Below are 69,619 nucleotides of genomic sequence, written 5' to 3' on the forward strand. Positions count from 1 at the left end.
CTCCCTGCCCACCTGCTGCCCTCTTTGTTTATGTTTTCATCCAGGTCTCTCTCTCCCCCATCCAGGTAGCTCCGCCCCTTTTCTCCTGGGACTGGGTGCTCAGGTAAGTTTTCTGCTTTCCTTCACTCCCCCGAAGTTCTGTGATGGGGCAGACTTGGTGCCCCGTCACACCGATGCAAAGTACCCTTTAGCAAGTTGGCTTTTTCCTGGGCGTCGGTTGTCAGTTGCCCCATCTGGTTTAGCAGGGTTCCAATGTTGCCCTCGCTTTTCCTCCGGCTCCCCCTGTATCTAAAAAAGGACTTTTTATTGTCCTTCATACTTGTGGGCTGCTGTGCCCTCTTGCTGCCTTTCCTCCGAGATGGAATGGACTTTGCTTGTGCATCCAGGATCGCTCCCTTGAGGAGCAACCACTCTTCCTGGACTCCCCTCTCCTTTGGGTCATTGTCCCTTAGGGCCTCACTGACTAGCCTCCTGAGCTTGTCAAAGTCAGCTTTCCTGAAGTTGAGGACTTCTGCATTGCTGACTGACTTGCCAGCTTTAGAGTAGATGGTGAAGGTGATCAGCTCATGGTCGCTGTCACCCAGCTTCCCTTCAATCATTAGGGCACTAATAAGGTTGCCTCCCCCCCACCAGCCAGTACCAGGTCGAGCAGCGCTTTGCCTCTCGTCGGCCCTTAGACTTCTTAAGTCAGACAGAAGTCATCCGCACACAAGAGGAAGCTTTGTGACCGTTTGGATTTGGCCGAGCGCTCTTCCCATGAGATGTCTGGGTAGTTGAAGTCTCCCATGACAACCATGCACCAGGAGCGCACGGCCTCAACCAATTCCCTGGTGAACTCCTGGACATGCTCTTGACCCTGGGCAGGAGGTCTGTAGTAGACTCCCACCATTGTGTCCCCTTGTCTCAGACACCTGCGGAGGATTCGGGATTGAGAGTATGGTCGGTGTCACGGCAGTGTCCTGCAGGAGGGCTGTGATCTCCTCAAGGCCCCCTTCCCGTGCCAAGTTGGCCCAAGGGCACCCTCAAATTCTCACCAGCCACGTCTTTGATGACATCATATATTTGGGAGGCTGCCTTTTATCCCCTCTTGGTCACGTCTTGATAGACACGAAGACCCTGTGGTTTCCCAGACCCCTCGTGGGCCCGCTCTGCAATGGGTGCTTCAGGGCCAAGCTAGCCTTATGGGCTATGTGTGGCTCCAGCCACCCCTGTACCATGCCCCAAGCCTCGCAGATGTGTCTGGCGTTGTTAGGTCACTCTCTCACCGTGCCCTCTCTAGCACTCGGGCTCTCCGCAGTCCCGTCTCTCTCTCTCTCTTTCTGCGCCCTCCTCTCAGGGCCTTCTCAGTAATGCTGCCCTCCTCTTAGGGCCTTCTCAGGTCAACACCCCCTCTCAGGTGCTCGGGCTCTCCATGGCCCTGTCTCTCTCCCTGCCCCTTCTCAGGGCCTTCTCAGTCATGCCGCCCTCTCTTGGGGCTCTTCCACAATGCTGCCCTCTCCCTGGGCCTTCCCACGTGCTGCCCTTCTCTGGGGCCTTCTCAGTACTGCCACCACCCTCCTCTGGGGCCTTCTCAGTACTGCCGCCCTCTCTCCAGGGCCATCTCAGTACTTCTGCCCCCTTCTCCGGGGCTCAATGCAATGCCACCCCCCTCTCCGGGCTGGGGTCTGTGCACCCCAAATGCTGTGCCCTCACTGGCGCTGGGGTCCCCACACCACTGTGAGTTCCCTATGAGGCCTCCTCCAACCCCTAATAGCCTCACCTAAACCACCGGTATAACAAATAGAACACAAACACAAGTCCCTTGGCTATAACATAAACACAAGCCACCCGGCCATAACAACATTCAATCCTACCAGGGATCCTTTATCTCTCAGCAGTATCAGAGGCAACTCCTTCATCCGGCCTCTCCTTTGTAACATGGCTGAGAGCTCACTCCTCCTTGGCTGCTGGCAGAACTGCCTCTGGCCTCAGTTCCTTGGATATATAAGGGAGCCAGGCCCTGCCCCTTTCAATCAGCTGACCACTGGCAGGTACGATCTCTTGCTCCCTCCAGTTGTCCTGGCAACCAACAGCTGGGCTCCTTATTCATGGCTAGGGTTCTTTCCCTAGCAGTTTTCTCCTCTTTAGGAGCAGAGCACCTAAGTGCTCTGCGACAGTCGGGGGAAGAAAGGTAAGAAAGATTTATTGACTTAACAAAAACACAGCTATGCATAGTAACAAAACAAAGAATGACAGACAAAAGCAATTCGCGTCGGCAACTTATCAGCACTCCCCTCTGATGCCTGATACACAGCAGGCTTCTCTTTCTACAAAGTTCAGCGAAGTCAGGCGTCCCTGAACAGCACTGTCCAAAGGGATACCGGGAAAGGACCCTGGAATACAGTTCTTGGGCTCTTTGAGGTCCATGGGCCCACTGAGCCAGGCAACAGCTAACTAATCCTTTTCACAGAGCTGTATCTTCCTTCTGAAGGGTTTCCAGATATTTTAGCCAATTTAAAGCTTCTGAATGGTTTTGATAATGTACAACCACTCAGATTCCTTTTACTTTAAGTGTCCTTAGACTGACCAGTTAGCACTACAAGCCTTGCATTCCTTTGATAAGGTAATTTTAACTATGCCACAAGGCCTTACTACTTCAAGGCTTTGCTAAATTTACTAGGCCTTACTTTACACAAGGCCTCACAACATCTTAATCTTTAATTAGGCTTTTAGCAACAACATATAGCTTAATATCTAAACAATTACAGAAAAACACTTAGTTTAATTTTCATAAAACCTTCAGCAAGCACCTTTATCACACAGACATAATTTCAGTTGTCACATCCCCTGTGCCGTGTTCCCCACAGATTTTAACCTAGAGGGTCTCCAGTCATCCACCCTGGGTGCAATGTCAGCTTGCAGGGATGGGTAGCTCTGCTTGACATAGAGAGATACACCCCTGCCCCTTCTGTCCACTCGAACTCTCCTGTACAGGGTATAGTCATCTATATCTATGGTCCAATCATAGATGGAGTCCCACCAGGTCTACATTATCCCTATGCAATCGTAATTGTTTATGTTAAGCAGGAGGACAAGTTCCTACTGTTTATTCCCCAAGCTTCTGGTATTGGTGTATGTGGCGGGCCAATAGGGGGCGCTCTTGCGTTGTGCCGCCCACCTCCCTGCGCCCGACCACCTTCCAGGCTCCGAGTGCCTCCCTTGGGGTATCTCCCGTCCGGCCGACCCCTTCCCTGGAGCACACCCGCTAGCCTGGGGTTCCCGCTGCCTACATCCAAGGCTCTGGACTCACTTCTGGCTCTGCGCACCTTGGAGAACGCAGGCCTGATCGTCCAATAGGTACTAGACCCAATACCAGCACTTGGGGCACTTCCCCAAGTCAGGGGTTATTTAGGATAGTCTCCCTTAGTCCACAGACCTAAGGGGCCTCCTTGGCATAATTTAGACCCACCCCTCAATAAGTCTCCCACACCAATCACAAGGAGAACTTTATTGATTACAGGGGGTAGGGCAGAAACAGGGTAAAAGGTAGAGCAGTATCATAGAAATATTACAGGAATATCAAAGGAATCCCATAGAGCAAACCAGGGTGGCTGAGGTAGCTGTTTAAACACGCATCTGAGTTACTGAAGCTAAATATCTCATCGGATCTCTAGTAGCTTACTCACTCACATCTTCCAGAGGCAGTTGTTGTAACCTCTGGAGGCAGGACACTCTTGGAGCATATGGTGATGAGGAGAGGGTCAGGTTCAGATTCACCTGGATGACCGCATGGCTAATGGCAGCATTCTTCCTGGACGGGGCCCTTAAATAACCTCTCTGACCTCAGCAGCCCGGTCCAATCGAAGCTGCCGATACAGGCCACAAACCGTCCAATCTCCCAAAGCATCCCTGGCTACCTGGGCCCGCGCAGGGCCGGGCCTTTCCCCCCTGCCCAGGTGACCAGAGCATCACTTCCCAGGCACCAGGCTTTTGTCATGCAGACCAGGTGGGAGATCCCCGCCCTGAGGGATTCAACACCAGCCTCCCAGGCTGGCTGAGACAGGTCTCTGGAGAGGGGCACCGACGGTGGCATTTCTGACACAGTGTAAAGGCAGGAAAGTGTCCCCTTGGGGGCCCTTGCCTTGCCTACAGCTCATTCCAGGCCTGGTGCAGGGGTGGGCTCCCTTAAGTGCCTTGGCCTGCTGGCTTTGCAGAGGTTGCTCAGCAGGCCAGCAGTGGCGATAATCCCCCCATCCCCCAGTGGGCTTAGTTTAAATCCCAGTGGAGCAGGTCAGCCAGTCTGGCTGAGAAGAGTCTCCTCCCCAGCAGAAGGAGGTGGATGCCATCCCTTCCCAGCAGCTAGCTGCCTCTCTCATCAATTTGTACCATTTCCTTTTGACGCCCTTTGGGCGTTGGCCAGTGGAGAACTGGGAGAAGAGAATCTGGAGAAGGAGACAGTTCTTGGACATCTGGATGCAGTGGCCCATCCATCGGAGTTGATTTCTGAAGAACAAGGCTTCGATGCTGGTGGACACAAATTCATGGCGGATGCTCACCCTAGTCCAGCAGTCCTCCCAGTTGATCCCCAGGATTTGACACTAACACTGCTGGTGAAAGCTTTCAAGGGTCTTAATGTGGCATCGGTAGATGGTCCTGGCTTCATGGCAGTAGAGGAGGGTGGTCACCACGACAGCCTTGTAAACCAGGACCTTCGTCAACTTCTGAAGGTCTCTATTTTTGAAGACATGTTGTCGCAGCTTGAAGATGGTGGCACTGGTGCAGTTGACCCGGTGCTGAACTTCATCAATGGTAGCCCATTCAGAGAGGTGGCTGCCAAGGTACAGAACGTGCTCCACGTACTCCAGAGCCTGAAACAGCTACCAGTTCAAGCAATGCTCAGTGTTGCATTTAGTCCCTGTTTGCTGGTGTAAACACAACAGCACATGAGCTTGTACCTCAGCCCCGCTCTGCAGTTACAATGCTGCAGTCACTGTCCCTCCCCTGTGAAGGGTGCTGGACACAGGTGGGGAACAGTTCCTTTTGGGTATTTGCTGGCGGGGGAGGCACGGGCTGAGGATGCCTGGCCCTGAGGATCACACTGAGCAAACCCTTGCCATCAGTCCCCAAGCTCGGGGACATCCTTTGAGCCTCCAGCCCTTTTGATGTTCACCCTGCAGTGATAATGCAAAGGGGATTCTGCTGTGCAGCTGCAAGATGAGCTGGGGCATAAATAGGATGCCTGTTATAGACCGAGATCACTGATATTGCAGATAGGGATGATAAGGAGGATGAGTAAACTAGAGGCCTATAACACTGGGACGGTGTCCCAGGCAGATCAAACAGTCCACAGAGAGCAGAAAAAGGTCGGTAAATGTTTGTTCAGGATGTGATCGTGGCAGAAACTTCTCAGCACCAGGATGTGAGAGCTTCTGACCTCCGGTTTGGAAGCTGCTCTGGTCTTGAGCGACGTGATGGTGGCACAGCAGAGGAGGCTCTGCCTAGAGGCATCTATAGCTCAGCTTCTGCTTCAGGCAGGATTTGGCCTCTCTCTATCATCCAGATCAGTCTGAATGAGGAGGTGATGTCAGAGTGATGACACGAGCCAAGACAAGGATTGGAACATTTGATGTCACGGGTTAGGGAGGTGATAAGTCACCTTCCCACTGTACCCCAGGAACCGCGGCCGGCCTGAGTCAGTGCTCGACGTGTGCATGAGACAGTGACTCCTCCAAGAGCCGTGGGCCTGCGGCGCCACCTGCTCCCGGCTGTTGCTGCAGAGCTGCTGTCGGGGTTGAGTTGTGAGCAGAAACCCCAGAGCAGAAGCAGCACCCGCCAGCAGCAGCCAACGCCTGTCCAGGAAAGCGAGTGTGTCATGTGGACACAGATGTCAGAGCCCCCTGCCCCCAGACCCGTGCATGAGTCAGTTTAAATCCAGTGTGGGGGATTCACTCACAGACCCCAGTGACAGCAGAGTGGTGGTTGGTGCTGAGCAGCATGGCTCGGGGTCCCGTCCCATTCAGGACAGCAGAGTCCAAAGACAAGAGCTTCAGGAAGAGGAAGCACTGAGCTGAGCTCTCCCCAGGCTCCAAAGCAGAGGTGCCTTCGCTAAATCAGGAGTAAGGGCTGGGCAGCCCCTCAGAGCCACCTGCTCTACCGCACTGACATGAGGAGCTAGGACACCTGCACCAGGGGTGTTTAACACATGGCCCACAGGGTGATCCAGTCCACAGGGACACTCGGTGCAGCTGGTGGGGCTGCTGCCAGGCCACCAAAAGTGGGGTCCAGAATTTGGGGACCTTTGGTCTGACTGGCCAAACTGGCAAGCTTGGCTTGTTGCTGCTGCTTGTGGACTTCTCCTTCAGTCCCCTGCTTCTGCCTGTGGACCCGTGACCCTGGAGCCCTCAACGCCTCCAGAGCCCTCAGCGCTGCTGCCATTGCTGGACCCCTGCTGCCCCCCTACATGAGCCACAGCACCCATGCCCTGAGCTGGATTTGGTCTGAGAAGGGCTCTGCAGTCTGTATCTGGCCAATAGCCTCAATTGAGTCAGCCACCCCAACCTAGACCATCCCTGACCCTTTCTCTGCTGAAGGGGATTCCTCACCGTCCTTGGTGGCCCGGTCCAGGGCTTAGCACTCCTAAAACTGTGTAGGATCATGGGAAAGTAGGACTGTAAAGAACCTCATAAGGTCACATCTAGTCTCTTGGTCTTTCAGCCTTTCCTCATCAGTCTTGTCTCCCAAGTCCCCCAGCCATTTGTGTCACTCTGCGTTGGACTCTTTCCAAACTGCCCATAACCCGGTGAGGACAAAGACCCACTGAAAGAGATTGGGGGGGATTGCAAAGGGTCTTGCCAGGCCTGTGGATCCCATCCCATCTCTACTACTCAATGCCTCCTCCCCATGAGACAGCAGCTTCTGGCCCCTGGCCGGGCCCAGGGACCTGCTCCCATCTGAAGTGAACCCCTGGATGGAAACCAGCTGCTGCCGCCCAGCCCAGGAGAGACGGCAGTGATGCAGAGGGAGGAGAAAGGTCTGGCTGGCCTCACAGATGGTAAGGATGGGCCCTGTATCCAGCACCTTTGCCTTTGATCTCTGTCAGCAAAGGACACCAGATGGCCCTGCCCAGCCCAAATGGCAGGTGGTCGCAGACTCACTTCTCACCCCGCCTGCTCCATCCTGCACTTGCCATCTGGGATGAGCTGATTGATCAGCTCCTAACCCCATCCCGTCCCTACCCCCACACTGCCAGAGGATCTATAAATGCCGGCACGGCCCATGTCCTGCACAGACTGAACTCCGCTCCGCTCTGCCCCGGACCAGCCACCCAGACACACAGAGGTGAGTCCCTGGCCTCCCTGGTGCTCCCTTCTCTGGTGGGTGCTGGGGGCAGCTGGTGGTTGTGCCCAGCTCCACGGCACATCCCTGTCACCCCTCGTGTGTTCTCCGCAGGGAAGAGAGAAGATGGGACCAGTCACCTATGCCAGCCTCTGCCTCCTCGGCTGCCTGATGCTGGGCCCCTTGCTGGCACGTGAGTCCCTGCCACCCGCTGAGCTGTGGCTCTGGGAGAAATGGGTCTGTTTGATCTGCGCTCCGTGAGTTGCTCTCCTAGGTCCTGCTGCCAGGGTCGCTGTGCTGGGGATGGGCACAGGTATCCAGGCTGGTATCTCTGCCATGCACCGGCCCTGGTACCTCTGCCATGCTGCCCTGACCCCCAGCCTGCTGCCACCCCAGGGCCAGCTCACCCCAGGCCCAGTCTGAGGGACAAGGGGGTCAGACATACACTGCACTCCTGGAGCTGAATCTCAGTTTGCACTACTGAGGTGGGAGAGGGGGATGCAGCATCAGTCACGGCTACGATGGGGGTGTCATGAGGAGCAAGGCTGAGGCAGGGGCCAGGGCTGCTCTGTGCATCGCTCTTGCATGAGGCCCCCCAACTCCAGCCCCACAGAGCTGTGCAACTCCTCTTTGTGGCCCCCAGTTCCCACCCTCCCCAGTCACCTTCTCTCCTCCTGCCCTGCCCTTTTCTCCAGGAGCCATTTCCCCTGCTCCTGCTCATCTCCATCTCCAGGCCTTACTAATGACCTGTCACCTCCCCAGGGCTCCCCTGCTCCCCCTCTGCCCCTCTTTCCCCTCCCAGCCAAAGCTTTGGGCCCAAACTCTAGCAGGATGCAGGGGAACATGGAGTTTCCACCCATAGGAAGCAAAGTTCAGGTCCCAGCAATCATTCACCCAAAGTGCCCAAGGTCGCCAAGAAACAGCCACTAACCCTGGTGTCTTCCTGTGCCTCCGCACCCCGTCACCCTCTGTCTGGGCAGGGGCCCAAGCCACAGGCTGTCCTGCAGGCTGGACACCTCACAATGGAAACTGCTATGAATACTTCCGACGGAGGATGGCTTGGAGACACGCAGAGGTGAGCAGCTCTTCTGAAGGCCTGGGGCAGGGCTGCAAAGTGCCTGGGCTGTGGGGAGAGCACGGGGGAGCAGTCAGGGTGCACCCCAGGATGCTGCGCCAGCAGTGTGTGGGCTGCTGCTTGCTCACCCGGCAGGGTGTGGGGCTGGCTGGGGGAGGATGGCGGAGCCTCTTGTGCCTCTGCCAGGTTATCTGGGAGTGGCTACCAGATAAAAGGGGCCTGAATCACCTTTTTCTCCTCTTTGCACTCTGGTGAAGGAGCAAAGAGGCCTGGAGAGGGCCAAGGCAAAAGCCTTCTGCCCCTCCATTTAGTCTCCATGGCCCCTGAGCTGCCTTTCCCAGGGCACGGTGCATCCCCGTGTGGGACCACATCCCATCCTCTCCGCCCAACCCCATGGTGCTAAGGATGAACTGAAAGAGAAAAAGACACTGGTCGGTGGAGTGCGGGGTCCCAGCTCAGGTCAAGGTGGGGTTTCTGTCCAGGTGAAGGAACAAAGTCCCCGTGAGGTTGGAGCAATGCTCGGTGCTGCAGACGCAGAGCGGTTCTCACGTGAGGGCTTTGTTGAAGTGTGGGCCATGTGCAAGGGAAAGGTGGATGGGGGTGGAGGCAGGGACAAGTGGGGGCTCTGTCCCTTCCAGCCCCGGTGGCTCTGCGGTTGTGCAGGGAAGCAGGGCGACAGGCTGATGTCTGGCACCTTGTGCTGCTCAGTGCAGAGGGCACTTAGGAGGTAACCAGCCTCGTCCTCACCACAGGATCAGTGCCAGAGCTTCGGTGCAAAGTCCCACCTCGCCTCTATCCACAATCCGGAGGAGCAGAGAGTCATTGCCAACCTCATTGCCCGTGCTCACGGCTATGACGATGAAGTCTGGATTGGACTCCACATTGCTGGACGGGTGAGTGTGCACCCTGCTATCCCAGACCCCACACCTGTGCTCATCGCAGTCTGTGGGTTTCATGATTTCATAGTTTCTAGGGTCGGAAGGGACCTAAATAGACCATCAAAACTGACCCTCTGCCCTGGGCAGGAACAAGTGCTGGGATCATAACACCCCAGCCAGATATCTATGCAACCTCCTCTTGAAGACCCTCAAGGGACGGGAGAGCACCACCTCCCTTGGGAGCCCATTGCAGAGCCTGGCAGCCCTAACTGTAAAGTAATGCCTCCTGATATCAATCCTGAACCTACTCTCAATCAATCTGTGGTCACTGTTCCTTGTTATCCCACGTGGTGCCCGGGGGAACAGAGCCTCACTTATTTTCTGCTGGTTCCCCCTGGTGAGTTTATAGATGACCACCAGATCCCTTCTCAGCCTTCTCTTGTGGAGGCTGAACAGGTTCCCGTCCTTTAGCCTCTCCTCGTAGGGCCTGCCCTGCTGCCCCTGATCATGTGGGTGGCCCTCCTCTGGACCCTCTCCATGCTGTCCACATCCTTCCTGATGTGCGGCGCCCAGACCTGGACACAGTACTCCAACTGTGGCCTGACCAATGATGCATAGAAGGCAAGGGTCACCTCCCAGGACCTGCTTGTGATGCATCTGTAGGTGCACAACAAGGTGCAGTTAACCTTCCTGACAACTTCCTCGCATTGGCAGCTCATTTCCATCCTGGAGTGAACAATGACTCCAAGATCCCTTTCAGCCACCACGTTGGTGAGATGGGTGTTCCCCAGTTTATAGGGGTGTTCCTGGCTCCTTACCCCTGGATGCAGCACCTTGCACTTGTCTGCACTGCACTCCATCCTATTCTCATCCGCCACCTCTGCAACCTGTCTAGATCTAGCTGGATTCTGTCCCTCCCCTCCAGCGTGCCCACCTCACCCCACATCTTCGTGTCATCAGCTAATTTGGACAGTGTGCTTTCCACACCCACCTCCAAGTCACCGGTGAAGATGTTGAACACTGCAGGCACAAGGATTGAGCCCTGCGGGACTCCACTGATCACATCCCTCCAGGTCAAAAATGACCCATCCACCACCACTCTCTGGGTGTGACCCTCCAGCCAATTGGTGACCCATCTGAGTGTGTAGGTACTAATGTAGCAGTTGCAGCGTTTTTAAAATGAGTTTGGAGTGAGACACAATGTCAAAGGCCTTTTTGAAGTCCAGGTAGACAACATCCACCTCAGCACCCACATCCAGGGACTTGGTGACCTGGTCGTAAAAGGAAACCAGGTTAGTCAGGCAGGACCTGCACTCAGTGAACCTGTGCTGATTGCCCCCAAGCGTTACCTCCCATGTGGGCCCCCACAGATGTGCTCCTGGATAATTTCCTCAAAGGTCTTCCCAAGGACTGAGGTGAGACTAACTAGCCTGTAATTGCTGGGGTCCTCTTTTCTCTCCTTCTTGTAAACGGGGACCGCATTGGCCCTTTTCCAGTAGTCTAGGACCTGACCAGAGCACCAGAAGTGCTCATAGAGCTGTGCCAGGGCCCTGCTATGACTCTCGCCACTTCCCTCAGTACCCTCAGATGAAGAGCATCTTTATCTGCTGATTTAAACATGTCCAGCCCCTCCATGAGTTCCCTAACTAAGTCATCCTTGACCCTAGCCATGGCGTTGTGTGCCTTGATCCTGTCCGTAATCCTAGTGGGGGAGTTGTCCCTGCCCCTGCTCAGAAATATGGAGGCAAAGAACTCGTTAAAGAGGTCAGCTTTTTCCTTTGCCTCAATCACCAGATTGCCGAGCCTGTTCTGCAGGGGCCCACGTTACCCGGTGCCCTCTTCTTACTCCCTATGTATTTGAAAAAGGACTTTTTGTTATCCCTAATTCTGGTCACTGGTCCTAGCTTCATCTCTGCCTTGGCCTGCCTACCCACCTCCCTGCAGTCCCGAGCAATGGGGGTGTAATCCTCCTTGGTGATAGTCCCTTGCTTCCACTGTTTGTACGCCCCCTTTTTTGCCTTCAGGCCCTCCTGGATGCCCTTATTGAGCCAAGGGGGCTTTGTAGCACTCTTGTCCCCTTTGGCTTGCATTGGGACTGAGTCCCTCTGAGCTCGGAGGATCGTCTCCTTGAGGAACAACCACCCGTCCTGGACTCCCATCTCACTGAGGCTCTGAGTCCCCAATGTCTCTCTGACTGATCTCCTTAAATCATTGAAGTCGGCCCTCCTGAAGTCAAGGACTTTTGCCTTGCTGCTTGCTTTCACCACCCTGCACCGGACAGTAAATTCCAGCAGACGATGATCACTAATGCCTAGGAAGTCAAGCAACCGCAGACCCCTCACCAGGTCATTGCCTGTGGCAAGGAGCAAGTGCAGCAAGGCATATCTTCTGGTGGGACTGTGCACCTTCTGGGTTAGATGGAGGTCATGTATGCAGGCTAGGAACCTACATTAGCGGTCAGACCTGGCTGACTGATCCTCCCAGCTGATGTCCAGGTAGATTAGGTCACCCATGACAAGCACAGCCTGGCTCAGTTCACCAGTCTGGTACAAGTGGACCCACACGCTGCCTCCTACACGTCCTTCTGATGCCTGGTGATGGGCACCCATTCAGCAGGGCCCCTCTCTGTGCCCTGTGCTGACCCCAGCTCTGGTGTGAAATCCTCCCACCTGGTCCAGCCTGCCCCTGCCCTTTAATGTCTGTTGCTCTATGCAGCTGGGCCAGTGGCTACGAGTCAGTGGCCCAGAGCACAGGTCTCATAGCTCTTGGTCGGGTCCATAGGGAGGCGTGGAGCCCTAGTCTGCACATGACACATGTCTCTGTTCTCCTCTTCCTTCATCTGCAGAGTGACAACTGGGCATGGGTCGATGGCTCCCCCACGGTCCATGAGGCCTGGCACAAGTACAGGAGACGTTACTCTTGGAAGGGGGAGAACTGCGCAGCCCTGGAAGACGACGCAGGTGAGCAGGAGACTCAGAGCCAGGTGCCCGGATGATGGAGGCAGCCAGCACACCTGCAATCCTTCCCCTGAGCTGGTCCCAGCGCTGTGGGGCAGCCCCTGCCCTGCTCCCCTCTGGGTCTGTGGGGGTTGGTGTTCAAGTCCCAGGGCAGGAGCGCGGTGCCCAGTTACAGCAGCTGGCACCACTAGTTCCCACAGGCAGGGTCATCCCCTCTGACTGGGAGCTGATCCTGCCGGCCCCAGGATGGGAGATGGGCCAAGCAGGCCCCGAAAAGCGGGAGGCTGAGGGGTGCCTGGGAAGCATCTGTGTGGGACGAGGGGCCATTATCATCCAAGCTGTCCTGGTGGCTCTTCCCAACCTCTTCCTCAGCCCCAGAAGAGCAGTGGGATCTCCCAAGGGGCATGGACGGGGGAGGGAGTGGGCGTCATGGGGGCAGGGATGGCCCAGCCTGCCCAACCCCAGGGATCCCTCCTGCTTTTCCTCCTAGGTTACATGACCTGGGACAAGGACTCCTGCTATGACAGAAACGCCTTCGTCTGCAAGCTCACGCTGTAGCGGAGCAACTTGTCCCTGCTCAGGACGGCTGGGAGAGCGCACGCTGGGCCCTTCTGCTCCTTAGAGGGGCTGTATCCGCTGTCTCCAGCTGATGTGTCCCCTCTCCCAGTGCATCCTCTTGTGAACTCCTGAATCCATCACCTTCTCCTCTGCCCCTTCTCTGTGTGGTGAGGGACTCCCTCTCCCTCTGTTTCCCCCTCATCTGTGCACTCTGCAGTGATAATAAACTTTTCCTTGAGCATTCAGAAACATGGGCATCTTTGCCTGAGTCCTGTCTCTGCCATGAAAAGCACCATATGTGCTCCTGGCCATGCCGGATCACCCTCATCCAGCCCCTTTGGAGAGAGGGTAGTGACCACACCTGGAGTTCAGGCATCTTGGTTATCATACAGGGCACTGGTTCCATCCAGCTCTGTGTATCAGTCCTGAGCCACTGTACATCGGTGCCTCTGTGCCATCATCTCCTGTTCCCTCTCACCTCAGCCCTGTGTGCCCCAAGGGTAGACCCCTCAGACCATGGGCGATGGGCCATACACATCTTATATGGCAGAAGTATGCAACCCAGGTACACCCAAGGGTGTGCCCTATTCTCAGTTGGATGGGATGGGTAGGCAGGAGGGGTGCTGTGAAAGGGATGCCAGATTTTCAAGCGGATTCCTCTTTCCTCTATAGAGTTCGCCCAGGCCCAAACTTCTTAACTGTATACAATTTACTGAGTTACCAACATTTATATATAAGCTTCTTTAAGATAGATATAATTACAGATATAGATACAAATATACATAGAAAGGTCTGTTAGAGAGAGGACATCTTCCCTAGGGAGGGCATTTGGGTAAGTCCCCGTGTCCCAGGCCAAGAAGAGGGGTGGATCCCAGGACAGTCAATTCAGCAAGTTTATACCACAAATGGGTTAGGTAATGAAGACAGTCTTACAGAGCCCATCATATAGCATTAATACACCCAACTATTGATAACAACAACAATAACAATAGATACCGAATAGGAAACATAACTATACCACTTATTAAATGCACCAACCACTTGGTCTTTCAAATGGGATAGGGTCTTCTCCCCTAGACCCCCCAGGGGTTCACACAACCCTCTCCGGTGTATATAAGGGTTTTCTTCCCCTCTGACCCCAGAAAGCAGAGGGTGTGCGGGGCCTTGCCCTTGCCCCCTCCCCCCAAGGTCCTGTGCCCGGGGGCACCTCCCATGCTGGACTTGGGTTCCCAGTAACTCATAGTCCTTCCTCTGGGGGCTGTCCATGTGTCCTCTGGGTCCCACACCGTCTCAGGCCTCCTGGAGCCATTGGCCTTGAGTTGAGGGTCCTTCCCTCTGGGCCCTGGGCCCCATGCTGGGCACCCAGGGAGCTCCTATGGGAGCCGAGCCCTCACTGGTTCTGATTACCAGCCTCATGCCAGGGGATCTTCCCCTTCCTGGGCCCTGCTCTGGGCACTGGGGCTCTTTTAGTTTAATGTGGAACCACACTGCAGTGCTCCAGTATTGCCCCATGGGGTCAGGCCAACTCTCAGGAGCTCAATATTGTACTGTTAGATGGGAGGGTGTGACACAATTGCACATATACAAACACACGTCAATTGGGTGCACACACACACACACACACACACACACACACACACACACACACACACTACCAATTCAAGCACATCGAAATCAGCCTAGGCACATGCATACCTATCACCAATTCAAGCAGATACTCTATACACCCCAAAAGTTAGACAAAAATAAATTGTCAATACCCACACACTCAGTACACATACAAAAATGACTAATTTGTATATCATGTGTGGCAGAAAGCCACCTTTGTTTCTCCCCCAGAAACTCTGCTCTGTGACAATTTGATAAGGTTGGGCGCAGCAGAGAGACACATCCTTACCCTCTCTCTTTAGGTAACCTGAGCTGGATACATTCCTGAGGGAAGGGGGAAACCTGCTCCCTCTGCCTACATGACTGGCATCACATACCTGGGTGAGGGGCTTCCTTCCTGGTGGGCTAGAGTCTGCCTGGCATCTAGTGATGTATTTCAAATTGGTTGGCTGACAGCCAACAGGTGCTGACATCCATTGGACCCGGTAAATGAGGTCACAAGGGCTATATAAGTTAAGAACTGTCCCGAAGGGGGGAGGCAGCAGCCATGTGGGATACTCAGGAAGAAAGAAGAGCGGTACCATCTGAAACTTGCTCTATCTCTCAAAACTCATGATCAAGGAGCTGCTTGCCTCCAGAGGGAATCTCGAACTGCCTCTGGATGATACTTGTGAGTAAGCTACCTGAGATCCAACTAGATATATAGCTTGCAGTAACTCAGATGCGAGATCAAAGGCTACCCCAGCCTCAGGAGTTTGCTCGATGGGATTTCTCTGATATTGCTCTACCCTGTACCCTAGTCTAACCCTACCCTCTGCAACCAATAAAGTTCTCCTTTGTACCTAGTGTGGGAGACTTATTGAGGGGTGGGTTTAATTATGCCTAGGAGGCCCCTTGGGTCTGCACTGGAGGCTCCGCCCCTGGAGTCTGCCAGACCTGCAAAGTGTAGCTTTCAGTCAGGTCCAAGAGCTCCTCCCTTCCAAGCAGGGGTGGGGCAAGCCCTACCCAGCTGCTACCTGATTGGTGGAAATGTTCCACCAATCCGAAATGTCCTTCTGCAAGCCGGGCTTGCTGGGCAAAACCGCGAGCCCGCCACAAATACAAAAGTCTCCTGGCCCTGGAGCAAGGAGGGGAGACCCTGAGGGGCAGAAGGGAGGGAGGATCCACCCTGGGAATGGGGGCACTGAGGGCAGGACCCAGGACACAGTTTTCCTCCACAGCAGGAGGATTTTGCTGCAGTAAAAAGAGGGGAGACCTCCAGATCCGAGGGGACATAGTGATAGTGTCAATGGGTAATGGCAGATAATTAAGTGATTGGTGGCAAGATCTGAAAACAAGACATTTTCAACACATTGTAAGCACAGATATAACCTAACTGCACAGGGTGTTCGGGGCCTTATGGCCAGATACAGCACTCAGAGAGAGAAAGGGGGAAATCTGAGAGCTTATATCAGTGTTTCACACTGAGACAGAAGAGGTAGAGAGAAATAGTGACCTGCGCAGAAGAGAATTGAAATGTAGGGCTAATTATCAATCATCGTTAGTACACCCGTCCCCTCCTGCTTCAGAGGGAAACAGCTGCCCAGGGTGGGCGGACGACGGACACCATCGTCTCTCCTGTCACGGGCCAGGAGTGGGGCCTGGCTTGACGCGTGCTGCCCCATGAACACAGGAGCCTGGTGCAAGGCCAGGGACCCTGGTAGCATGAGCCCTGCACTGACCCCTACCCCATCTCTGCACAACAGACACGCGCTGATAGTTGCTCCCCCACAGCAGGTGCGCAGCTCCCTGCTCCCCGCGCACCCATGACACACAACTGCCATGGTCAGTGTTTCCACAAAGCCCTGCCTCCCTCCCTGACACCCATGGGATGCTGGGCAAGGCCCTTGCACTGCCCGTCCCTCCCCATGGACCTCCTTGCACAGACCCCGGGCTGGAGACCTGTGGTCTGACCTGGGGAAAGGCAGAGAAGTGCCGGTGGCAGCTGGGTGCAAGGGCAGGTGGCAATGCTGTGCAGGATAACCACTATGCCACGGCCCTCCCTATCCCTCCACATTGCCTTCCTTTTCCTCAAGGCACTGGGCCAGGGGAGCTCCTGGTGCAGCCATGGGAGACACGTGGCCCCTTCCACTTCACAGGCAGGCAGGGCCCACAGGAGACACACACGGGACTGAATGGCAAGGGGAAGTTTATTATCACCGCCCTGTGCTGGGACCATGCAGAGGAGGGGAGGAGAGACACGAGAGCCCAGCAGAGCAAGAGCAGGCAGAGGAGAGTGGGACTGGCATGGATGGGCACAGCAGTGTGGGGAGGGGGCACAGCAGGCAGGTTTGCAGGATGGGTCTCCCTGGAAGAGCTGCCGGATGCATTGCGCTCACAGCCCAGGAGCTGGTGTACTCCTGCAAGAACAAGTGTCACTGTGAACCATTGGGGAGACCCTTTGAATGGGCCTGATGATCCCAGGGCAGGGGCAGCTCTGTCTGGAAATCCCTGTCTGGAAATCAGGCCTCTGCAAAGGCCTCCATGTGGGCTCCTGAAACCACCCATCCGGGGGCAACCTGGGTCCAAGTCCAACCCTGGCTCCTGCTCCCACTCCAGTGCCTCCCCCTGCATCCTTCCTCCCCATGGGCAGGGAGGGCTGCTTTCTCGGGACAAGGGCAGAGGAGCCATGAACGCAGCTGCTTAGAGACTGCTCCAAGCCTGAGGAGCCCCTGGCAGCAACCTCCTGCCCCACCCAGCCTGGAATGGGGCGGGAAGCGGGACCTGCCCATGCAGGAAGGGCAGTGGGGAAGGTGATATGCATTCACACATGGGGAGCTGCCTGCAGGCAAGAGTGTTCATGGCCATTGCAATTACACTGCGATGTCTGGGAGATGAGAGAGTGAGCCTGGGTGACACGGGGCAGGGGAGGGCTGAGCAGAGGTTTCACACCCACAGCAAGCCTCAGTGCAGCCCCACAGCAAGGGCCATGGGATCCAGCCTCACAAGCGAGATGGGCAAACACTATCTCCTGAGGCAGCAGATTCTGCATGTGCGAGGGACATGACACTCCCACCCCTAGGGCCTGGCCATGACAGCAGTGCACAGAAGTTTTCCCACCTGCTTTGAGACGGTACTTGCAGATGAAGGCTCTCTGTCTCTTGCAGTCCATATCGTTCCATTTCTTAAATCCTAGGAGATAACACAGAAATTACAGTGTCGTTGCAAGGAAGCTGCACTGAGATCTGTTCCCTGGACATGGCACCATCCCACAGCAGTGCGCAGCTCCCTTGCTTCGTGTCCAGCTCTGCTTTTCCAGCCGGACGCTGCCAACCCCCAGCCCTCTCTCCAGATGGGCTCAAGGCAGGACACCCCGGGTCTCGCACTGTCTCCTGGCTTCTTCATGCTGGCACACACACATGTAGTGCAGTCAGTGCCTGGCCCCTGCACACACATGCACACACATACCCCATCCAAGCACTGCTCCAGCCATGGCTTCAGCAATCAGGTCCTAGTGACTGGCTTGTTTTCTCTTTGTCTTTTCTTCTTCAGACCTCCCTGCGGTCACAGCTTTGATGGTGGCTTCTCTCTTTCTTTCTCCGTGCAGGAGCTTCCTTTTCTCTTCTATCCAGCCAGAATCGAGGGTGTTTGCACTGGTGTCACCACATGCACTCATCTTCCTGCACAGTCCCAGACCCCTGCACATTTGCACAGATGAAGGCAGTGTAGATATAACTAAATTAGATATATAGCAAGCACAAGCTTTGGTGACCACGAGTTAACTTCTGTGTAGGCTCTGAGATGGCAGCATGGAGCAGGGTAGAAAGTGGAGGACTGATCTGAACACAGAGGTGGGAAAGAGGAGTGAGAGGGAGTGGAGAGGGAAAGTGCTGGGAGAAGCAAACAAGCCACCGACCCACAGACACAGACCAGGTCACGGAAGCTAACCTAGGAGATGGGGTAAGACTTTATAAACCCCGTTTATACCCCACCTAAAACAGTACAGTCTCTGGATGATTTCTTGCTTGGCAATTTCCCATTCAATTGGTGTTGAAAATGTTGATGCCTAAAACAGCTGCCCTGTGGTCAGTGTTGGAGTGCCCAGTGGGGTGGAAGTGACCTGCCATGTGCCTGCATGTATCTGTGTTCCCAGTATCAGAGCAGTGTCCCGTCATTCTTGCAGGCAGAGATCACCCTGTCAGGCTGATGGAGACACTGGCCAGGAACAGTCAGCAGGGGGTGGCAGGTCCGTTGCTGAGAGAGTTACGGGGGACTGACCCTTGGGTGCTGCACTTCTTGTTATTCATTCTGCTGAGGACGTGGCCTGTGTCCATGTCTCTATTCCACAAACACCAGAGTGTGCCCCTACAAATGCCCATGAATGACGTCCTCATACAGAGAAGCTAGTCCAGCTCCCAGGCCCTGGCCATGGTGTGAATCCATATTTTCACAGCTCTACCTGCTCTGCACCCAGGGGCAAGGAGCTCTAGCACAGAGTGGTGAACAGGAGGGCTGTGTGAAATGGCTATGCTTTGCTCCAGTTTTGTATTCAGCATTTCAGAGGGACAGTGATTCATTTCAGTGTTTTGGATCACTGTCCTGTTTTGAGTCAGCTGAATCTATTTCAGAGTTTTGACACTGTTTCAGTGCTTCAGCTGTAAGATCATCCTGCTGTGGATCCAGGGGGGCCTGTGCCCATGAAAGAGCGGGGGGAAGCAATCAGAGAGCTGGGGGAATTGAACTGGGAGCTAGATGTGACTATCAGAGCAGACCTTCCTGCCCTCTTCCCAGCTCCAAAACTCCAAAATTCTCTGAAACATTTCCAAAATGTTTTGGAGCCTTCTGTTTCAATTTGGATTCAGTGTTTTGGATGCCAAAATGGCCCAAAACACCTCTGAAATGAAACAGATGCTGAAATTTTGCACACTACTAGTGAACAGCAGCTGATGAAGGGGCCTGGGTCCTCCCATGTAGCCTTCAGCACCACCTAGTCTAGTCCCTTTTTATGACCAGGTTAAGAAACGCCTGTACACTGGAGGAGGGGTGGATGTCATATACTTAGGCTTCAGGAACGCCTTCGATACGGTATCCCACCCCATACTGGTGAACAAGTTAAGAGGCTGTGACTTGGATGGCTACACAGTCTGGTGGGTGGCAAATTGGATAGAGGGTTGCACCCAGAGAGTCATGGTGGATGGGTCGGTCTCGACCTAGAAAGGTGTGGGCAGTGGGGTCCCGCAGGGCTCGGTCCTTGGACCGATACTCTTTAATGTCTTCATCAGTGACTTGGACGAGGGAGTGAAGCGTACTCTGTCCAAGTTTGCAGATGACACAAAGCTATGGCGAGAAGTGGACACTCCGGAGGGCAGGGAACAGCTGCAGGCAGACCTGGACAGGTTAGACAAGTGGGCAGAACACAACAGGATGCAGTTCAACAAGGAGAAATGCAAAGTGCTGCACCTAGGGAGGAAAAATGTCCAGCACACCTACAGCCTAGGGAATGACCTGCTGGGTGGCATGGAAGCGGAAAGGGATCTTGGAGTCCTAGTGGACTCCAAGATGAACATGAGCCGGCAGTGTGACGAAGCCATCAGAAAAGCCAATGGCACTTTATCGTGCATCAGCAGATGCATGACGAATAGGTCCAAGGAGGTGATACTTCCCCTCTATCGGGCGTTGGTCAGACCGCAGTTGGAGTACTGCGTGCAATTCTGGGCGCCACACTTCAAGAGGGATGCGGATAACCTGGAGAGGGTCCAGAGAAGGGCCACTCGTATGGTCAAGGGCCTGCAGACCAAGCCCTACGAGGAGAGACTAGAGAAACTGGACCTTTTCAGCCTCCGCAAGAGAAGGTTAAGAGGCGACCTTGTGGCCGCCTATAAGTTCATCATGGGGGCACAAATGGGAATTGGTGAACTTTTATTCACCAAGGCGCCCCCGGGGGTTACAAGAAATAATGGCCACAAGCTAGCAGAGAGCAGATTTAGACTGCACATTAGGAAGAACTTCTTCACAGTTTGAGTGGCCAAGGTCTGGAACGGGCTCCCAAGGGAGGTGGTGCTCTCCCCTACCCTGGGGGTCTTCAAGAGGAGGTTAGATGAGTATCTAGCTGGGGTCATCTAGACCCAGCATTCTTTCCTGCCTATGCAGGGGGTCAGACTCGATGATCTATTGAGGTCCCTTCTGACCCCTAACATCTATGAATCTATGAATCTAGTAGCACAGCAGTAACACAGCTGCTCATGGCCATTAGTGCCCTTTCCCAGACCCCAGTCACCCACCCCAGGACAGGTGGTCTCTGTGTGCATCTGCATATTGTCTATGTGTGCACTCACATACATCCTGTCAATTATTGCAGCCCAAGAAAAAGCCTGGGAGAAAGCAGGGTTGTGACAGCTGAAATTATGTCTGTGTGATAAAGGTGCTTGCTGGAGGCTCTATGAAGATGAAACTAAGTTTTTTTTCTGTATTTGTTTAGATACGAAGCTGTACGTTGTTGCTAAGAGCCTAATTAAAGTTTAAGATGTAGTGAGGCCTTGTATAAAGTAAGGCCTAGTAAATTTAGCAAAGCCTTGAAGTAGTCAGGTCCTGTGGCGTAGTTAAAATTACCTTATCAAAGGAATGCAAGGCTTGTACTGCTATTTGGTCAGTCTAAGGACAGCTAAAGTAAAAGGAATCTGAGTGGTTGTACCTTATCAAAAAAATTCAGAAGCTATAAATGAGCAGGAATATTTGGAAACCCTTCAGAAGGAAGATACAGCTCTGTGAAAAGGATTAGTTAGCTGTTGCCTGGATCAGTTGGCCCGTGGACCTCGAAGAGCCCAAGAACTGCATGTCAGGGTCCTTCCCAGTACCCCTTTGGACAGTGTTGTTCAGGGACGTCTGACTTCGCCGAACTTTGTGGAAAGAGAAGCTTGTTGTGTATCAGGCATCAGAGGGGGCTGCCGATAAGTTGCCGACACGAATTGCTTTTGTCTGTCATCGTTTGTTTTGTTACTACGCATAGCTGTGTTTTTGTTAAGTCAATACATCTTTCTTACCTTTCTTCCCCCAACTATACTCTCAACCCCGAGCCCTCCACAGGCAGCTGGGACATAAACTGGTGTCACAAACAGGATTTTGAGGCTCTGGTCCAGAGAGAAGGGTCATAATGGAGGGAGTTGCGTGGGCCCCATTAGTGGCTTTGCTTAAGGAGGTGATGGGGATGGAGAATCCCATGTGGGATAAGGATAGGTTGAGACCTGCCTGGAGTGACCTGGGAACTGGACCCAATCATTGGGCTAGGTTTGCTACTGCTGCCCGGGTTAAGCCCGAGAAGGAGTGCCTGTCATGGCCGCTGGCAACATGCCTGTGGTTAGAGGCCGAAGAGAATGCCCAGCTCCAGGAAGAAGTCACCCCTTAATTCGGATACCTATACAGATTCAATTAAGTAAAAGTGAAAAGTCAATTAATATGCTATTACACACGGGTGCCCAGATTTGCATTTTAGATTCCACAGTTTGGAAGGGGGAGAAAGGAACCCCTTATCAAGTAATTGGAGTCAGAGGCAACAGATGACCAGGACATCTAGTCCAAGCACCCTTCACATTACCTAATGGCTCTAAGGTAACAGCGGCCGCTGTAATGCTTAAAGGGGGACCAAGCTTACTGGGACTTAATGTACTAAGAGGACATTGGTTTGCCCTTGAACAAGAGAACTGGCAGTTTGGGTGCACAGCGCCTCACCGAGAAACAGAAGAAACAGCTGTAACTTGATGTAGCATGATCCCACTAACCCTGCCTCCCATGAAAGGAGTACACAGACCCCAGTATCAAACTCCTCCCAAGGCCACCCAACCTATCAAGTGTATTATAAGTCAGCAGTTAAAAGATGGGACTGTTATCCGAACCCACTCCCCGTATAACAATCCAGTGTGGCCAGTGTGCAAGGCAAATGGAGCGTGGCACTTGACTTTTGACTTTCAAGCTTTGAATGCTAATACTGACCCCTTAACAGCTGCTGTCCCATCACTACCAGCCTTGACAGAAAGCATCCGAGGTTATGGACCTGTGTGGATGGGATCCGTTGATATCAAAGACATGTTTGTTGCTATTCCCATCCACAAGAGCCACTGGCCAGTATTTGCTTTTACGTGAATAGGGCAGCAGTATACCTACACCGTGTTGCCCCAGGGATGGATACAGAGCCCCACCCTGGCTCATGGAGTTTTAGCTACAATAGTTCATAAAGTTCAAGAAAAGTACCCTGACATATGCATGTGGCAGTACATAGATGACGTCATGGTAGACAGTCAAGACAAAAAGGCTGCCACCAAGGGCTTTGAATCATTAAAAGAGAAAGTGCTTACCTTTGGATTCATGCTGTCTGAACAGAAAGTCCAAAAGGTAGGGCCCCAGTGTGAATTTCTAGAAATAGAATGGCAAATGGGGGGCCCACGATACCAACCGAGGCGCTGCAAAATATAGTGGAGACCCAGACTCCCTCTAATGTGAAAAAACTGCAAGCCTGATTGGGAGCACTACATTTTTGGCATATGCATGTTCCTGAGTTTAGTGTATTAGCTCACCCCTTGTATAACCTATATAAGAAGAGAACTAAATGGGAATGGGGTCCTGAGCATAAATATGCCTTACAAGCCATTAAGGAAGCAGTAACTGTCCATGCGTCCCTAGCAGCACAATGTCTAGAAGGAGAGCTTTGGCTCCAGGTAGGTGTCTCAGAAGGAGGACCACACTAGAGCCTGTGGCAGAAGGAGCCCTCGGAAGCAGAAGGAAAACCCCTTTCATTCTGGAGCCGAGGCTGGAGAGGGGCAGAAGCAAGGTATACTCTCTTAGAACAGATGTTGTGTGCAGCAACAGCAGCCCTGGAAGCCACAGAAGCACTGGGAGGAGAATTACCCACAGTTATCACTACTCCGATACCTATCCTTGGCATGGCTCTGTCAGATTGCCAGCTACCACCTGGGGGGAGAGCCCAAGACATCATGGTCCAAAAGTGCATTGATTACATTTTAAGCCAAGTGCAATGAGTAACCCCACACGGACGTCCTGCATTAGTTGAAAGAGTCATTGAAAGTACAATTAATGTTTATCCTGATCAAACAAGCTACAGTGAACCTTCACCCATCACAGAAGCACCTCCTTTCTCACCTGAAGCGGAGACCTCAGCTGATGTTGAAGTCTGGTTTACAGATGAGTCTGCTCGAGGTCATGCCTGGAGAGCAGCCATCTTGAGAATTCAAGATGGCAAGCAAGTAGTATCACAAGGCCTCGGAAAAAGCATGCAGTATGCTGAGCTCCAAGCAGTGCTGGGTGTGGCTGTGTGGGAATTAGCACAAGGTCCACGTCCTTGAAGGCCCATCTATATTTATAGCAACTCCTGGATGGTAGTAGAAGCATGTACTAAATGACTACCCCTATGAAATAAAAAAAAAACTTTAAAAGACGAGGACAAAACATTTGAAACCATGAAGAGTAGAAAGCCTTATGGGAGTTATCCCAAAATAAGCTTCCTCTACACATCTGACATGTGAGTACAGCACATGGAAATAAGGCAGGAGAAAGCCTGGAGACAAAGTGGCATAGGCGAGTTCATCAGTTAACAAGAGAAGAGAGTGCTGAAACCTTGTATGTTGAAGAAAGAAATAAAGCAGCTAGTCCATCATTGCCCAATTCCTCCTCCCACTCTACACCTGGGGAATGAGCCGCAGAATGGCTACATCGAAAACATGCAGATGCATGATGAACAGAGCCAAGGAGGTGATACTTCCCCTCTATCGGGCGCTGGTCAGACTGCAGTTGGAGTACTGTGTGCAATTTTGGGCGCCGCACTTCAAGAGGGATGCGGAGAACCTGGAGAGGGTCCAGAGAAGGGCCACTCGTATGGTTAAGGGCTTGCAGGCAAAGCCCTATGAGGAGAGACTGGGGCACCTGGACCTCTTCAGCCTCGGCAAGAGAAGGTTGAGAGGTGATCTTGTGGCTGCCTATAAGTTCATCATGGGGGCACAGAAGGGAATTGGTGAGGCTTTACTCACCAAGGCACCCCCGGGGGTTACAAGAAATAATGGCCACAAGCTAGCAGAGAGCAGATTTAGATTGGACATTAGGAAGAACTTCTTCACAGTTAGAGTAGCCAAGGTCTGGAATGGGCTCCCAAGGGAGGTGGTGCTCTCCCCTACCCTGGGGGTCTTCAAGAGGAGGTTGGATAGGCATCTAGCTGGGGTCATCTAAACCCAGCACTGTTTCCTGCCTATGTAGGAAACATAGGACTCGATGATCTATTGAGGTCCCTTCTGACCCTAACATCTATGAATCTATGAATCTATGGACACCCCGGGTGTGATGGAACTGCCTGCCAGGCCACATCTTGGGGCACTGATGTAACTAAGAGAGAAGGACAAGAAATAGTCAACGCGTGCATCACTTGCCATGAGGTAAAAATGCAACTAAAACCCTGCCAGACTGTCCCATTGTCACTATGCGAAGGAAAAGAAGTGTGGCAAGTATGGCAATGTCATTTCATAGGCCCTGCATTGAGCCTCCCACCTCACCACTCCCATCCACCGTCCAGACTCCACGTGTCTCTCCAGGGGCGCCTAAGCCCTGGCAGACCCCCTTTCAAACCCCACCACAGAGTCCAGGGGTAACGTGCTACCACCACCCTGAGAGGGGACCTTCTAGGTTCTGTGTCCTCGGGGAAACACAGGCCTAATAGTTCTATGGGTACTCGACACAATACAAGCACTTGGCGCTCCTCCCCAAGTCGCGGGCCAAAAAGGATCATCTCCCTTAGTCCGCTGACCTAAGGGGCCTCCTAGTCATAATTAAACCCACCCCTCAATAAGTCTCCTACACCAGTCACAAAAGAGAACTTTATTGGTTACAAAGGGTAGGGCCAATATAGAGCACCACTTTCTCTCCTTTTGCATTTTTCAATGTATCCCTCATGTATTCTGTTTAACATGTCTTTCTTTAGCACTGCTGGAACAACAAGTCGTGAGCCTTTGAACAAATGCCATCGAGTACTGACAGCTCTTCCTGGAACTGAGAGTAGGGGCTCGGTCTATGTTTTCTAAGCTGACCAGCATCAATAGCTGTTATCAGTTTTTGCAACACGGTGTCCTAAGCCGTTGCTTCTACAATTAGTGCCCACATCTTATCTGTAACAGAAATCACTCTTTTACTTAGATTAACAGGCACTATGTCTGATAACCCTTTTTATGCAACCCTTGCCCAAGGTTTTGTGATCTGTTTCAGCTATGGCAGGCTTCCCATAGCTCAATGCAGGGCCTATGAAATATGCTATTTCTTACAGTCATATACAAGAGCCAAACTTTCTTTCTCAATTTGTGCATATAGATGCTCTGACTTAGAGAGTGCCCTAGATGCATATGCTACTGGTCTCTGGCAATCCCCATGTTTTTGAAAGGGACTTAATAGTGGAGGTCTACTACAGACCACCCAATGAGGGGGAAGAGGTGGACTGGGAATTCTCAGGTTAGCTTGAGGAGGCAGTTAAGTCAAGGTATGTGGTTATGATGGGGGACCTAAACTTTCTGGACATCTGCTGGGAGGAGCAGTCAGCTAGGTCTGACCGGTCAAGTAGGTTCCTAGCAAAGTTACAGGACCTCCACCTAACCCAGGAGGTGCACAGTCCCACCAGGCAAAATGCCTTGTTGGACCTGGTCCTGGCCATGGGTGATGTCCTGGTGAGTGGACTGTGGGTTCTCAGCCACCTGGATGATAGCGATCATTGCCTACTGGAATTTACCTTCCAGCGCTGTGTGTCAAAGGCCTGCAGCAATTCCTGACTTGGAATTCAGGAGGGTGGATTTCAATGAGTTGAGGAGACTATCTGGGGAGGCTCTGAGGTCCTGGAGGGCAAGGAACTTGGGAGTCCAAGTTGAGTGGTTGTTCCTTAAGTAGATGATCCTCCAAGCCCAAAGGATGACAGTCCCAACACAGATCAAAGCAAGTAAGAGTGCTCAAAAGCCCCCATGGCTCACCAAAAGCATCTAGGAACATCTCAAAGCTGAAAAGGAGGCATACACCCAATGGTAGGGAGGAGCCATCACCAAGGAGGACTATACCTCCATTGCTTGAGATTGTAGTGGGGCTGTCAGGAAGGTTTAGACAGAGATGGAACTGGGACTAGTGACCCGGATCAAAGATAACAAGAAGTCCTTTTTTAAATACATGAGGAGTAAAAAGTAGGTACCAGGTAAAGTAGGGTCTCTGCAGGACATGTTTGGAAGTCTGGTGGTTGCACCAGATGACAAATATAATCTCTTTAACAAATTATTTGCCTCCATTTTTCTGAACAGGGAGCAGGACATCCCCCGCACTGGGATCCCGGATGGACCTGGAAGAGGCTCAGCCAGGCCCAGGGTCAGCAAGGACCTAGTCAGGGAACTTCTGGTGGGGCTGGACGTGTTCAAATTAGCAGGTCTGGATGATCTCCATCCCAGAGTGCTGAGGGAATTGGCAGAGGTCATTGCAGGACCCCTGGCACAGCTTTATGAGTACTCATGGTGCTCTGGTGAGGTGCCAGAGGACTCGAAAAGGGCCAATGTGGTCCCCATTTTCAAAAAATGGAGGAAGAAGGACCCAGGTAACAACAGGCCCGTTAGTCTTACCTTGGTCCTGGGAAAGCTCTTTGATTCATAGATTCAGAGTTTCATAGATTCATAGATGTAGAGTTGGAAAGGACTTAGTAGATCTTCAAGTCCGACCCCCTGCCCTGGGCAGGAGAGAAAACTGGGCTCAAATGACCCCAGCCAGGTAATCATCAAGTCTCCTCTTAAAGACCCCCAGGGTAGAAGCCAGCACCACTTCCCTTGGAAGTTGGTTCCAGATCCTAGCCAACCTGACTGTGAAGCAGTGCCTCCAGGTATCTAGCCTGAATCTACTCCCTGTCAACTTATGGCCATTGATTCTTGTTACCTCTGGTAGTACTCAGGGCAACAGGGACTCTTCCATTGCCTGCTGGTCTCCCTTGGCCAGTTTATACATGGCCACCAGGTCCCCTCTCAGCCTTCTCTTGTGTTGACTGAACAGGTTCAGGTCCCATAGCCTCTCGTCTTAGGGCCTGCCCTGCTGTCCCCTGACCATGCAAGTGGCCTCCTCTGGACCCTCTCCATGCTGTCCACATCTCTCCTGAAGTGCGGTGCCTAGAACTGGATGCAGTACTCCAACTGCAGCCTGACCAGTGTCATATGGAGGGGAGGATCACCTCCTTAGACTTGCTCGTGATGCATCTGTGGATGCACGACAAGGTGCAGTTGGCCTTCCTGACTGCATCCCCACACTGGTGGCCCATGTTCATCTTGGAATCAATAATGACTCCAAGATCCTTTTCTCCCTCTGTGCTGATGAGAAGGGAGTTTCCCAGCCTGTAGGTCTGCTGCTGGTTCTTTCTCCCTGGATGCAGCACCCTCCACTTGTTAGTATTGAATGCCATCTTATTCTCATCCGCTCACCCCTGTAACTTCTCCAGATCCAAATGCAGCCTGTCCCTCCCTTCTACTATGCCCACTTCCCCCCACATCTTATTGTCATGTGCAAATTTGAACAGGGTGCTTTTCAACCCCTCATCCAAGTGGCCGATGAAAATATTGACCAATGCAGGCCCAAGGACCAAGCCCTGGGGGACCCCTCTGCCCGTGTCCCTCCAGTTCGAAAATGACCCGTCCACCACGACTCTCTGGGTGCAGCCCTCCAGCCAATTGGTGACCCATCTGACTTTGTAGGCATCGACACCACAGTCTCCTAATTTTTCTAATGAGAATGGGGTGAGAGACCGTGCCGAAGGCCTTCTTCAAGTCCAGAAAGACTATGTCCACCACAACATCTGCTTCCAAGGATTTTGTGACCTGGTCATAGAAGGCCACCAGGTTGGTCTGACAGGACCTGCCTCTAATGAACCCATGTTGATTGCCCCTAAGCATGATCCCCCCTGCTGGGCCCTCGCAGATGTGCACCTGGATAATTTTCTCAAAGAGTTTCCCCGGGACCAAGGTCAGACTAACAGGCCTATAATTTACTGGGTCCTCCTTCCTCCCTTTTTTGAAAATGGGGACCACATTGGCCCTTTTCCAGTCCTCTGGCACCACACCAGAGCACCATGATTGCTCGTAAAGCCATGCCAGGGGTCCCGCAATGACCTCTGCTAATTCCCTCAGCACTCTGGGGTGGAGTTCATCAGGACTTGTTGATTTAAACATGTACAGTCCCACCAGAAGTTCCCTGTCTAGGTCAACACTGACTCTAGGCATGGCTGCACCTCCACTGGGACCATGGGGGATCCTGGTGGGGGGGATGCCCTGGTCCCTGCTCAGAAAAATGATGGCAAAAAATAGTTGGTTAGCTTTGTCATCCGGTGAGACTACCAGATTTCCAAGCATGTCCTGAAGAGGTCCCACATTACCTGGAACCTTCTTTATACCCCCTATGTATTTAAAAAGGGGCTCCTTGTTATCCTTGATCCAGTTCCATCTCCACCTTAGTCGTCCTAACAGCCCCCTTACAATCCCGAGCAATGGAGGTATAGTCCTTCCTGCAGATGGCCCCTCCCTTCCATTGGCTGTACACCTCCTTCTTAGCTTTGAGATGTTCCTGGATGCTTCTGGTTAGCCATGGGCACTTTTCAGCACTCCTGCCCCCTTTCATCCATGTTGAGATTGCCTCCCTTAGGGCTTGGAGGTTCATCTACTTAAGGAATGACCACTCTTCTTGAACTCCCAACTTACCTCCCCTCAGGGACCTCAGTGCCTCCCAGACTAGTCTCCTTACCTCATTGAAATCCACCCTCCTAAAGTCCAGGGCTGCTGTTTTCCTGCAGGCCTTTGCCACCCTGCGCTGGATGGTGAATTCCAGCAGGCGATGATTGCTGTTGCCCAGGTGATCAAGCACCTGCATACCCCTCACCAGGTCATTGACTATGGCCAGAACCAGGTCTAACAAGGCATTTCTCCTGGTGGGACTGTGCACCTCCTGGGTTAGATGGAGGTCCTATAACAGGGCTAGGATCCTATGTGAGCAGTCAGACCTGGCTGACTCCTCTTCCCAGCAAATGTCTAGATAGTTTAGGTCACCCATGATGACCACGTCCTTTGACTTAACTGCCTCCGCGAGCTGACTTGAGAATTCCTGGTCTAGCTCTTCCCCCTGGTTGGGTGGTCTGTAGTAGACCCCACTTAAGTCCAACCCCCACTTAAGGCCCTTTCCCTCTGCCCCCCCCACCCCCATATTCTGACCCAGAGCACTTCAGTCTGCCCCTCCTCTGACCCAGTGCTGCTCGTTAAGGATGTGAATTGTTCTTTGATGTACAGCACCACGCCCCAAACTTTCCTACCTGTTCTATCCCTCCTGTGCAGCCTATAGTCCTTGATGTTCACTGCCAGGTCATGAGTTCGATCTCACCAAGTTGCAGTGAGCCCCACTATGTCTGGGTTTGTGTTAGCTAGAAGGAGGGCAAATTCCTCCTGCTTGTTCCCCATACTACGAGCATTAGTGTATATGCATTTAAGGCCTCCTGAAGGTGTATGAACCACACCCATAATCCCAGGACTATTTGGGTCTCTTACCTGGGTATTTCTTGGTCAGTCTTGGTGGGCTGTTTTTGTGGGTGACACTTGGTTTGGTGTCCTGAGGCTCCCTCCGACCTCAATCTCATTAAGTTTCTTGAAGGTGTCCAGAGTAGGTGCTTGCACCACCTCTGGGGAAGTCTGACCTAGGCCTTGGGGGCTTGGACAGTAAAGACATTTCTCCTTATGTCCAGCTTGAAATGGTCTTGCAGGATTTTGTGACTGTTGGGCCTTCTCATCCCTTGGGGTGCTGTGGTGAACAGGTGATCCCCCAGATCCTGATGCACACCCCTTATGTACTTATAGGCTGCCACCAAGTCACCCCTGAGCCTGCACTTCTGCAGGCTGAAGAGTCCCATGGGTCTCAGCCTTTTTTCATAAGTCGTGTTACCTTGCCCTCTGATCATGCATGTGGCTCTCCTCTGGACGCTTTCAAGCTTCTCCATGTTCTTCCTGAATTGTGGAGCCCAAAATTGGATTCAGTACTGCAGCTGCAGCCTCACCAAGGCTGAGTACAGTAGGAGGATGACATTTTCTCCCAGCTTCCCTTCAGTTCTTAGGCTGCTGATTCAATCACTCCCTTTGGCCAGTACCGGGTCCAGCAGTGCCTTACTTCTTGTCAGCCCATAAACTTTTTGAGACAGGTAGAGCTCATCCATGCATGTGATGAAGCTTTGTGCCAATCAGATTTGGCCAAGTGCTTTTCCCATGAGATGTCTGGGTAGTTGAAGTCTCCCATGGCAACCATGCACCAAAAGCATGCAGCCTCAGCCAGTTCCCTGAAGAATTCTTGGTCAAGCTCTTGTTCCTGATTTGGAGGTCTGTAGTAGACTCCTGCCATTTTATCCCCTTCACCATGTTCCCCTTGTAGCCTAAACCAAAGGGTCTCCAGTTGTCCTCTCTGGGTGCCAGTCTCGGCTTGTAGGGACATGTAGCTCTCCTTCACATAGAGACCCCTTTTTTCAGCATGATCTCTCTTGTACAGGGTATAGCCATTTATACCCATAGTCCAGTCAGAGGAGGAGTCCAACCAGGTCTCTGTTATCCCTATGAGATTGTAGATGTTTTTGCTTAGCAGAAAGTCCAATTCCTCCTCTTATTCCCCAAACTCTAACTGGCTCTCTCATGACTTTCTTGCAAGCAAAATATAGAAGTACAAGTTGAATGAATGGACTGTAAGATGCATAGAAAACTGCTGGATCATCTTGCTAAGAGGATAGTGATCAATGGCTCAGTATCTAGTTGGCAGCTGGTGTCAAGTGGAGAGCCCCAGCACTCAGTCTTGGGGCTGGTTTTGTTCAGTATCTTCAGCAGTGGCCTCCATCAGGGTTATAGACTGTGAACTAGGACAGAGGTTTGGGTACCAGCCATTTCTTGAGCATACAACTGCCTCTGACCTTGAAAACTATTTCTTACAGGAAGCTAACGAGCTGTGGAGTGGATGCCTACACAGTCAGGTGGGTGTCCAGCTGGGTCAGGGGCTGCACCAGAGAGTGGTGTGGACGGGTTGTTCTCGGGCTGGAGGGAGGTGGGCAGTGGTGTCCCGCAGGGTTCGGTCCCTGGGCCGGTGTTATTTAATATCTTCATCAGCGATTTGGATGAGGCTATGGAGAGCAACTTCTCCAAGTTCACACATGATACCAAGTTACGGGGCAAAGTTAACACACCGGGGAGCAGGGAGCAGGTACAGGCTGATCTTGACAGGTTGGACCAATGGGCGGAACAAAATAGGATGCAATTCAACAAAGACAAATGCAAGGCACTCCACCTGGGGGGGCGGGGGGAATCCCCAGCACACCTACAGGTTGGGGGATGACCTCCTCAGCAGCTCAGTGGCTGAGAGGGATCTTGGAGTCATAGCTGACTCCAAGATGAACCTGAGCCAGCAGTGTAATGAGGCCATCAACAAGCTAAGCACACCTTGCCATATATTAGCAGATGCATGACCAACAGATTGAGGGAGGTGATGCTCCCCCTCTATGCGGCATTGGTCAGGCTGCAGTTGGAGTACCGTGTCCAGTTCTAATAGCCGCACTTCAAGAGGGACACAGAGGATCTGAAGAGAGTTCAGAGGAGGGCCACTCACACAATTAGTGACCTTCATGATAGATCCTACAAGGGGAGGTTGAGGGATCTGGATATCTTCAACCTTCACAAGAGACATCCTATGAGAGACCTTGTAGCCACCTACAAGTTTATTGGGGGAAGACAGCAGAGCATTGGGGATGCGCTGTTTACCAGAGCAAGCCAGGGAGTAACTAGAAATAATGGGTGTAAACTAGTGAAGAGTAGATTTAGGTTAGACACTTGGAAGAAATTTTTTACAGTAAAGGTGGCCAGAATCTGGAATGGGCTGTCAGGAGAGGTGGTGCTGTAACCTACTTGGAGGTCTTCAAGAGGAGGCTTGACAGTCACCTCGCCAGGGTCATCTGACTTGGGTCCTTTTTCCTGCTGGGAGCAGAGGGTCGAACATGATGATCCTTTGTGGTCCCTTCTGACTCTACAATCTATGAATCTATGACTGAACAGATTTACCCTGCTGCTTATCACTAATGGTGAATGTTTAACACCTTTGAAAGCTGGCTCATTTTGGGGGCTTATCTACTGTACTCCATGTACAGCAGGGACCTGCAGGGAAACGCTGTTCTGGAAATTACCTTGTATCTCCAACAAATAGGGACTGGGATGCTAGATGCCAGTCACGCCAACTTTTACATCTCTTGTTATCTCCAGTATCACATTTCTAGAGAACCAGGAGCTTTCACAAGTGGTATTTGCAGCCAAGTTCCTGTTTCCAACTGAATTTTGGATCCCCTTTGCAACAATTTTAGAGGACCTCGCCAGAAGAGTAAAGCCACATAAACAACCGAGCAGTGGGGAGGTCAGGACAGCAATGGGGCTCGATGGTTTCTGGCTCCAGAGGGTCCTGAGACCGAACACTCAAACATTTACATGTTTCTTCCTACAAGGTTTTCCCCACTCCTTCTAGCTCCTTCAGAGAGGAGGGAGGAAGGGGCAGGAGGCTGGTGCAGCTCCGCTCTGGACTCGCCTGTGCAGTTCCTACTGCTGAACCCAAGGTCTAGCTGGGAAATATGAGAAACTGGGCACCACACAGTGACCGCCTGTGGCCCTGGGGATTGGTGAGGGGTGGCTTCTCCGGGGCACAGACACCCCAGCCAACCTCCCCCAAAAGCATCAATGGCACCCCTCCCTTCCTGCCCCCCCGTCCTCCAACACAAGCCCATGTGTGTAGTGGTGAGATCAGTCATGGGGTCGCTGCCTGGAGTCCAGCTTTACACACCTTTACACTGCGGGAACTACCCCAGGGCGCTTCCCCCATCCCCGAGGGAGAGCTGTGCTGGCCCCGGCATATCCCACAGGGCCCGGTGTGAGTAGAATTGCAGCCCCCAAGCAGCATCGCGCCCATGCACACCTCCTGCACCAGGGCTGGGCCAGCTGGACCGGGAGATCCTTGGGGCTGGGGCAGGGCTATACCCTGTTTGGGGACGTGACAGTGCCCCAGACCAAGGCCAACCAGGGAAGCGCTCCTTGGTGCGGGGAAGGGACCAAGCCCTGGGCCATGCGGAGGCTCCGCTGTGCGCTGCTGCATGCGGATTTGTGCCCTCACCGCAGCACCTGGCATTCTTCTGCACTGAACTGTGTCCTGCTGTCCTGTACCCCAGGAGACCTGGGAAATCTCGTGCACAGGCCCTGACACCTCCACTGTCTTGCTGCCCAAACCTGGGCTGGTCCCAGGACCAGCCCGGTGGAGGCCCAGGAGTTTTGCACAGGGGTAGATTCCTGAGCACAAGCAAATGTACGTGGCAGCCCGGGCCCGAGTGCCCGACTTCCTATTTCACCTCCGGGCCCACAGCCACAGGCTGGTGCCATGTCCCTGCAGGGGAGGAGGCCCCTGCCCTCGGACCCTCCCCCTCCCTGGGAGTGAGGAACGCAGTATCCCTTGGCCTCGCAGGGGCCTCCTGAGGGCTGGGGGAACTGCTGGCCATGGCCTCGGGCCCTGCTGCAACTTGCAGGTCTCTTTGAAGGACTTCTTTTTGCTGCAGCAGCCACACAGGCCCCAGGCCCGACTTGCAGGGGAATGAGCTCTGCCCAGTTGCACCTGGGAAGAGGCAGCCAGCACAGAGGGGCAGAGGGGTACAGGACCCTGGCTTCCTTCTGCTCATGGGGACCAAGAGCAGACACAGAGGTCATGGAGCCGCAGCCTCACATCGTGTCTTCTAGCAGCAGATGAGCCCTGAGCTGCACAGGGCGTCCCTACAGGGCCAAGCCCCCAACAGCCTCCCTTGGGAAAGTGCAGCCCCACGGCAGCTTCCCCATGACAGCAATGTCCACGGGCTGACACCCAAGGCAGGGGGACCACTTCAGAGACCAGGGCACTGCCCAGAGGACGAGGTGCTGGATCCTGCTGGGCTCTGCTGCCTGGCGAGGTCCAGACACAACTTCTCTGCCCTTTGCTCTTTCCTCCTCGGGGACATGTGTTGCCTCCACATACGGTCAGGGTGTGAAAGCAGCTCTGGCCAAGAGGCAGCTGCAGCTGTCCAGCTGGCTGGGGTCAAGGGGGAGGCCCAACACCCGGGGAACCACACATCCCAGCAGGTACCTGGTATAACCAAGCCCTTCCAGTCGGTCCCCATCATCTGCAGCCTTACACCGAAACAGTGCAGGGGCAGGATGCTCGCAGGCACCTGGTACAGGGGAAAGAAACCCGGTTCTTCCCCTTGGAGGACAAGCACCAGTTTGACAGCTGAGCATCTCACAAAGCCTCGGACTCATTCATGCTGTTTGCTGCCCTGGCCATGAGCTGCTCATGACAGCTACATCTGCACAGAGACTGTCCTGGCCCATCCCCATGCACTGCAACATCTCTACACTGTGGTCTCTGCACTGGTCCAGTGGGGTTGACAACACTTGTTCCTATGCTATCTGTTAAAGCCAATGCAATTCCCTGAGGCCCCATCTCAGGTGGGTCTGCAAAGAGCCCCAGGAAACGTCCAGGAAAGGGATGCATTGCACAAAGGAGGCAATGGATAAAATGCGGATTTCAGGAGCTGCCCGCAGATGCAGCCGGAGCTCATTTCCTTTCTGCTGTGCTTTTCTGTTGCAGAACGGTGCTGTTGGCTTGCTCCGAGCCACGTCCATCCTGGTCGTGATGCAGCCTGTCATGCATGGGCCTTGAGCAGGAAGGATTTCTCACCCCAGGGAGAGGAGATTTGTGATAGGCTGTTATTCCTCTGAAGTACAGTATTTGTTTTCCCTTGTACAGGTCCCAATAAACACTACATACAGTGCAGTCTCTGGGCCGTGCCCTTCTCCACCAGGACCATGACCAGGTGCTTGGGTTCGGCTTCCACACCAGGAAAGCCAGTGTCGGTCCCACACTCATAGTGTTTGTCCTGTTGACGATGGGGAACTAGCCAGAAACCAACAAGATGTGGTTTTCCCTGGAACAAGCTTCCCTGCTTGGGAACATCCCCTGCCCTTTCGCTGTGTGGCAGAGCACGGCCTGCCTGCTGCGCCCGCTGGCCCCCGGGTGGGTGGGAATAGCTGCAGGGGCTCCTAGTCCAGGCACTCAAACAGGGGTGGGTTATGCTTAGCTTCGCCTGTTTGTCTACTCTGTGAATGAAGGGGGACTTCACATGGGACGCTGGTGCATCGGCAGCACTTCTGGCTCCTGGAATGGACTAAAAGAAGGTGTTCGTGGAAGCTGGAGCTTATTTGTGCTACTTACAGGGACCTAGATAGGAGACAGGAGGAAGCTAAATAGCTCATTTTTAACAGTAAAATAGGGTTCCCCCTGCAAGGAGGTGGTGGACACTTGTGCAGTGTGTGCAAGCACACGGGCTGTCCCCAGGAGAGATGGTTCCCTCCCCTGGGTGCAAATGGGATCAGCAGTAGGTCCTGGCCAGCACCTGGAGCATTGGTGTGGAAGAGAGAGGAGGGGCAGAGAGTGGGGCAGGCAGGAGGCAGGGAGGGGCGGGGGGCAGGGGCAGATTAAGATCAGCTGAGGCGATGCGGAGCTGTGGGCTGGCCCTGCCTGCTTTGCATGTTCACACCTTTCTCTGATCCCCTCCCTCCTGCCAGCCTATAAACCCACTGGGCACCAACAGTGGGCACCGGCTGCACCAAACCCCCTGCTCCGGACCAGACCCCAGAGAGGTGCACAGGTGAGTCCTGAGCCCTGGTCCTGGCCCTTGTCCCCTCTGAGCTGGGGCCAGGACTTAGGAGCAGCCCTGGCTGGGGTTCGGGGGGCCAAAGATGCTGTGCGTGAGGCACCCTGGGGAGAAGTTGCTGTGTCCCCCTGCCCCACAGCACTGTCCTTGCACCCAGCCCTGTGGGTCAGTGCTGAGCACCCGCTCCCTGGAGACCTGCTCCCAGGGTCCCTGCCCTGTGTTGCCCTGCAGTGCTGGAGGCAAAAGAGAAGAGGAAAGTGGAAGGCAGGGTCAGTGGGTCTGCCGCTGAAAGGACCATGGCCCCAGACACAGGTCAGAGACCCCTGCCCTGTCAGGGATCTCACTGGGTCCTAGGTTTGGGGCCAGGCCAGAAACCCCACCTTGGGAGGCAGGGAGAGGTCAGTGTGGGGCACAATGTGGGATCCCAGGGTCCATCTCCCCTGTCTACCTCCAGGACAAGCGAGGAGATGAGGACCACTGCCCGTCTCATCCTGTGCCTCCTGGGCTGCCTGGTGCTGAGCCCTGGGCTGGAAGGTGAGTCCGCGCCACGCTGGAGCCCCCGGGCTCTGCTTCCCTTGGCAGGGAGCGCGTTGGTCCCACTCAGGCTCTCCCGACCCCTCGGCAAGAAGGGCCCTTACCCAAAGACCCCGGATCCGGGCTGCAGAAGGGGCCAGTGTGTTCCTCAGGAGACAGGGTCCCCTCCTCGGCACCAAGGAGAGATGCTGGAGCTGGGATACCGATCTTCCCCTGCCTCTGCATCCTCCTGCCCTGAGAAATGCGACGGTGGGCTCTGGGGTCCCACCGGGGTCCCCAAATCCCTGAACTTCCTCCCAGTCACCTCCCCCAGGCATCTCCTCATGTGCCCTGTGCCTAGGGGCTGCTTTCACCCCTTCCTCCCCAGGCCTGGCTCTGCTGCCCCCGCCCTCAGTAAAGCAACCGCTCTGGGGCTGGGGGAGCCTCCACCAGGGTCTCTTTTCCCCTCACTGCCTGCCCATCACTGTCTCTGTGCAGGGACTAAGACCCAGGTCTGTCCCAATGGCTGGCTACACTTTCGCCACAAATGCTATGGATACTTCAAGGAGACGATGACCTGGGCGAATGCTGAGGTGAGCGCTGGGGGGTCTGGGTGCGGGGTGCCCGGTTGGGATAGGATGCTCTGTGGGATGGGAAGTTGGGGGCTCCCTGCATGGGCAGTCACCATGCTAGGTACAGCCAGGCTGCAGGTGGAAAGGAGCTGGCTGCCAAGGGCCCCAGCACAGCCAAGGGGCAGATGTAGGCTCCCCATGGGAACCGGCTTCTAAACTGGGCTGGACCGAGCGCAGTGCCTGCCAGCATGGAGCGCAGGGGTGTGCCTTCACCCACCTCTGCCAGGGTGAGCTGCCCTCTTCAGCACGGCCGGGAGGCACCTCCATCCCTTACGTTCAGCCTGGGGTCCCTTGCGGCACTTAACACCCGACTTTTGTTTGCAAAATGCACAACGAGCGGCATGTCCTTTTTCTCCCATAGCGTGGCCTTCCCCTGGGCACATGGCAGCGCTCTGGGCACAGCCCTCCCCAGTCTCATGGCAATCAGCCACTCACCCCCTAGGCACCCCCTGGAGAGAGCCCGGGGTACCGGGGGAGATGAATCTTGCCAGTTCTCTAGAGGGGTAGTCACTCTCCCTCTCTGTGCACATGTGGACAAGGAGCAGCCACAGGTGATGCCCAGGAGGTCTCACCAGGCAGTGACAATTGCACTAGGGGGAGGGGGTGGACATCCAAACAGAGGTACAGGTGCTGGCAGGTCTGGACCAGTGGTTCCCTACTGGAGCAGCTCCCGGGCTCCAAGGCCCTGGGGGCAGAAAGCTTTTTTAAAGACTGACTGGAGAGATTGCCAGCGACAGACAGATCAGACAGGGGATGGAAGGGGCATTTTGGCCCAGGGACTTAAATGTATAAAACAGGTAACCTGGCACCAATGGGTTGCTCACAGAGGGCAAGTCCAGAGCCGGCAGCAAGGGCAGGTCAGAGCGACAGTCACATTTTGCTCCGGGATGAAGTTTCAGTTCCTGGTCAGAGGCGAAGTGCAGCCAAGGGGCTGCACGCAGTGTGGGACAGGACAGGCTAGTGCAGGGAAGGGCCCAGGACTAGGAGGGGAGTGTCTGGGAGAGCTCATCTCTGGTGCAGGGGCAAGTGGGAAGAGGGGTCTGAAGTGGAGGGGAGGGAAGCAGCTCCTTCCTCCTTTCACCCTGGAGCCTGTGGCAGGCCAGTAGTGGGTGTTCCTGCACTGATCTACCCCTCTCACTGTGCCTAAGCAAACACCAGTGCTTCAGCTGCCTTCCCTGGGGTGCCTATGTCCGGCCAACCCCCTTCCTGGAGGACACCCGCAAGGCCGGGGTAACCGCTGCCACCACCTAGGCCTGGGTCTTTGTTAGGGCTCTGTGCAGCCCATGGTACGTAGACCCTGTGGACCTTGCAGGTGCTTAACCCACCGTCGTACTTTGGGGTGCTTCTTTTAGCCTGAAACGTTCACAAGTAGCCTCATGTACAGGAGGAAGGTACAAAAAAACATGGGCTCATCTTAGCACGCAGAGCAAAGAGGAGCTAAACAGGCTTGCCTCACCCCTCTCAAGCACCCACACAGCGAGGCATGCTATAACAGATACCTTTATTGATCAGAGAGGGGAAGAGTGAGGACAGAATACAGAACAATGGAAAATTAATAAAAACCCACTTGAGCAAATCAGAATGGGCTTGTTGGCCCTTTCGATACAAGTCTCGTTCACTGAATCTTAAGATACCGGCTAATTTCAGGTAAGTCACTCACGTGTTCATCCAGAGACTGATAGAGCTCTGGAGGCTCATTTCTTGTTTCAGTGCCCCAAAATGTCTGACCCCTCCAACATGACCCCCTTGTAAAGTTTTCGGGACCTCATCACTAAGTTCCGGCCACAAATCAATATCCTCAGACCACGGCTGATGCAGGTTGGTCAGCTGGAAAAACATCGGCAACCTCAGGTAAAATGACCAGTGCCTCCCGGGTATTTGGGCGGGAAGTGGGAACAGACTCAGAGCAGGGAGGCAGACACGGAGGGTGATTTCTTCACATAGCCAGGCTGGGGAGAGGCAGCAGCAGGCGCTCCCTCCCCTTCCCCTCCCAATGCCCAGGCATTGAGGTGCTGCTCTCACTCCTCCCTGCCCTGGGAGCTGCAGACACAGCTGGTTTGCTCCTGCTGCAGGTGGAGTGTCAGAACTACCGCCCAGGGGCCCATCTCGTCTCCATTCTCAATGAGGCAGAAACAAATGTCCTCGCTAGATACATCTCAACAAACAGCCCTGCTGGGAACGTCTGGATCGGGCTTCATGATGCTTGTAGGGTGAGTGCCTGCTGCCCCTGTCCACCTGCCGTGGCCCTCCCCAGTTCTGGATGGCTCCTTTCAGTCCCCAGGGCCTCTGCAGAGGCTCCCTGTGCATGGGCTGCCCAACCTGGGGCTTTACTCCTCCCGCTGCTCACCCTTGGGCAGGCAAGACTGGGAGTCCTGGGGTCGGTGGGAGGGAGGGGGAGTCCTGTGGTGCTGCCCTGCACAGGACCGGGCTGAGGGTTTCTGCTGCGTCTGGTTTCTGACTAGTGACTGTGTCCTGCAAGTAGGGGCTGGACCCGGTTCCCTCCCTCCAGGACACAGCACCTCATTGCTGGGGCCAGAGTCGGGCTCCCTCTTGCTCTGTAGTTGTCTGACCCAAGCCACTGCCCTTCCCCTGCCCAGGGCAGTGCTTCACAAGGTGTGGCGCAGGGCAGGGCCACCCCAGTATGGTGCCGGCTGGTGGCTAAGGGCTGTGCTGGGAGGGAGAGGGGTGGGCTTAGCTCCTTCAGGCTGCAGGGAACATCCCAGGTCTCCTCCTTGCTGGACAAATGATCTAGCCCCACGGCTCTGGTGCCAGCAGTGGGCAGTCCCATTGCTACCCTGGGGTCAAGCGTGTCCGTGGGCACTGAGCGCAAGGTGAGCTATGGGAGTTAGGGACACCTGCTGGATCCTGCCCCCGGGACAGTGGCTCCGAGGCTGTGCTTGAGCAAAGGGCTGAGGGGGCTGATGCACCGAAATGCCTGGCACAGTCTGTACAGGGCCGTTGTGAGTGTGGGAGCAGCTGAATTCAGAGGCGCAGGGATGCTTTTGCTACAAGTCAGGTGCCGAAGAGATGAGGCTGGTTCTGTGCATTGGCCGCCTGGGCCAAGGGGCTAAAATCCTGCTTCAAGGGCATGTGAGGTTGGACACTTCTTGGCTGGCTCCAGCCCTAAACAAGGCTTGTGTGTCAGCTCCATCAGTGTCCCTGGGCCTGTGCCCTGATGCTGCCTTTTGTCCATCCCCTCCTTACAGCCCTTTTCCATCTCTCCCCACACAGCATGGGATATTCTGGGTATAATGATTTTTGGGGGTACCCACAGCCCATATTTCCAAAGGATGTCCCCTCCCTAACATTTCCCTCCTCCTGCTTACAGAACAGAAAGTGGCAATGGACAGATAGCTCCATCTCCAACTATAAAGCTTGGGCACCAGGGGAACCTAACAATTGGAAGGGGAATGAGCGCTGCGCAGAGCTCTTAGCTTCATCAGGTAAGCAGAGGCCCTGATTCACAAGGCTTGGCAGCCTAATGGACACCCCGTTAGTGGCCAGTGGCAGGAAAAGGGCCTGCTTTCTCACAGGATTTACCCCAGGCTGCAATAATTGACAGGATGTGCATGAATGCACATGCATGTTCACACGATATGCACATGCATGTGGAGGCCATCCATCCTGGGGTAGGTGACTGGTGTCTGTAAAAGGGCAGTAATGGCCAGGAGCAGCTGTTGTGCCACTGTGCTACTATGTGGTGCTGGTGGCTACAGATGAGGATGCAGGCCTCTCTGACCGGCTCCTGTTCACCTGCTCTGGTCCTTGCGGGTGCAGAGCTGGAAAAGCCATGACAATATGGATTGGCATCAGGAGGGTCATAGATTCATAAATTCATGGATGTTAGGGTCGGAAGGGACCTCAATAGATCATCGAGTCCGACCCCCTGCATAGGCAGGAAAGAGTGCTGGGTCTAGATGACCCCAGCTAGATACTCATCTAACCTCCTCTTGAAGACCCCCAGGGTAGGGTCAGTCCATGGCTACCCTCCCAGCATTAGACGCCACCCCCTGCTGACCATGCCCAGCCGGAGTCTCCATGGGACTGACAGAGCGATCTGTGCATGCAAGAACAATGGGACGTAATTCTGACACCGGCCACAGAGAGACACGCAGGCCCATGGCAGGACACTTCTGCCCCTGGGCACTGCTTCACTGACCTCAGGGCAGCTGCTCTCTTGCAGTGAACTTTTGAACACCAGCTTGAATGGGAAGTTTCCAAGTAAGAAATTGTCCGCACACTGGACTGTGTTAGGTGAGGTTTAAATGGGGGTTGCGGGTTCTTACCCCATCCCCTGGGTTAGCTTCCATGACTGGCTCTGTGTCTGTGGGTCAGGGGCTTGTTTGCTTCTCCCAGCACTGTCCCTCTCCCTTCCCTCTCCCTCCTCTTTTCCCACTTTTTGTGTTCAGATCAGTCCTCCACTTCCTACCCTGCTCCATGCTGTCCTCTCACAGTCCCCACAGAACAAGTTCACCAAACCTTGTCCTCATTGTCTATATAATTTAGTTATATCTATATTGTCTTCATCTGTGCAAGTGTGCAGGGGTCTTGGACTGTGCAGAAAGGGGCTTGCACATGGTGGCACCAGTGCAAACACCCTTGATTCTGGCTGTGTGGAAGAGACAAGGAAGCTCCTGTAGGGAGCAAGAGAGGGAGAAGGCACTGTCAGAGCCATGGCTGCAGGGAGGCCTGAAGAAGAGAGAAAAAGGAAACAAGGTGGTCCCTAGTACCTAATTGCAGAAGCCAGGGCTGGAGCAGTGGTTGGATGGTGTGTGTGCGTGTGTGTGCAGGGCCTGGGTCACTGACTGCACTGCACGTGTGTGTGCCAGTGTGAAGAAGCCAGGAGACAGTGCAAGACCCGGGTGTCTAGAGAGAGGGCTGGGGGTTGGCAGTGTCTGGCTGGAAAAGCAGAGCTGGGCACGGAGCGAGGGAGCTGCGCGCTGCTGTGGGACGTCGCCATGTCCAGGGAACAGGACTCAGTGCAGCCTCCTTGCAACAACACCGGACGGCACCAAAGGACCCAACTCCCGTCCTTGGTTCCTTTCTTTCTGGTAACAGGCTTGTGGGCACCATGTCCTCTCCCAGGGACCGGGCAAAGGGCAGCAGTTTGTCATAAGTGCACCCAGAGCCTGGTCTGATGTTCCCGCCACTCCTCTCATGGGTGTGGGGCCTGTCCCCTCCACCCCTGGGTGTTCAGGACACTGTCTCCACTCTGCCTTGCCCCAGGGTCAAGGACAGGAGCTCAGATCAGGTCCCAGAGCAGGGGTTGGAGTGGGGGGCCCAGCCTGTCCCCCTCCCCTTGGTAACTGCTGTGTTGCCTCCTAGGGTATAAGCTATGGAATGATGTTTCCTGCAAAATAAGTAGAGGCTTCATCTGCAAGTACCAGCTCTAAGCAGGTGAGACATCTGTGCACTGTAGCAGTAACCCCTTCCTGAGGGTGGGTGCATCATGCCCCTTGCACATGCAGGATCGACTGCCTCAGGAGATGGTTTTGTGAGGCTGGATCCCATGAGCCTTGCTGTAGGTTGCAGGGATCCATGCTGTGGGTGTGAAACCCCCTTTCGAAGAGCTGAGACATTCGTGTCAGCTCTGCTCACCCCTCCCCTGCCCCGTGTCACCCAGGCTCACTCTCTCATCTCCCAGACATGGCAGTGTAATTGCAATGGCCATGAACAGTCTTGCGTGCAGGCAGCTGCCTGTGCATGAATGCATGTCACCTTCCCCATTGCCCTCTCTGCATGGGCAAGCCCCCTTTCCTGCCCCATCCCCAGCTGGATGGGGCAGGAGGGTGCTGCCAGGGGCTCCTCAGGCTTGGAGCAGTCTTTAAGCAGCTGCGTTCACAGCTCCTCTGCCCTTGTCCCGAGAAAGCAGCCCTCCCTGCCCGCAGGGAGGAAGGACACAGGGGGAGGCACTGGAGTGGGAGCAGGAGCCTGGGTTGGACTTGGACCCAGGTTGCCCTGGGATGGGTGGTTTCAGGGGCCCACATGGAGACCTTTGCAGAGGCCAGGGGTTTCTAGACAGGGATTTCCAGACAGAGCTGCCCCTGCCCTGGGATCATCACGCCCATTCGAAGGATCTCCCCAATGGCTCACAGTGACAATTGCTCTTGCAGGAGTACACCAGCTCCTGGGACGTGAGTGCATTGCATCCGGCAGCTCTTCCAGGGAGTCCCATCCTGCAACCAGCCTGCTGTGCCCCCTCCCCACACTGCTGTGCCCATCCGTGCCAGTCCCGCTATCCTCTGCCTCCTCTCGCTCTGCTGGGCTCCCACATCTCTCCTCCCTTCCTCTGCATGGTCCCAGCACAAGGCAGTGATAATAAATCTCCCCTTAGCATTCAGTCCCATGTGTGTCTCCTGTGGGCCCTGACTGCCTGCAAAGGGGAAGGGGCCACGTGTCTCCCATGGCTGTGCCGGGAGCTCCCCTTACCCAGCGACTTGAGGGGAAGGGAGGCAATGGGGAGAGATGGGGAGGGCCGTGGCATAGTGGTTATCCTGCGCGGCATTGCCACCTGCCCTTGCACCTGGCTGCCGTCGGCACTTTTCTGCCTTTCCCCTGGTCAGACCACAGGTCTCCAGCCTGGGGTCTGTGCAAGGAGGCCCATGGGGAGGGACGGACAGTGCAAGGGTCTTACCCAGCATCACAGAGGTGTGAGGAAGGGAGGCAGGGCTGGGTGGAAACACGGACCATGGCAGGTGTGTGTCACGGGTGCAGTGGGAGCAGGGAGCTGCACACCTGCCATGGGGGAGCAACCATCAGTGCGTGTCCATGGTGCCGCGATGGGGTTGGGGTCGATGCAGGGGCTGTGCTCCCGGGGTCCATGGCCCTGCACTGGGCTCCTGTGCTCACGGGGCAGGTGCCTGTGCAGGGCAAAGGTGTGCGATGTTCTCCTGCTGCAAATAGGTGCCCAGAGCTCCCAGGGGTACTGGGAGCAGCAGGGCTTGGGTCCCAGGCAGGGTAGGGCTCCTGGGCCCTTCCTGCTTTCTCCCCAGGTGTCCTGACATGGGCCAGTGACTGCTGTGGTGACAGGAGCCCATTTGTCTGCCATGTGTAGCTCTGGGGAGTAGCTCTCCTGTGCTCGGAGGGCTCCTGGCTCCTGTGGGGACCTGGCCCCTGCTGCTTCCTCACAGCAAACATGCCCCTGACCCCAGCTGCAGTGATCCCTCTCCCACACATCCCTGTGTTAGTTCAGGCATCTGGCATGCTCTCCTCCGCTGCTCTTCTCTATGTCTCTCATCTTGACCCTGGTCTCAGCACAGCTGGGTCAGGAACACTTTCACATGAGAAACCAGCCCCAACTTCTTGCCACATTAGGATTTCTCTCCATGTTTGGTCTTTGGAGCCTCAACTGGGGGACCTTGGGGGTATCTATCATGGAGGCTGGGGGTGTGAGGGCCGAACAGGGCTGAGGAGGGCAACACTGTGGGGAGTCCCCGGCAAAGGGGCTGTGGTGTTAGGGGCACAGGCATGTGGTCCCTGGGGTAGGAGGAAGGATGCTCCGTTGTGCCCCTGTCTGGTCAGTGTCTGCGCCCGAGGGGCCAGTTGCTCTCACTTGTCGGTAGATGAACACAGACGTGTGACTTGTCCAGTCTGCACTGAGAGACGGAGGGGAAAATGCTCTCACAGGCGTCGTGCCATTGCTACGTAACAGGCCGTTGACGGGGCACTTAGGAGCCAGGTGTCCTCCATCGGGCTCTGCCTAAACTCTTGGGGAAGATTGTTGCAACACGGACCCCCATATTTGTAGTTCAGATTATCCCCCCACGAGGGGAGGCAGGATTCAAAAAGCAGTTCAGGAATCCAGGAGAGATGAAGGCTCCCCTTAAAACCGGAGCATCTTGCTGCCCCTGGGGTGAAAAGAGAGATGTGTGTGCTGCATGGCAAGGGTTGGGAGAGCCTGCAATGTGAACCCACCCTGTGGTTGCCTGCTGGACGTAGGGTGGCCATCGAGGGACCTCAAGAACACAGGACAGCTGCATTCAGGGCAACTCCACCACCACGAACGTCGTGTCTCCTGAGGCTGGGGGGCACGGCGAGCTCTCACAGGCGGCTGTGTCAATGTTGGGGGCATGGAGGTGGCGAGCGGGAAGATCCCGCAGGTGGCCAGGGTGGGAGGGAAGGTGCCCAGCAGCAAAAAATAGAGGCCATAAAGGCGTCCGGTTTTGAGAATTTGTGCTTTGCTGGGTTCTTCATGAAAACAGCTTCTGCTGACTGCAAGATGCTGGGCCTGCATGGGATAGCTGCAGCCTGCAAGTGTGTGATGAGAGCCCTCCCTCCGTTTGTCAGGCATAAGTTGTGGTGACTGGTTATTCATTATAACTAATTAATTAGGGATTTAATACATTGAGTATTTAACATGGCGTCTACATTATTAGCTTTGTATTCATTGATTTGAACATCCTTTAGGTGTAAATAGTTATCAACTGTTATTCTTGCATAGACTCATCCTTGTGCATTGTAAATAGAGAATTCCAAATGTTTGATATTTTTCACTGTTCATTTGCACATAACAATTTTCCTCTGTATACAATTCAATTCTGTAAATAATTATTTATAGTTTCCATTGTAAAGGGACCCTCTCCTCTCAGGGAGCCTCTGGCCACTCCTAGGTGAGCTGGTCAGGGGGACTGCTACTTGACACCCCAGGTCCCGAACAATTGGACATGGCCATGGTTAGCAGTGCACGCTGAGGGTTACACCTGTAAACCGGGAAAGAAAATCCAACAAAATTGCTAGGGTAGGGCAGGTTGGGCAGCTGTGCCCTCACAGGGAACCTCTGTCTCCTGTCTCTTGCCCCTTGGAGAAGACTATGAAATAACTCCATCCCAGCCCCCTCTTTCTGGGTTGTGTTTTCTTCTTCTCTCTCTCTCTCTCTCTCTCTGTCCAGGTGTCTATCAAAATGGTTGCTATGGGATGCCCCGGGGAAGGGGAAATTTCCTCTTCCTGTATCCTGATGTATTGTTAAACTTCCTGCCTTTGACCTGGGAGGGGGTTCCTAAGGCAGTGGTCCCTCCTCAAGGTGGGGGCTGACTGGTCAGCATCAGAGATGCTCAGAAAATACCTGAGGTTGGTTGGGTCCAGGTGGTGAGGTCAGTCAGGTTATAAAGAGGGTCCCTCTATCGTGGGAGAGAGAGAGAAGGTCTGGTCACTGCATCAAGCCAAGGCGTCCAGAGCAAACTCAATGAGTCTCTGGATGAACTTGTTGTGGTGGGCCAGTACGGGGAGCTCCTGCATTGAGCCTCCAACCTCACCACGCCCGTCCACCTTCCAGACTCCAGGTGTGTCTCCAGGGGTGCCTAAGCCCTGACAGACCTCCTTTCGAGCCCCACCGCAGAATCCAGGGGTAACGTGTGCTGCCACCACCCCAAGAAGGGACTGTCTGGGGCCTGCGTCCTCGGGGAAATACAGGCACTCCCCCAAGTCGGGGGCCAAAAAGGATAGTCTCCCTTAGTAAGCAGACCCAAGGGGCCTCCTAGGCATAATTAAACCCACCCCTCAATAAGTCTCCTACACCAGTCAGAAAGGAGAACTTTATTGGTTACAGAGGGTAGGGGTAGACTAGGGTACAGGGTAGAGCAATCTCAGAGAAATCCCATCGAGCAAACTCCTGTGGCTGGAGTAGCCTTTGATCTCACATCTGAGTTACTGCAAGCTATAAATCTAGTTGGATCTCAGGTAGCTTACTCACAAGTATCATCCGGAGGCTGTTGGAGATTCCCTCTGGAGGCAGGCAGCTCCTTGATCATGAAATTTGAGAGATAGAGCAAGTTTCAGATGGTATAGCTCTTCTTTGTTCCTGAGTATCCCTCATGGCTGCTGGCCCTGTCCTCCTGGCAGTCCTTAACATATATAGCCCTTATGACCTCATTTACCTGGTCCAATAGAGGCCAGCACCTGTTGGCTGTCAGCCAACCAATTTGAAATACATTACTAGTTGCCGGGCAGACTCTAGCCCACCAGGAAGGAAGGCCCTCACCCAGGTATGTGATATCAGTCATGTAGGCAGAGGGAGCAGGTTTCCCCCTCCCTCAGGAATGTATCCAGCTCAGGTTACCCAAAGAGATAGGGTAAGGATGTGTCCTCTGCTGGGCCCATCCTAATCACCATTCTCACACAGCAGAGTTTTGGGGGGAGAAACAAAGGTGGCTTTCTGCCACACTTGTGAGTAACTTACCTGAAATGTAACTAGGAATTAAGAATCTAGTGCTTTAGTCACGTGTCAAAAGGCAACACGCCACTTCTGTTTGCTCAGGGTTTGTCTGTTGATACTTGCCTGAGCTGTGCCTCTCCCCATGCCTACCCTCTCCCGTAAATTAAACTATCCACTATAGCAAGCCTTGTTGTACCTGCTTGAGAGAGATTAGGTAAACCTTCTAGCTCCCTTTTGCTCGGCTGCCTAAGGAAGACTAGTGTTAATGCTCCAGAATAATTCCATGGTGAGTTAAGCACCCACAAGTTCTACAAGGCCTGTGTACCTTGGAGGGGCACAGAGCCCTGACAAAGACCGGACCCTAGGTGATAGCCGCAGATACCCCAAGCTTGTGGATGTACTCCAGGAAGGGGGTCGACTGGATGTAGGTGCCCAAGGGGAACTGGCCCGCCACACATGGTAGTAGCCGTGGGATCCCACAGCCTCTTGTCTGGAAGGTGTAATTTTGGGGAAGGAGGTAGAGTCACTGAAACCCCTTGAGCAAACTAGTCTTTAATTTGGCATTGGGTCAGCTGCACAGGGTAGCTAGCTAAGATGGCTGACAAGTATGACCACCTGACCGTGGATGGCCTGGTGAAGGAAATGAAAAGGAGAGGCCTCCAAATTAAAAAGGGGCAAATGAAACAGGTCCTGATTAAAGCCCTGTGGGATGATGATCAAGTCCAAGGGACCTCCCTCCCCGCTTCCGAGTGGGGATGAAGCTTCTTCCAACAGGCTTCCTGATGAGAACTCCAAGGAGCAGTCTCCCCTCCCGACCCAAGAGCTGAACTCCAGAAATACAGGATGGAGCTAGCTGAAAAAGAGGCACAGCACCAACATGAGGCCAAACAACACAAGCACGATGAGTGCAAGCTTGAGCTCGAGTGGCGCAGGATGGAGCCTCACAAGCTGGAGCTAGACAGCAAACAGTGTGGCTAGTTAGCCTTTGATCACGCATCTCCTTTACTGCAAGCTATATATCTAGATTGGTTCCCAGTAGTTTACTCACAAGCATCATCCAGAGCCTGGCTGAGCTTTCCTCTGGAGGCAGCAGTTCCTGGTGTGTCAGTCAGTTATATGAAAGAGAGAGAGCGAGCTGCAGCTGCTGAGCGGCTGTGTGTGTCTTCATCATGGCTGCCCCCTCCCCTGGGCAGTCTTAGCTAATCTGGACCTTTGGGGCCCAATGAAGGCCAGGTGTTGTTGGGTATTAACCAATCAATTTAAAAAGTATCACTGGTCAACTCGGAGATGGACATCTCCTGAGCCACTACCCCTCTGCCATGAGGTCACTGCTTAGAACAACAGAGAAGTTAAACCCACACTCTGGTTACCTGCAGTTTCTCCCATCTGCAGTAACCATGGCAACCAAATTGACAGACAGGTGATAAAACAATAGCAAGGAAAAGCCTAATAGCAGCATCTGGGAAGAGACTGAGATGACATTTTGCCAGTCTCCACTTGCAAACTCGCCACCCTGAAACAACTCGTCATCAGAAGTCCCTCGAAGTCGAGGATGACGTCCATCAAGCTTGATGGGTCCTCAGCTGGCTGAGGAGCCCAATTCTGGATACACACATTCTTTGGCAATGCGGGCATGTTGTTGTGAGGGGGAGTGGGATTCGCAGCCCTGGGGTTGGTCTCCTTCTCCTTCCTCTGCCGCCGCTGTTTCACCTCAGCATTGAGTCGTTGGGCCTTGAAGTGGTGCGTGGCATGGTGGACCAGGTGCAGTCAAACCAAATGGTCAGTAACTTGCTCCTCCCAGCCATTGGTGTTGATGCGTCTGTGCTTGAGGGTGACCTTGAGTGTGTCTTTCAAAGATTCATAGACATTCCGGCTGGAAGGGACCTTGGAAGATCTTGGAGTCCAGCCCCCTGCCCCAGGGGCAGGAATTCAGCAGGGGTCATAGGATCCCAGCAAGATAAACATCCAAATGTCTCTAGAAGGCATTTAAAGTAGGTGCTTGAACCACCTCCAGCAGCAGTCTATTCCAGACCTTGGGGGCTCAGACACCAAAAAAGTATTTCCTTACGTCCAGGCGGAAACACTTGCAGCGGAGTTTGTGGGTTTTACTAGCCGCAGCATCACATTGCAGGCTCATGTTCATCTTGTGGTTAATCATGACCCTCAAGTCCCTTTTGTCTGTAGTGCTAACCAGCATAGCACTGCCAAGGCTATATGCATGCTGCAGGTTTTTCTTCCCTAGGTCAAGAACCTTGCATTTTTCAGTGTTAAACACCATCAGGTTCTCATCCGCCCATTTGCTGAGTCTGTCGAGGTCTGCCTGGATCGCTTTCCTGTCCTCAGGTGTGGACACTTTACCCCAGAGTTTGGTGTCATCGGTGAGCTTGGCCTGTCCACTTCTGACATCAGTGTCCACATCATTATTGAAAATGTTGAATAGTATAGGCCCTAGGACAGAGACTTGAGGGACCCCACTGGTCACAGCGCACCAAGACGATTGGCTCCCATTGACCACCACCCTCTGGGTCCAACCACACAGCCAAGTCCCCAGCCAGTGGATCATGGTGAGGTTGAGGCCACGGTTAGTCAGTTTTGCTAAGAGGTGATCATGGGATACCAGATCAAAGGCTTTTTTAAAGTCAAGATATATGACATCAATCTCTTCCCCCTTGTCCAGGTGATAGGTCACCTGGTTGTAAAAGCAAATGAGATTAGTCAAGCAAGACCTACCCACAACAAACCCATGCTGGCTGTCCCTCAGAATGTTGCTGTCAGCTAGTCTGTTATGGATGGCCTCTTCGATAATCTTGTCTAAGACCTTCCCTGGGATAGAGATCAGGCTGATGGGCCTTTAGTTTGCCAGATCCACTTTCTTGAAGATAGGCACCACATTGGCCTTCTTCCAGTCTTTGGGCACTTCATCGAAAGACCAGGAGTTCTTGAAGACCTGTGCCAGAGGCTGGGCTATGATGCTCACCAGCTCTTTGAGTACCCTCGGGTGTAAACTGTCAGGGCCAGCTGACTTGAAGGTGTACAGCCTGCCAAGGTGTTCCTTCATGAGGTCAGCATTGATGGAGGGTAAGAAATTTCCCTCACCCAGGCCTCTCTGGCCCATAATGGGCAGGGGTGTCCCATGGGACTGGTGAAAAACCAAATGTGAGAGTTAAGCTACGCCTGCAAAATAAATCACCATCTCTTGTTTTAATCTGAACTGGTTAATTTCCTTTATTTCTCGCCTGCCACGACTTTGAAGGAATAAGGTACAGAAATAAACACAGTCCTGAGAGATCAGGAAGATATCATGCCTGCGGTTCAACAAAAATAACTCTTCTGCACAAATATTATCTCTCTCTTAGATAAGTAACATCTTATATATATTTAGTTCCCTTTCTCTTTGAGAACTCTCAATTTCTTGGTTGCTTGCCCTGGTCTCCTCCACATGGGTTCCAAGCAAATAGCAATCCTAGGTCACCTTGTATTTACTACTGATATCAACATTGTGGGGTTCTCTTCTCTTTGTTAGTTTCCATCCACTCTCATTCCTCTCTCTTAATTTTAAGTCTCTGGCATGTTACTCAATGCCATCAGGTATCAGTCTCTCTGACTCAAAGCCTTCCTTTGTTAACTCACTTCATCTTCCCAGGTAAGTCTCTCTCTCCAGGACCCTTCTTACATTCCCTTTTCTCTTTCCTGTAGTTTTTCCCTGTTTCTTCTGGGTTGCTTTCTTCTCTTTTTCCAGCTAAATTTGGGTTACTTCCCCTTTAAATCCTTCCAGCCATCTGCTGTCTCTCTCTCAGTCAGCTCTCTCCCCTCTCCCTGCCCATCTGCTGCCCTCTTTGTTTATGTTTTCATCCAGGTCTCTCTCTCCCCCATCCAGGTAGCTCCACCCCTTTTCTCCTGGGACTGGGTGCTCAGGTAAGTTTTCTGCTTTCCTTCACTCCCCCGAAGTTCTGTGATGGGGCAGACTTGGTGCCCCGTCACACCGATGCAAAGTACCCTTTAGCAAGTTGGCTTTTTCCTGGGCGTCGGTTGTCAGTTGCCCCATCTGGTTTAGCAGGGTTCCAATGTTGCCCTCACTTTTCCTCCGGCTCCCCCTGTATCTAAAAAAGGACTTTTTATTGTACTTCATACTTGTGGGCTGCTGTGCCCTCTTGCTGCCTTTCCTCCGAGATGGAATGGACTTTGCTTGTGCATCCAGGATCGCTCCCTTGAGGAGCAACCACTCTTCCTGGACTCCCCTCTCCTTTGGGTCATTGTCCCTTAGGGCCTCACTGACTAGCCTCCTGAGCTTGTCAAAGTCAGCTTTCCTGAAGTTGAGGACTTCTGCATTGCTGACTGACTTGCCAGCTTTAGAGTAGATGGTGAAGGTGATCAGCTCATGGTCGCTGTCACCCAGCTTCCCTTCAATCATTAGGGCACTGATAAGGTTGCCTCCCCCCCACCAGCCAGTACCAGGTCGAGCAGCGCTTTGCCTCTCGTCGGCCCTTAGACTTCTTAAGTCAGACAGAAGTCATCCGCACACAAGAGGAAGCTTTGTGACCGTTTGGATTTGGCCGAGCGCTCTTCCCATGAGATGTCTGGGTAGTTGAAGTCTCCCATGACAACCATGCACCAGGAGCACACGGTCTCAACCAATTCCCTGGTGAACTCCTGGACATACTCTTAACCCTGGGCAGGAGGTCTGTAGTAGACTCCCACCATTGTGTCCCCTTGTCTCAGACACCTGCGGAGGATTCGGGATTGAGAGTATGGTCGGTGTCACGGCAGTGTCCTGCAGGAGGGCTGTGATCTCCTCAAGGCCCCCTTCCCGTGCCAAGTTGGCCCAAGGGCACCCTCAAATTCTCACCAGCCACGTCTTTGATGACATCATATATTTGGGAGGCTGCCTTTTATCCCCTCTTGGTCACGTCTTGATAGACACGAAGACCCTGTGGTTTCCCAGACCCCTCGGGGGTCCCGCTCTGCAATGGGTGCTTCAGGGCCAAGCTAGCCTTATGGGCTATGTGTGGCTCCAGCCACCCCTGTACCATGCCCCAAGCCTCGCAGATGTGTCTGGCGTTGTTAGGTCACTCTCTCACCGTGCCCTCTCTAGCACTCGGGCTCTCCGCAGTCCCGTCTCTCTCTCTCTCTTTCTGCGCCCTCCTCTCAGGGCCTTCTCAGTAATGCTGCCCTCCTCTTAGGGCCTTCTCAGGTCAACACCCCCTCTCAGGTGCTCGGGCTCTCCATGGCCCTGTCTCTCTCCCTGCCCCTTCTCAGGGCCTTCTCAGTCATGCCGCCCTCTCTTGGGGCTCTTCCACAATGCTGCCCTCTCCCTGGGCCTTCCCACGTGCTGCCCTTCTCTGGGGCCTTCTCAGTACTGCCACCACCCTCCTCTGGGGCCTTCTCAGTACTGCCGCCCTCTCTCCAGGGCCATCTCAGTACTTCTGCCCCCTTCTCCGGGGCTCAATGCAATGCCACCCCCCTCTCCGGGCTGGGGTCTGTGCACCCCAAATGCTGTGCCCTCACTGGCGCTGGGGTCCCCACACCACTGTGAGTTCCCTATGAGGCCTCCTCCAACCCCTAATAGCCTCACCCAAACCACCGGTATAACAAATAGAACACAAACACAAGTCCCTTGGCTATAACATAAACACAAGCCACCCGGCCATAACAACATTCAATCCTACCAGGGATCCTTTATCTCTCAGCAGTATCAGAGGCAACTCCTTCATCCGGCCTCTCCTTTGTAACATGGCTGAGAGCTCACTCCTCCTTGGCTGCTGGCAGAACTGCCTCTGGCCTCAGTTCCTTGGATATATAAGGGAGCCAGGCCCTGCCCCTTTCAATCAGCTGACCACTGGCAGGTACGATCTCTTGCTCCCTCCAGTTGTCCTGGCAACCAACAGCTGGGCTCCTTATTCATGGCTAGGGTTCTTTCCCTAGCAGTTTTCTCCTCTTTAGGAGCAGAGCACCTAAGTGCTCTGCGACAGTCGGGGGAAGAAAGGTAAGAAAGATTTATTGACTTAACAAAAACACAGCTATGCATAGTAACAAAACAAAGAATGACAGACAAAAGCAATTCGCGTCGGCAACTTATCAGCACTCCCCTCTGATGCCTGATACACAGCAGGCTTCTCTTTCTACAAAGTTCAGCGAAGTCAGGCGTCCCTGAACAGCACTGTCCAAAGGGATACCGGGAAAGGACCCTGGAATACAGTTCTTGGGCTCTTTGAGGTCCATGGGCCCACTGAGCCAGGCAACAGCTAACTAATCCTTTTCACAGAGCTGTATCTTCCTTCTGAAGGGTTTCCAGATATTTTAGCCAATTTAAAGCTTCTGAATGGTTTTGATAATGTACAACCACTCAGATTCCTTTTACTTTAAGTGTCCTTAGACTGACCAGTTAGCACTACAAGCCTTGCATTCCTTTGATAAGGTAATTTTAACTATGCCACAAGGCCTTACTACTTCAAGGCTTTGCTAAATTTACTAGGCCTTACTTTACACAAGGCCTCACAACATCTTAATCTTTAATTAGGCTTTTAGCAACAACATATAGCTTAATATCTAAACAATTACAGAAAAACACTTAGTTTAATTTTCATAAAACCTTCAGCAAGCACCTTTATCACACAGACATAATTTCAGTTGTCACATCCCCTGTGCCGTGTTCCCCACAGATTTTAACCTAGAGGGTCTCCAGTCATCCACCCTGGGTGCAATGTCAGCTTGCAGGGATGGGTAGCTCTGCTTGACATAGAGAGATACACCCCTGCCCCTTCTGTCCACTCGAACTCTCCTGTACAGGTTATAGTCATCTATATCTATGGTCCAATCATAGATGGAGTCCCACCAGGTCTACATTATCCCTATGCAATCGTAATTGTTTATGTTAAGCAGGAGGACAAGTTCCTACTGTTTATTCCCCAAGCTTCTGGTATTGGTGTATGTGGCGGGCCAATAGGGGGCGCTCTTGCGTTGTGCCGCCCACCTCCCTGCGCCCGACCACCTTCCAGGCTCCGCGTGCCTCCCTTGGGGTATCTCCCGTCCAGCCGACCCCTTCCCTGGAGCACACCCGCTAGCCTGGGGTTCCCACTGCCTACATCCAAGGCTCTGGACTCACTTCTGGCTCTGCGCACCTTGGAGAACACAGGCCTGATCGTCCAATAGGTACTAGACCCAATACCAGCACTTGGGGCACTTCCCCAAGTCAGGGGTTATTTAGGATAGTCTCCCTTAGTCCACAGACCTAAGGGGCCTCCTTGGCATAATTTAGACCCACCCCTCAATAAGTCTCCCACACCAATCACAAGGAGAACTTTATTGATTACAGGGGGTAGGGCAGAAACAGGGTAAAAGGTAGAGCAGTATCATAGAAATATTACAGGAATATCAAAGGAATCCCATAGAGCAAACCAGGGTGGCTGAGGTAGCTGTTTAAACACGCATCTGAGTTACTGAAGCTAAATATCTCATCGGATCTCTAGTAGCTTACTCACTCACATCTTCCAGAGGCAGTTGTTGTAACCTCTGGAGGCAGGACACTCTTGGAGCATACGGTGATGAGGAGAGGGTCAGGTTCAGATTCACCTGGATGACCGCATGGCTAATGGCAGCATTCTTCCTGGACGGGGCCCTTAAATAACCTCTCTGACCTCAGCAGCCCGGTCCAATCGAAGCTGCCGATACAGGCCACAAACCGTCCAATCTCCCAAAGCATCCCTGGCTACCTGGGCCCGCGCAGGGCCGGGCCTTTCCCCCCTGCCCAGGTGACCAGAGCATCACTTCCCAGGCACCAGGCTTTTGTCATGCAGACCAGGTGGGAGATCCCCGCCCTGAGGGATTCAACACCAGCCTCCCAGGCTGACTGAGACAGGTCTCTGGAGAGGGGCACCGACGGTGGCATTTCTGACACAGTGTAAAGGCAGGAAAGTGTCCCCTTGGGGGCCCTTGCCTTGCCTACAGCTCATTCCAGGCCTGGTGCAGGGGTGGGCTCCCTTAAGTGCCTTGGCCTGCTGGCTTTGCAGAGGTTGCTCAGCAGGCCAGCAGTGGCGATAATCCCCCCATCCGCCAGCGGGCTTAGTTTAAATCCCAGTGGAGCAGGTCAGCCAGTCTGGCTGAGAAGAGTCTCCTCCCCAGCAGAAGGAGGTGGATGCCATCCCTTCCCAGCAGCTAGCTGCCTCTCTCATCAATTTGTACCATTTCCTTTTGACGCCCTTTGGGCGTTGGCCAGTGGAGAACTGGGAGAAGAGAATCTGGAGAAGGAGACAGTTCTTGGACATCTGGATGCAGTGGCCCATCCATCGGAGTTGATTTCTGAAGAACAAGGCTTCGATGCTGGTGGACACAAATTCATGGCGGATGCTCACCCTAGTCCAGCAGTCCTCCCAGTTGATCCCCAGGATTTGACACTAACACTGCTGGTGAAAGCTTTCAAGGGTCTTAATGTGGCATCGGTAGATGGTCCTGGCTTCATGGCAGTAGAGGAGGGTGGTCACCACGACAGCCTTGTAAACCAGGACCTTCGTCAACTTCTGAAGGTCTCTATTTTTGAAGACATGTTGTCGCAGCTTGAAGATGGTGGCACTGGTGCAGTTGACCCGGTGCTGAACTTCATCAATGGTAGCCCATTCAGAGAGGTGGCTGCCAAGGTACAGAACGTGCTCCACGTACTCCAGAGCCTGAAACAGCTACCAGTTCAAGCAATGCTCAGTGTTGCATTTAGTCCCTGTTTGCTGGTGTAAACACAACAGCACATGAGCTTGTACCTCAGCCCCGCTCTGCAGTTACAATGCTGCAGTCACTGTCCCTCCCCTGTGAAGGGTGCTGGACACAGGTGGGGAACAGTTCCTTTTGGGTATTTGCTGGCGGGGGAGGCACGGGCTGAGGATGCCTGGCCCTGAGGATCACACTGAGCAAACCCTTGCCATCAGTCCCCAAGCTCGGGGACATCCTTTGAGCCTCCAGCCCTTTTGATGTTCACCCTGCAGTGATAATGCAAAGGGGATTCTGCTGTGCAGCTGCAAGATGAGCTGGGGCATAAATAGGATGCCTGTGATAGACCGAGATCACTGATATTGCAGATAGGGATGATAAGGAGGATGAGTAAACTAGAGGCCTATAACACTGGGACGGTGTCCCAGGCAGATCAAACAGTCCACAGAGAGCAGAGAAAGGACAGTAAATGTTTGTTCAGGATGTGATCGTGGCAGAAGCTTCTCAGCACCAGGATGTGAGAGCTTCTGACCTCCGGTTTGGAAGCTGCTCTGGTCTTGAGCGACGTGATGGTGGCACAGCAGAGGAGGCTCTGCCTAGAGGCATCTATAGCTCAGCTTCTGCTTCAGGCAGGATTTGGCCTCTCTCTATCATCCAGATCAGTCTGAATGAGGAGGTGATGTCAGAGTGATGACACGAGCCAAGACAAGGATTGGAACATTTGATGTCACGGGTTAGGGAGGTGATAAGTCACCTTCCCACTGTACCCCAGGAACCGCGGCCGGCCTGAGTCAGTGCTCGACGTGTGCATGAGACGGTGACTCCTCCAAGAGCCGAGGGCCTGCGGCGCCACCTGCTCCCGGCTGTTGCTGCAGAGCTGCTGTCGGGGTTGAGTTGTGAGCAGAAACCCCAGAGCTGAAGCAGCACCCGCCAGCAGCAGACAACGCCTGTCCAGGAAAGCGAGTGTGTCATGTGGACACAGATGTCAGAGCCCCCTGCCCCCAGACCCGTGCATGAGTCAGTTTAAATCCAGTGTGGGGGATTCACTCACAGACCCCAGTGAACAGCAGAGTGGTGGTTGGTGCTGAGCAGCATGGCTCGGGGTCCCGTCCCATTCAGGACAGCAGAGTCCAAAGACAAGAGCTTCAGGAAGAGGAACCCCTGAGCTGAGCTCTCCCCAGGCTCCAAAGCAGAGGTGCCTTGGCTAAATCAGGAGTAAGGGCTGGGCAGCCCCTCAGAGCCACCTGCTCTACCGCACTGACATGAGGAGCTAGGACACCTGCACCAGGGGTGTTTAACACATGGCCCACAGGGTGATCCAGTCCACAGGGACACTCGGTGCAGCTGGTGGGGCTGCTGCCAGGCCACCAAAAGTGGGGTCCAGAATTTGGGGACCTTTGGTCTGACTGGCCAAACTGGCAAGCTTGGCTTGTTGCTGCTGCTTGTGGACTTCTCCTTCAGTCCCCTGCTTCTGCCTGTGGACCCGTGACCCAGGAGCCCTCAACGCCTCCAGAGCCCTCAGCACTGCTGCCATTGCTGGACCCCTGCTGCCCCCCTACATGAGCCACAGCACCCATGCCCTGAGCTGGATTTGGTCTGAGAAGGGCTCTGCAGTCTGTATCTGGCCAATAGCCTCAATTGAGTCAGCCACCCCAACCTAGACCATCCCTGATCCTTTCTCTGCTGAAGGGGATTCCTCACCGTCCTTGGTGGCCCGGTCCAGGGCTTAGCACTCCTAAAACTGTGTAGGATCATGGGAAAGTAGGACTGTAAAGAACCTCATAAGGTCACATCTAGTCTCTTAGTCTTTCAGCCTTTCCTCATCAGTCTTGTCTCCCAAGTCCCCCAGCCATTTGTGTCACTCTGCGTTGGACTCTTTCCAAACTGCCAATATCCTAGTGAGGACAAAGACCCACTGAAAGAGATTGGGGGGGATTGCAAAGGGTCTTGCCAGGCCTGTGGATCCCATCCCATCTCTACTACTCAATGCCTCCTCCCCATGAGACAGCAGCTTCTGGCCCCTGGCCGGGCCCAGGGACCTGCTCCCATCTGAAGTGAACCCCTGGATGGAAACCAGCTGCTGCCGCCCAGCCCAGGAGAGACGGCAGTGATGCAGAGGGAGGAGAAAGGTCTGGCTGGCCTCACAGATGGTAAGGATGGGCCCTGTATCCAGCACCTTTGCCTTTGATCTCTGTCAGCAAAGGACACCAGATGGCCCGGCCCAGCCCAAATGGCAGGTGGTCGCAGACTCACTTCTCACCCCGCCTGCTCCATCCTGCACTTGCCATCTGGGATGAGCTGATTGATCAGCTCCTAACCCCATCCCGTCCCTACCCCCACACTGCCAGAGGATCTATAAATGCCGGCACGGCCCATGTCCTGCACAGACTGAACTCCGCTCCGCTCTGCCCCGGACCAGCCACCCAGACACACAGAGGTGAGTCCCTGGCCTCCCTGGTGCTCCCTTCTCTGGTGGGTGCTGGGGGCAGCTGGTGGTTGTGCCCAGCTCCACGGCACATCCCTGTCACCCCTTCGTTTGTTCTCCGCAGGGAAGAGAGAAGATGGGACCAGTAACCTACGCCAGCCTCTGCCTCCTCGGCTGCCTGATGCTGGGCCCCTCACTGGCACGTGAGTCCCTGCCACCCGCTGAGCTGTGGCTCTGGGAGAAATGGGTCTGTTTGATCTGCGCTCCGTGAGTTGCTCTCCTAGGTCCTGCTGCCAGGGCCGCTGTGCTGGGGATGGGCACAGGTATCCAGGCTGGTATCTCTGCCATGCACCGGCCCTGGTACCTCTGCCATGCTGCCCTGACCCCCAGCCTGCTGCCACCCCAGGGCCAGCTCACCCCAGGCCCAGTCTGAGGGACAAGGGGGTCAGACATACACTGCACTCCTGGAGCTGAATCTCAGTTTGCACTACTGAGGTGGGAGAGGGGGATGCAGCATCAGTCACGGCTACGATGGGGGTGTCATGAGGAGCAAGGCTGAGGCAGGGGCCAGGGCTGCTCTGTGCATCGCTCTTGCATGAGGCCCCCCAACTCCAGCCCCACAGAACTGTGCAACTCCTCTTTGTGGCCCCCAGTTCCCACCCTCCCCAGTCACCTTCTCTCCTCCTGCCCTGCCCTTTTCTCCAGGAGCCATTTCCCCTGCTCCTGCTCATCTCCATCTCCAGGCCTTACTAATGACCTGTCACCTCCCCAGGGCTCCCCTGCTCCCCCTCTGCCCCTCTTTCCCCTCCCAGCCAAAGCTTTGGGCCCAAACTCTAGCAGGATGCAGGGGAACATGGAGTTTCCACCCATAGGAAGCAAAGTTCAGGTCCCAGCAATCATTCACCCAAAGTGCCCAAGGTCGCCAAGAAACAGCCACTAACCCTGGTGTCTTCCTGTGCCTCCGCACCCCGTCACCCTCTGTCTGGGCAGGGGCCCAAGCCACAGGCTGTCCTGCAGGCTGGACACCTCACAATGGAAACTGCTATGAATACTTCCGACGGAGGATGGCTTGGAGACACGCAGAGGTGAGCAGCTCTTCTGAAGGCCTGGGGCAGGGCTGCAAAGTGCCTGGGCTGTGGGGAGAGCACGGGGGAGCAGTCAGGGTGCACCCCAGGATGCTGCGCCAGCAGTGTGTGGGCTGCTGCTTGCTCACCCGGCAGGGTGTGGGGCTGGCTGGGGGAGGATGGCGGAGCCTCTTGTGCCTCTGCCAGGTTATCTGGGAGTGGCTACCAGAAAAAAAGGGGCCTGAATCACCTTTTTCTCCTCTTTGCACTCTGGTGAAGGAGCAAAGAGGCCTGGAGAGGGCCAAGGCAAAAGCCTTCTGCCCCTCCATTTAGTCTCCATGGCCCCTGAGCTGCCTTTCCCAGGGCACGGTGCATCCCCGTGTGGGACCACATCCCATCCTCTCTGCCCAACCCCATGGTGCTAAGGATGAACTGAAAGAGAAAAAGACACTGGTCGGTGGAGTGCGGGGTCCCAGCTCAGGTCAAGGTGGGGTTTCTGTCCAGGTGAAGGAACAAAGTCCCCGTGAGGTTGGAGCAATGCTCGGTGCTGCAGACGCAGAGCGGTTCTCACGTGAGGGCTTTGTTGAAGTGTGGGCCATGTGCAAGGGAAAGGTGGATGGGGGTGGAGGCAGGGACAAGTGGGGGCTCTGTCCCTTCCAGCCCCGGCGGCTCTGCGGTTGTGCAGGGAAGCAGGGCGACAGGCTGATGTCTGGCACCTTGTGCTGCTCAGTGCAGAGGGCACTTAGGAGGTAACCAGCCTCGTCCTCACCACAGGATCAGTGCCAGAGCTTCGGTGCAAAGTCCCACCTCGCCTCTATCCACAATCCGGAGGAGCAGAGAGTCATTGCCAACCTCATTGCCCGTGCTCACGGCTATGACGATGAAGTCTGGATTGGACTCCACATTGCTGGACGGGTGAGTGTGCACCCTGCTATCCCAGACCCCACACCTGTGCTCATCGCAGTCTGTGGGTTTCATGATTTCATAGTTTCTAGGGTCGGAAGGGACCTAAATAGACCATCAAAACTGACCCTCTGCCCTGGGCAGGAACAAGTGCTGGGATCATAACACCCCAGCCAGATATCTATGCAACCTCCTCTTGAAGACCCTCAAGGGAGGGGAGAGCACCACCTCCCTTGGGAGCCCATTGCAGAGCCTGGCAGCCCTAACTGTAAAGTAATGCCTCCTGATATCAATCCTGAACCTACTCTCAATCAATCTGTGGTCGCTGTTCCTTGTTATCCCACGTGGTGCCCGGGGGAACAGAGCCTCACTTATTTTCTGCTGGTTCCCCCTGGTGAGTTTATAGATGACCACCAGATCCCCTCTCAGCCTTCTCTTGTGGAGGCTGAACAGGTTCCCGTCCTTTAGCCTCTCCTCGTAGGGCCTGCCCTGCTGCCCCTGAACATGTGGGTGGCCCTCCTCTGGACCCTCTCCATGCTGTCCACATCCTTCCTGATGTGCGGCGCCCAGACCTGGACACAGTACTCCAACTGTGGCCTGACCAATGATGCATAGAAGGCAAGGGTCACCTCCCAGGACCTGCTTGTGATGCATCTGTAGATGCACAACAAGGTGCAGTTAACCTTCCTGACAACTTCCTCGCATTGGCAGCTCATTTCCATCCTGGAGTGAACAATGTCTCCAAGATCCCTTTCAGCCACCACGTTGGTGAGATGGGTGTTCCCCAGTTTATAGGGGTGTTCCTGGCTCCTTACCCCTGGATGCAGCACCTTGCACTTGTCTGCACTGCACTCCATCCTATTCTCATCCGCCACCTCTGCAACCTGTCTAGATCTAGCTGGATTCTGTCCCTCCCCTCCAGCGTGCCCACCTCACCCCACATCTTCGTGTCATCAGCTAATTTGGACAGTGTGCTTTCCACACCCACCTCCAAGTCACCGGTGAAGATGTTGAACACTGCAGGCACAAGGATTGAGCCCTGCGGGACTCCACTGATCACATCCCTCCAGGTCAAAAATGACCCATCCACCACCACTCTCTGGGTGTGACCCTCCAGCCAATTGGTGACCCATCTGAGTGTGTAGGTACTAATGTAGCAGTTGCAGCGTTTTTAAAATGAGTTTGGAGTGAGAAACAATGTCAAAGGCCTTTTTGAAGTCCAGGTAGACAACATCCACCTCAGCACCCACATCCAGGGACTTGGTGACCTGGTCGTAAAAGGAAACCAGGTTAGTCAGGCAGGACCTGCACTCAGTGAACCCGTGCTGATTGCCCCCAAGCGTTACCTCCCATGTAGGCCCCCACAGATGTGCTCCTGGATAATTTCCTCAAAGGTCTTCCCAAGGACTGAAGTGAGACTAACTAGCCTGTAATTGCTGGGGTCCTCTTTTCTCTCCTTCTTGTAAACGGGGACCGCATTGGCCCTTTTCCAGTAGTCTAGGACCTGACCAGAGCACCAGAAGTGCTCATAGAGCTGTGCCAGGGCCCTGCTATGACTCTCGCCACTTCCCTCAGTACCCTCAGATGAAGAGCATCTTTATCTGCTGATTTAAACATGTCCAGCCCCTCCATGAGTTCCCTAACTAAGTCATCCTTGACCCTAGCCATGGCGTTGTGTGCCTTGATCCTGTCCGTAATCCTAGTGGGGGAGTTGTCCCTGCCCCTGCTCAGAAATATGGAGGCAAAGAACTCGTTAAAGAGGTCAGCTTTTTCCTTTGCCTCAATCACCAGATTGCTGAGCCTGTTCTGCAGGGGCCCACGTTACCCGGTGCCCTCTTCTTACTCCCTATGTATTTGAAAAAGGACTTTTTGTTATCCCTAATTCTGGTCACTGGTCCTAGCTTCATCTCTGCCTTGGCCTGCCTACCCACCTCCCTGCAGTCCCGAGCAATGGGGGTGTAATCCTCCTTGGTGATAGTCCCTTGCTTCCACTGTTTGTACGCCCCCTTTTTTGCCTTCAGGCCCTCCTGGATGCCCTTATTGAGCCAAGGGGACTTTGTAGCACTCTTGTCCCCTTTGGCTTGCATTGGGACTGAGTCCCTCTGAGCTCGGAGGATCGTCTCCTTGAGGAACAACCACCCGTCCTGGACTCCCATCTCACTGAGGCTCTGAGTCCCCAATGTCTCTCTGACTGATCTCCTTAAATCATTGAAGTCGGCCCTCCTGAAGTCAAGGACTTTTGCCTTGCTGCTTGCTTTCACCACCCTGCACCGGACAGTAAATTCCAGCAGACGATGATCACTAATGCCTAGGAAGTCAAGCAACCGCAGACCCCTCACCAGGTCATTGCCTGTGGCAAGGAGCAAGTGCAGCAAGGCATATCTTCTGGTGGGACTGTGCACCTTCTGGGTTAGATGGAGGTCATGTATGCAGGCTAGGAACCTACATTAGCGGTCAGACCTGGCTGACTGATCCTCCCAGCTGATGTCCAGGTAGATTAGGTCACCCATGACAAGCACAGCCTGGCTCAGTTCACCAGTCTGGTACAAGTGGACCCACACGCTGCCTCCTACACGTCCTTCTGATGCCTGGTGATGGGCACCCATTCAGCAGGGCCCCTCTCTGTGCCCTGTGCTGACCCCAGCTCTGGTGTGAAATCCTCCCACCTGGTCCAGCCTGCCCCTGCCCTTTAATGTCTGTTGCTCTATGCAGCTGGGCCAGTGGCTACGAGTCAGTGGCCCAGAGCACAGGTCTCATAGCTCTTGGTCGGGTCCATAGGGAGGCGTGGAGCCCTAGTCTGCACATGACACATGTCTCTGTTCTCCTCTTCCTTCATCTGCAGAGTGACAACTGGGCATGGGTCGATGGCTCCCCCACGGTCCATGAGGCCTGGCACAAGTACAGGAGACGTTACTCTTGGAAGGGGGAGAACTGCGCAGCCCTGGAAGACGACTCAGGTGAGCAGGAGACTCAGAGCCAGGTGCCCGGATGATGGAGGCAGCCAGCACACCTGCAATCCTTCCCCTGAGCTGGTCCCAGCGCTGTGGGGCAGCCCCTGCCCTGCTCCCCTCTGGGTCTGTGGGGGTTGGTGTTCAAGTCCCAGGGCAGGAGCGCGGTGCCCAGTTACAGCAGCTGGCACCACTAGTTCCCACAGGCAGGGTCATCCCCTCTGACTGGGAGCTGATCCTGCCGGCCCCAGGATGGGAGATGGGCCAAGCAGGCCCCGAAAAGCGGGAGGCTGAGGGGTGCCTGGGAAGCATCTGTGTGGGACGAGGGGCCATTATCATCCAAGCTGTCCTGGTGGCTCTTCCCAACCTCTTCCTCAGCCCCAGAAGAGCAGTGGGATCTCCCAAGGGGCATGGACGGGGGAGGGAGTGGGCGTCATGGGGGCAGGGATGGCCCAGCCTGCCCAACCCCAGGGATCCCTCCTGCTTTTCCTCCTAGGTTACATGACCTGGGACAAGGACTCCTGCTATGACAGAAACGCCTTCGTCTGCAAGCTCACGCTGTAGCGGAGCAACTTGTCCCTGCTCAGGACGGCTGGGAGAGGGCACGCTGGGCCCTTCTGCTCCTTAGAGGGGCTGTATCCGCTGTCTCCAGCTGATGTGTCCCCTCTCCCAGTGCATCCTCTTGTGAACTCCTGAATCCATCACCTTCTCCTCTGCCCCTTCTCTGTGTGGTGAGGGACTCCCTCTCCCTCTGTTTCCCCCTCATCTGTGCACTCTGCAGTGATAATAAACTTTTCCTTGAGCATTCAGAAACATGGGCATCTTTGCCTGAGTCCTGTCTCTGCCATGAAAAGCACCATATGTGCTCCTGGCCATGCTGGATCGCCCTCATCCAGCCCCTTTGGAGAGAGGGTAGTGACCACACCTGGAGTTCAGGCATCTTGGTTATCATACAGGGCACTGGTTCCATCCAGCTCTGTGTATCAGTCCTGAGCCACTGTACATCTGTGCCTCTGTGCCATCATCTCCTGTTCCCTCTCACCTCAGCCCTGTGTGCCCCAAGGGTAGACCCCTCAGACCATGGGCGATGGGCCATACACATCTTATATGGCAGAAGTATGCAACCCAGGTACACCCAAGGGTGTGCCCTATTCTCAGTTGGATGGGATGGGTAGGCAGGAGGGGTGCTGTGAAAGGGATGCCAGATTTTCAAGCGGATTCCTCTTTCCTCTATAGAGTTCGCCCAGGCCCAAACTTCTTAACTGTATACAATTTACTGAGTTACCAACATTTATATATAAGCTTCTTTAAGATAGATATAATTACAGATATAGATACAAATATACATAGAAAGGTCTGTTAGAGAGAGGACATCTTCCCTAGGGAGGGCATTTGGGTAAGTCCCCGTGTCCCAGGCCAAGAAGAGGGGTGGATCCCAGGACAGTCAATTCAGCAAGTTTATACCACAAATGGGTTAGGTAATGAAGACAGTCTTACAGAGCCCATCATATAGCATTAATACACCCAACTATTGATAACAACAACAATAACAATAGATACCGAATAGGAAACATAACTATACCACTTATTAAATGCACCAACCACTTGGTCTTTCAAATGGGATAGGGTCTTCTCCCCTAGACCCCCCAGGGGTTCACACAACCCTCTCCGGTGTATATAAGGGTTTTCTTCCCCTCTGACCCCAGAAAGCAGAGGGTGTGCGGGGCCTTGCCCTTGCCCCCTCCCCCCAAGGTCCTGTGCCCGGGGGCACCTCCCATGCTGGACTTGGGTTCCCAGTAACTCATAGTCCTTCCTCTGGGGGCTGTCCATGTGTCCTCTGGGTCCCACACCGTCTCAGGCCTCCTGGAGCCATTGGCCTTGAGTTGAGGGTCCTTCCCTCTGGGCCCTGGGCCCCATGCTGGGCACCCAGGGAGCTCCTATGGGAGCCGAGCCCTCACTGGTTCTGATTACCAGCCTCATGCCAGGGGATCTTCCCCTTCCTGGGCCCTGCTCTGGGCACTGGGGCTCTTTTAGTTTAATGTGGAACCACACTGCAGTGCTCCAGTATTGCCCCATGGGGTCAGGCCAACTCTCAGGAGCTCAATATTGTACTGTTAGATGGGAGGGTGTGACACAATTGCACATATACAAACACACGTCAATTGGGTGCACACACACACACACACACACACACACACACACACACACACACACACACACTACCAATTCAAGCACATCGAAATCAGCCTAGGCACATGCATACCTATCACCAATTCAAGCAGATACTCTATACACCCCAAAAGTTAGACAAAAATAAATTGTCAATACCCACACACTCAGTACACATACAAAAATGACTAATTTGTATATCATGTGTGGCAGAAAGCCACCTTTGTTTCTCCCCCAGAAACTCTGCTCTGTGACAATTTGATAAGGTTGGGCGCAGCAGAGAGACACATCCTTACCCTCTCTCTTTAGGTAACCTGAGCTGGATACATTCCTGAGGGAAGGGGGAAACCTGCTCCCTCTGCCTACATGACTGGCATCACATACCTGGGTGAGGGGCTTCCTTCCTGGTGGGCTAGAGTCTGCCTGGCATCTAGTGATGTATTTCAAATTGGTTGGCTGACAGCCAACAGGTGCTGACATCCATTGGACCCGGTAAATGAGGTCACAAGGGCTATATAAGTTAAGAACTGTCCCGAAGGGGGGAGGCAGCAGCCATGTGGGATACTCAGGAAGAAAGAAGAGCGGTACCATCTGAAACTTGCTCTATCTCTCAAAACTCATGATCAAGGAGCTGCTTGCCTCCAGAGGGAATCTCGAACTGCCTCTGGATGATACTTGTGAGTAAGCTACCTGAGATCCAACTAGATATATAGCTTGCAGTAACTCAGATGCGAGATCAAAGGCTACCCCAGCCTCAGGAGTTTGCTCGATGGGATTTCTCTGATATTGCTCTACCCTGTACCCTAGTCTAACCCTACCCTCTGCAACCAATAAAGTTCTCCTTTGTACCTAGTGTGGGAGACTTATTGAGGGGTGGGTTTAATTATGCCTAGGAGGCCCCTTGGGTCTGCACTGGAGGCTCCGCCCCTGGAGTCTGCCAGACCTGCAAAGTGTAGCTTTCAGTCAGGTCCAAGAGCTCCTCCCTTCCAAGCAGGGGCGGGGCAAGCCCTACCCAGCTGCTACCTGATTGGTGGAAATGTTCCACCAATCCGAAATGTCCTTCTGCAAGCCGGGCTTGCTGGGCAAAACCGCGAGCCCGCCACAAATACAAAAGTCTCCTGGCCCTGGAGCAAGGAGGGGAGACCCTGAGGGGCAGAAGGGAGGGAGGATCCACCCTGGGAATGGGGGCACTGAGGGCAGGACCCAGGACACAGTTTTCCTCCACAGCAGGAGGATTTTGCTGCAGTAAAAAGAGGGGAGACCTCCAGATCCGAGGGGACATAGTGATAGTGTCAATGGGTAATGGCAGATAATTAAGTGATTGGTGGCAAGATCTGAAAACAAGACATTTTCAACACATTGTAAGCACAGATATAACCTAACTGCACAGGGTGTTCGGGGCCTTATGGCCAGATACAGCACTCAGAGAGAGAAAGGGGGAAATCTGAGAGCTTATATCAGTGTTTCACACTGAGACAGAAGAGGTAGAGAGAAATAGTGACCTGCGCAGAAGAGAATTGAAATGTAGGGCTAATTATCAATCATCGTTAGTACACCCGTCCCCTCCTGCTTCAGAGGGAAACAGCTGCCCAGGGTGGGCGGACGACGGACACCATCGTCTCTCCTGTCACGGGCCAGGAGTGGGGCCTGGCTTGACGCGTGCTGCCCCATGAACACAGGAGCCTGGTGCAAGGCCAGGGACCCTGGTAGCATGAGCCCTGCACTGACCCCTACCCCATCTCTGCACAACAGACACGCGCTGATAGTTGCTCCCCCACAGCAGGTGCGCAGCTCCCTGCTCCCCGCGCACCCATGACACACAACTGCCATGGTCAGTGTTTCCACAAAGCCCTGCCTCCCTCCCTGACACCCATGGGATGCTGGGCAAGGCCCTTGCACTGCCCGTCCCTCCCCATGGACCTCCTTGCACAGACCCCGGGCTGGAGACCTGTGGTCTGACCTGGGGAAAGGCAGAGAAGTGCCGGTGGCAGCTGGGTGCAAGGGCAGGTGGCAATGCTGTGCAGGATAACCACTATGCCACGGCCCTCCCTATCCCTCCACATTGCCTTCCTTTTCCTCAAGGCACTGGGCCAGGGGAGCTCCTGGTGCAGCCATGGGAGACACGTGGCCCCTTCCACTTCACAGGCAGGCAGGGCCCACAGGAGACACACACGGGACTGAATGGCAAGGGGAAGTTTATTATCACCGCCCTGTGCTGGGACCATGCAGAGGAGGGGAGGAGAGACACGAGAGCCCAGCAGAGCAAGAGCAGGCAGAGGAGAGTGGGACTGGCATGGATGGGCACAGCAGTGTGGGGAGGGGGCACAGCAGGCAGGTTTGCAGGATGGGTCTCCCTGGAAGAGCTGCCGGATGCATTGCGCTCACAGCCCAGGAGCTGGTGTACTCCTGCAAGAACAAGTGTCACTGTGAACCATTGGGGAGACCCTTTGAATGGGCCTGATGATCCCAGGGCAGGGGCAGCTCTGTCTGGAAATCCCTGTCTGGAAATCAGGCCTCTGCAAAGGCCTCCATGTGGGCTCCTGAAACCACCCATCCTGGGGCAACCTGGGTCCAAGTCCAACCCTGGCTCCTGCTCCCACTCCAGTGCCTCCCCCTGCATCCTTCCTCCCCATGGGCAGGGAGGGCTGCTTTCTCGGGACAAGGGCAGAGGAGCCATGAACGCAGCTGCTTAGAGACTGCTCCAAGCCTGAGGAGCCCCTGGCAGCAACCTCCTGCCCCACCCAGCCTGGAATGGGGCGGGAAGCGGGACCTGCCCATGCAGGAAGGGCAGTGGGGAAGGTGATATGCATTCACACATGGGGAGCTGCCTGCAGGCAAGAGTGTTCATGGCCATTGCAATTACACTGCGATGTCTGGGAGATGAGAGAGTGAGCCTGGGTGACACGGGGCAGGGGAGGGCTGAGCAGAGGTTTCACACCCACAGCAAGCCTCAGTGCAGCCCCACAGCAAGGGCCATGGGATCCAGCCTCACAAGCGAGATGGGCAAACACTATCTCCTGAGGCAGCAGATTCTGCATGTGCGAGGGACATGACACTCCCACCCCTAGGGCCTGGCCATGACAGCAGTGCACAGAAGTTTTCCCACCTGCTTTGAGACGGTACTTGCAGATGAAGGCTCTCTGTCTCTTGCAGTCCATATCGTTCCATTTCTTAAATCCTAGGAGATAACACAGAAATTACAGTGTCGTTGCAAGGAAGCTGCACTGAGATCTGTTCCCTGGACATGGCACCATCCCACAGCAGTGCGCAGCTCCCTTGCTTCGTGTCCAGCTCTGCTTTTCCAGCCGGACGCTGCCAACCCCCAGCCCTCTCTCCAGATGGGCTCAAGGCAGGACACCCCGGGTCTCGCACTGTCTCCTGGCTTCTTCATGCTGGCACACACACATGTAGTGCAGTCAGTGCCTGGCCCCTGCACACACATGCACACACATACCCCATCCAAGCACTGCTCCAGCCATGGCTTCAGCAATCAGGTCCTAGTGACTGGCTTGTTTTCTCTTTGTCTTTTCTTCTTCAGACCTCCCTGCGGTCACAGCTTTGATGGTGGCTTCTCTCTTTCTTTCTCCGTGCAGGAGCTTCCTTTTCTCTTCTATCCAGCCAGAATCGAGGGTGTTTGCACTGGTGTCACCACATGCACTCATCTTCCTGCACAGTCCCAGACCCCTGCACATTTGCACAGATGAAGGCAGTGTAGATATAACTAAATTAGATATATAGCAAGCACAAGCTTTGGTGACCACGAGTTAACTTCTGTGTAGGCTCTGAGATGGCAGCATGGAGCAGGGTAGAAAGTGGAGGACTGATCTGAACACAGAGGTGGGAAAGAGGAGTGAGAGGGAGTGGAGAGGGAAAGTGCTGGGAGAAGCAAACAAGCCACCGACCCACAGACACAGACCAGGTCACGGAAGCTAACCTAGGAGATGGGGTAAGACTTTATAAACCCCGTTTATACCCCA

At 54.1% G+C, this 69,619-nt stretch overlaps 3 protein-coding genes across 3 annotated transcripts; all 3 read left to right on the forward strand.

The window, feature by feature from the left end:
• Positions 1-4,724: 4,724 nt before the first annotated feature.
• On the forward strand, positions 4,725-12,944 carry LOC132249851 (rheacalcin-1-like). The gene is made up of 4 exons (XM_059725509.1): positions 4,725-4,817; positions 9,142-9,282; positions 12,113-12,227; positions 12,715-12,944. Exons 1-4 carry the CDS (start codon positions 4,725-4,727, stop codon positions 12,780-12,782), a joined length of 417 nt encoding a protein of 138 aa, XP_059581492.1. The 3' UTR covers positions 12,783-12,944.
• Positions 12,945-22,649: 9,705 nt separating this feature from the next.
• Positions 22,650-43,629, forward strand: LOC132249852 (C-type lectin lectoxin-Thr1-like). The gene is made up of 8 exons (XM_059725510.1): positions 22,650-22,754; positions 36,056-36,138; positions 36,599-36,678; positions 37,156-37,250; positions 39,362-39,499; positions 40,618-40,732; positions 42,615-42,686; positions 43,403-43,629. The coding sequence occupies exons 1-7, from the start codon at positions 22,650-22,652 to the stop codon at positions 42,680-42,682; spliced, it is 684 nt and encodes a 227-aa protein (XP_059581493.1). The 3' UTR covers positions 42,683-42,686; positions 43,403-43,629.
• A 12,347-nt stretch (positions 43,630-55,976) lies between these two features.
• On the forward strand, positions 55,977-64,037 carry LOC132249853 (rheacalcin-1-like). The gene is made up of 4 exons (XM_059725511.1): positions 55,977-56,069; positions 60,397-60,537; positions 63,368-63,482; positions 63,970-64,037. Exons 1-4 carry the CDS (start codon positions 55,977-55,979, stop codon positions 64,035-64,037), a joined length of 417 nt encoding a protein of 138 aa, XP_059581494.1.
• Positions 64,038-69,619: the final 5,582 nt, after the last annotated feature.

Source organism: Alligator mississippiensis, chromosome 4, assembly GCF_030867095.1.
Source record: "Alligator mississippiensis isolate rAllMis1 chromosome 4, rAllMis1, whole genome shotgun sequence".
NCBI lineage: Eukaryota > Metazoa > Chordata > Crocodylia > Alligatoridae > Alligator > Alligator mississippiensis.

Coding starts and splice junctions, on each gene's coding strand:
- LOC132249851 (XM_059725509.1), top strand. CDS start 4,725: ATGTTGTCGCAGCTTGAAGATGGTGGCACTGGTGCAGTTGACCCGGTG. Junction 4,818..9,141: donor TCAGAGAGGTGGCTGCCAAG/GTACAGAACGTG, acceptor TCCTCACCACAG/GATCAGTGCCAGAGCTTCGG. Junction 12,228..12,714: donor AGCCCTGGAAGACGACGCAG/GTGAGCAGGAGA, acceptor TTTTCCTCCTAG/GTTACATGACCTGGGACAAG.
- LOC132249852 (XM_059725510.1), top strand. CDS start 22,650: ATGGTAGACAGTCAAGACAAAAAGGCTGCCACCAAGGGCTTTGAATCA. Junction 37,251..39,361: donor TGACCTGGGCGAATGCTGAG/GTGAGCGCTGGG, acceptor CTCCTGCTGCAG/GTGGAGTGTCAGAACTACCG. Junction 40,733..42,614: donor AGAGCTCTTAGCTTCATCAG/GTAAGCAGAGGC, acceptor GTTGCCTCCTAG/GGTATAAGCTATGGAATGAT.
- LOC132249853 (XM_059725511.1), top strand. CDS start 55,977: ATGTTGTCGCAGCTTGAAGATGGTGGCACTGGTGCAGTTGACCCGGTG. Junction 56,070..60,396: donor TCAGAGAGGTGGCTGCCAAG/GTACAGAACGTG, acceptor TCCTCACCACAG/GATCAGTGCCAGAGCTTCGG. Junction 63,483..63,969: donor AGCCCTGGAAGACGACTCAG/GTGAGCAGGAGA, acceptor TTTTCCTCCTAG/GTTACATGACCTGGGACAAG.